General features: G+C 31.6%; 1 protein-coding gene across 1 annotated transcript; it reads right to left on the reverse strand.

Annotated features, from left to right (window-relative positions):
• Positions 1-2,812: 2,812 nt before the first annotated feature.
• On the reverse strand, positions 2,813-46,726 carry LOC143073203 (uncharacterized). The gene is made up of 5 exons (XM_076248567.1): positions 45,469-46,726; positions 14,812-14,970; positions 14,253-14,404; positions 13,055-13,168; positions 2,813-4,643 (listed from the first exon to the last, which is right to left on the reverse strand). Exons 1-5 carry the CDS (start codon positions 46,376-46,378, stop codon positions 4,449-4,451), a joined length of 1,530 nt encoding a protein of 509 aa, XP_076104682.1. The 5' UTR covers positions 46,379-46,726; the 3' UTR covers positions 2,813-4,448.
• Positions 46,727-53,503: the final 6,777 nt, after the last annotated feature.

Raw genomic sequence — 53,503 nt, forward strand, 5'->3', positions numbered from 1 at the left:
CAAGTTCTTGGTACCTTCCGATGAACTTTTTCAGAAAAAGGACGAGACCTTCTTTGACATACCCCTGGCTCATCAACTTTCTGCTCAGACACTGGTGACGTTTTACAAAGTCTGAGTAGGAGCTGCAAGCTCTTGAATACCGAATAAGTTGGGAAATGTATATTCTATATGCAGGTGAAGTTGGTATATTGCTACTAAGATGTTAAACCCCGCCACATTCTGTATGTATGTGCCTGTCCCAAGTCTGGAGCCTGTAATTCAGTGGTTGACGTTTGTTGATGTGTAACATATTTGTTTTTCGTACATTTTTTGTACATAAATAAGGCCGTTGTGTTTCCCTTTTGAATTATTTTACATTTGTCATTTGGGGGCCTATTATAGCTAACTATATGGAATGGGCTTGGCTCATTGTTGAATCCGTACGGTTTCTACGAGATTTCTCAGATTTTAATTTCAAAGTGTATTTTTGTTGTGGTTATGTATAAGTATGAATAAGTATGCTGTCTTTGTTTTTGTAAGATGTATTTAACTTGGTATCGATATGATGAGCAAAGTCCTTCCCAACAGATTTTTTCCCAGGTTAGGGGAGGACTTGCGCGCTTCAAACTAGATTAACCTCGCCTCATTGAGAATTGATGCTGTTTAGTTGCTTTTAAAACTGTTGCTAGCTAAGAAAGACACGATATTGAACCTAAAAAAAAAAGTTTTTGTTGCACTTTAGTGTTTCTGTTGTGTCGTTGTTTTCCTCTTATAGTTGATGTGTTTCCCTCTGATTTATTGTATAACCCGGATTTGTTTTCTCTCAGGTAATCGACTTATGACTTTTGAACAGCGGTATAGTACTATTGTTGTCTTTATCTTGTTCTAGACCAACATGCTGAATCCGATTTTGAACGTGCTAGATCACAAGGTAACAGTTCACAGACAGATATGCCACCTTTAGCAGATACATAATTCTGAATCCGGGTCGACCAAGTTTTTGCCCTTGTCCATTAGAGACGCGCGCTTAGAGAAGAAACAGCTAATGCAAACTTTCAAGTCTTTGTAAGACCTTCCTGAGATCGAAGCAACGACCTTCCATATTTGGGGGGGGGGGGGGGGGGGGGCATGAGACCACCGAAGTGGTGACCGTTGTTGAAGACCGTTCTTTGAAATACTAAATTGCATATATTTATTTTCGGTCATTTGTTTTTTGATTGGCTTCATACAATTACTGCAACTAATCAATTTTATAAATAAGAAGTTTGTGAAGAGACCAACGGGAATTTTGGATCAATTAGGTACACAAATTTTTATTATGTAAACTAGATCACATGTCTGCTATTGAATGGATAGTCTGTGTTTCTTCACAACTTACGTAATGACAAATGAAGAAAAACCATGCACTGTAATTTGTCAGATGGCTGGTAATTGACGTTTGATTATCTTTATTTTAAAGTGTTTATTACTGCTTTGATGATAGCCTAATTGGATGTCTTTTATTCAAATGTAGGTAAAATTTTGATATATACATTTAGAATTAATGTTTAGAGAAAAATGTAGTGTCTGTCTACAACTTTGCACAATGTGTTCATCAGTGCACAAGGGTAGCATCAAACAATCTGGTAACATTTTTAAACTCAAATATCATTGGTCCTTGTATGTAAAAATTTTCAACCAATGATGACGAGGCAGTTATTCACTAAAACCAATCAAACATACGTAATGTTAAACAAGGAATTGATGCTTGCATCTTTCTCTTCAGCATAAGAAATAAGCAAAATGGAACGGTGTTTGATTGAAACGAATACTGTAGATTTACATGCATCTGTCTGAATATATCAGATGTTTTATTATTTATTCATTTCATTCTTTATTTTCCTTGATTTTTTACCATTTATCAAACTGATCAAGTGATGCACAGCGGAGATTAAGGTTTTCTATTCTAAAAACTCCAGAAAATATAATAACGCCCCAGGTATTGTTTTATGCTGTCTATACATGTGTAGCAGGATCTGCCTACCTTTATGGGGCATTTCACTAGTTTTTGAGTGGATTTGTGTTGCTCAGTCTCTAGTTTTCGATGTGTGTTTTGTCTACTGTTGTTTGTCTTTTCTTCGTTTTTCGTTTATCATGGCATTTTCAGTTTGTTTTCGACGTATGGATTTGAATTTCCCTTTTTGTATCTTTTGTCTCTCTTCTGCACATCATCCGTATTGTAAATGTTAAAACAGAAATACTTGAAAGACCGAGTCACTAGGTAAAGTGAATGTTCAATATTGACAATTATAATTATTAAAAAAAAACAAATACAGTGTAGTAAAGACACAGATCAGCACATAACTGTATATTTTTTAGACACTATCCGTGTATTTTTTACTACACAAGAAGACCTGCAGTCTATAATCAACCTTTTTCAATAAGTGTCAACAGAAGTATACAAGTATTACTGAGTGGTTTCTCAGCCATTATAGGAATCTATGTCTGTTACAAGAACGAAATAAATTCATCGCGTCCCCCCCCCTCAAAATATAATATCGAATCTATAAAGCATATTTACAAATTGATAATTATATATGGTAAGTGTGATAAGACGATTGGGAAGGTCGCATTTTCTTGATATACATTTTGTATATGGATTAATTTGAATTCTAGTAAAACAGTTTTGATGTTAAATCGTAAGTAAATATCCGAACGTTTTACATATGTAATCATCAGTAATGACTGTCTTCTTGACCTGTGGTATGGTTGGTTTTTTCACTTATGAATACAGATAAATTGATATTGATGTTGGCCCTCTAGTTTTTGTGTTGTGAAAAAAGTTTCAAGAACATTTTAGGAAAAATATTGACATTTATTTTGATGGGTCTCAATGCCTAGAAAAAGTACAAAAGTCTAAAATAACAAAATCAATAACACCATAATATAACATTATTTTCCTGCGTATTGTTTATTTGAGGTACAGTAACAATTAGTGGGGACTCTCGTTCAAACTAATGAGATCTGCACGAACTTTATGATAGTCATGAAGAAGACTCTTGAGTGCAAGAATGATCAATCCCTTTCTTTATGGCACACATTTGCTCTTCCGTATAAGTACTTTTTACATGCTTCTAATTGTGATTAAAGCAGGAATTTAGTTAAAATATATGTTAGAATAGTTTTTTGACAGTTTTAGACACAGTAAGTTTAACATGATCTACAATGCATGATAGAAGAAATACATATTTTTTATTTTCCTGTGGTCTTTCAATACAAGTTGCTACATGCTAAATTGTATGTCAATGCACTTTTTATGCCAGACCATTTTTAAAACAATCACTTTAGTAAATTATTAAGTATTATAGGTTATAACTAGTATTACATTTAGGACACATTGAATTACATCTAACATGAAAAAATGTTATCATACATCAAGGAAAATTGTGATGAAATCTAGTCACCTACAAATGACAACACATGTGTATCTGAAAGGAACCACTTGACCGGTATGTTACTTAGAAAGAAAGACAGAGAGGGTGTGTGTGACATTTCACCGGGACATACAGATAAGACATAGGATTTCTTGTAAATATTTACTAATTATTTAGTACAGTTGTATGTAAACCAGGTAGGTATGCAGTCGTGTTTAAGTTTTTGTCAACATTATATTTTTTCATTATAATCTTAAAAAATAAAAACAAAATAACAGATTTACAATAGCAGATAATTTCCCTTGAAACACCATGAGCATTTTCAAACTTTCCTAAAATTTACTGTATTCCATTTTCGTGCTTATGAACATTGAAATACTAAAAATAGTTTTTGGTGTTTCCTAGGTATATGAACAAATGTTGTTTAATATAGCTCAACCTGAAAGTTTTTTGTTCTCTTATTTTGATTATTTTAAGTAAAAAGATACGAGAAGGACATTCTTTATATACAAAAAAAACCAGTTTGAAAACAATCTAAATGTATAAATTTCTATGATGAGTTCTTTTTCTATCAAAAATGTCTATAATAGAAATCACTTTTTGATATGATAACAATATGTAAAATTGTTTAAACAAATATTGGATTTATATCATTAAAATTTTTCAACAACCTTTGACTTTCACCCTTTGAATGAAGCAAATTACATGGCATATTTGTCTGTTAAAACTGATAAGAAGCCATTTGCAATGGAAGATCCAGTTCCTTACTTTTATACTATTACAATCAAGTTTGTGAATATGATTTATCGAAAAAAGCAAGAATAATAACGTAGATGCTATATGTAAGTGACATCACATATTCAAAACAATCATTCGTCTTTATGCACAGCCATAATGTATTCTGTTCCACTTGTCAGACGAACATAGATTTTTCAAAAACAATCTATTGATCAGATCCCACATCTTCATGCTTTGAAGAAACAGTTCAAAAACGCACCGGAAATAATTTTATATGTTTGACACCTGTTAATTTTCCCAGATGCTTCATCCTCAATATTAACCTCTTCGCCTGCTCATTCTGTCTTTGAATTTTTTGTATCGTCTAAGGTTATGGTTGTCAATTGTTAGTGTGCTATTCCTCTCGTATTGCACTTTGATAGCGCCAGCTCCACACTCTCCGTCTTCAACGCTGATGTCATCTATCGATATATCACCTCTATAACCTAGTCGAGTAACTGCCTCAAATTTAACCTGAGTAAATAGACATATTAACAGTAAATAATTTAAATTACAGAAATACACTTTTTTTTATTTTTTGAAAAAGAAAAGGAAATGAAAAATGTCAAAATAGAAAGAAAACATTTGTACTTTTACATGTGGAGCTGGATCTATCTACCCTTCCAGAGCACTTGAGATAACCCGAGTTTTGGTGAGATTGTATCGCTCAATTTTTGATTTTCTATGTTATAGGTCATTTGATTGTTTTTTTGTTTATCTAATGGCATATATCTGTTTTGAAAACACTAGTACGCAATATCCAAAAAATGTGTAAAATGTCATTTAAGGTCACAAATGTATTAAAATTAAAACATATGTATTATGTAATTGTTTCATAACAACTAAAGTTTTAATCAAACAATTGTGTACATTTTATCATTTTATTTTTTTTTGTCAATTTGATTAATAAAAAACTCTACTATTTTGCAATGTCAGGGTCCCGAAAATGGCTCTTATAACACCTCTTTTGTATTCTCAAAAATGGTAGCGTTTTGTTGAATTTGTCAAAACCTCATATGATATTTATATTAGATATAAACTCATCATAGATACCAGGATTGAAACTTTATGTTTACGCCAGACGCGCGTTTCGTCTACAAAAACTCATCAGTGACGCTCGAATCAAAAAAGTTAAAAGGCCAAATTAAGTACGAAGTTGAAGAGCATTAAGAACCAAAAATTCCTAAAACTTTTGCCAAATACAACTAAGGTAATCTATTCCTGAAAAGCCTTAATTTTTTCAAAAATTCTAGATTAGTTAACATTTAATTTATAGTTATGATCATATCAATGATAACTCAAGTCAGCATAATAGTGCTGACTACTGGGCTTGTGATACCCTCGGGGAAATAAATCTCCACCAGCGGTGGCATCGACCCAGTGGTTGTAAATAAACTCATTATAGATACCAGGATTGCAATTTTATATTTACGCCATGATAACAATGCTTTTTACATGAAAACTGTTGTAGAAACTATAAATATAAGAGAAAATAAAAACTCATTATAAGAAAAAATGAGTATCTCATTATCTATGAAGAGTGGTTCAGATTGTATACAACTTTATTGCAGTTTTGGTTTTGGTCTTTCTGTTGTGTTGTTTTGTTTGCCACTAATAAATATTATGTAGACGAAACACGCCACTGACGTAAGTTATATGGTATCACTAACACAAAAGTCCAAAAACTAGTGCAGTTGATTTCTGTAAATTCACTTTTTTTTTTTATCAAATTTACTAATAATACGAAACATCAAGAATTTTCTAACCGAAAGGCATTGTGAGCCGTATGATTTGAGCATTGCTGTTCAGTCTTTGATTCGTTTGATGTGTTTAAGCTTTTGATTTTGCCATTTGATTAGGGACTTTCCGTTTTGAATTTTCTTCGGAGATCAGTATTTTTGTTATTTTAATTTAATTTTTTTTTTTGTAGATAAAAGCATGTCTGGTGTTCTATATCAAAAGACTGTCATACTTGATGGCTTTGTACAAATAATCTCCTACAATTAATTACGATATGTGATTTTGACATGCATGTATGTTAGTCTGTTTAATAATAACATCCATGAAATTTTAATCAAAGAGAAGCTATTTTAAAGAAATCGTCTCTCTGTCACTTTACTAAATTACCAAACTCGATTGGAATGGAAGAACACTTGACTGAACTCCTAAAATAGTCTAGTCAACAACACTTAACGTACCAAACTAAAATAACTTCACTCAAGTGTAATCAGATTTTTCCTGGAATGTATTAAGAAAGAAGATGGCTAAAATATACGTTCAGATTAGCTCAGTAATCAGCACTTCATTATTATTGATGTAGTCATAATTATAACATAGCTTTGATTGTTTTTGTTGGAATATTAGAGAATTTCCACAGCAAGGATCTTTTCTCTAATTCCACTCCTCGGTGCTCTTCAATTTCGCACGTTATTTTTTTAATTCAAGGGCCACTGATTCGTCTTTTGTAGTCCAGTTTTTGTAATGTAATTTTGGTGTGGCTCGGAATAGATTACCTTATCCGTATTTGGCATAATTTGATTGGAATTTTGGATCCTCAATGCTCTTCAACTTTGTACTTGTTTGGCTTTATAACTATTTTGATCTGAGCGTCACTGATGAGTCTTATGTAGACGAAACGCGCGTCTGGCGTATCAAATTATAAGCCTGGTACCTTTGATAACTATTTATACATCCTGCAATATTGTTATTGTGCTATGGGTTTTTTTGTATTCTTTTTTATTTTCATTTTTGCTTTTGAACTTAGTTTCCAAAATGTCTTTATGCCATGTTCTTTCTTTATTTAAATAGTTTTTTTTGTGTGTTTTGAACGCGATTTAGAAGTAAATAGGGATAAGTATCGAACCCCTAGGAAAAGTCAGATTGCAAAATAAAAAGCTGAAACATATCAAAGGAATGGAAAACAACTGGCATCGTCCTGACATGCTATCATTGCAACCGATCAAGAACTGATTTAACTAAGGGGATACGGAACACATTAGAGAGTTGACTCTTTAAAAAAAACCGAACTTTTAACCTCATTCAATTAATGAAGAGAAATCAAGCTGTTCAACGAAATAAACTCATCATAGATACCAGGACTAAATTTAGTATATGCGCCAGACGCGCGTTTCGTCTACAAAAGACTCATCCGTGACGCTCGAATCCCAAAAAGTTAAAAATGCCAAATAAAGTACGAAGTTGGAGAGCATTGAGGACCAAAATTCCTAAAAGTTTTGCCTAGTATTTCAAAAAATTCAAACATTTGCAAACAGTAAATTTATAAATATAACCATATCAATGACAATTCGTGTCAGCAAAAAATGTACTGACTACTGGGCTTGTGATACCCCGGGTGTTTATCACTCTGGTATATATCCAATGAAATTGTTCCGATGAACTGTGTAGTTCAAACTAATTAAATTTCATATATTTGTCAACAGGTTAAAGTTAATACTTTTTCAAAATTTAATGAAAATAAACGAGCTAAATCTAGTTAGTCAAAGTGTTGGTTACCTCTTTAAGTACGTAGTTTAAGCTTGCTTTCAGTAAATACAGTTTACAAACAAGGAGATTTGTTATGATGGCAAACTATTTTTTAAGATGCGTTTGAAATTACAATTGTTCATATGTTTGTATTGTGCCGATGTATGATATCGATGTATAAAGTAAAATCACAAAAATACTGAACTTACAGGAAAATCAATTCGGAAAGTCCATAATAAAGACAACAGTAGTATACCGCTGTTCAAAACTCGTAAATCTATGGACAAAAAAACAAAATCGGGGTAACAAACTAAAACTGAGGGAAACGCATTAAATATAAGAGGAGAACAAGACACAACATTAAAATATAACACACACAGAAACGGACTAAGCATTAGACAAAATCCGATGAGAATAACCAATATAACATCAAAACCAAATACATGAATTTGGGATAGAAAAGTACAGTGACACGTCTTATAGTAATGTGAATTCACACTCAAATATAGGAGATTACAAACGACACAACGGAAACACAACGTAAAAATGTTACACACACAGAAACGAACTATGATCATTTTCCTGACTTGGTACAAGACATTTTTAAAGAAAAAAAATGGTGGGTTGAACCAGGTTTTGTGGCATGCCAAACCTCGCACTTTAATGGCATTGTTAAATATAACATTAAAATGACAACATAATATTACAGGACTACAATACAAATAAATAGGAGAACGTATTAGGTAAAGAAACACATGAATAATAGATAACAAAAGGCATCAGGTTTAAAATTCAATACGTCAAAAACGCGCCTCGTCCACACAAGACTTACCAGTGACGCCCAGATATAAAAGTTCGACAGTCAAAAAAGGGTAGAAAGTTGTACAGCACTGAGGATCAAAAGTTGAAAAAGATTCTGCTTGTGATATTAGAAGTGGGACATTTAAAGACGTATCGTATCCGTATCTGATACGTTGACGTATCTGAACGTATCTTAAATCGGGTTATTACTTAACTGATCATTTACGTGTTTAAATAGTACATGTATATGGGTTGTTTTTCTATGTTAGATATCTTTCGGTCATTAATACACTCTTTTTATGACAAAGAGACAACAACCCGACCAAAGAGCAGATAACAGCCGAAGGCCACCATGGGTCTTCAATGCAGCGGGAAAATCCCACACCCCGAGGCATGCTTCAGCTGGTTCCTAAACAAAAATATGTACTAGTTCAGTGATAATGGACGTCATACTTCAATACAGAAATTGTCGTTATAAAAATATAAACATAAATTACTCACTTGTTTGTGCATGATGTGCTAGCGTTTAATTTTGACAAAAAGTCATAAACAACCTTTACATTCCAAAAATCCTCGTGCTCAGTCACTAAAGTCGAGCGCATAAATTGGTCCATATTTATAATTGTTTTACCAATATCTTTATTGATAAACATTTTTTAAAGAAAATCATTGCTAGCACTACATGTAATAATCCTATATCTAATACGCACCGAGTTATCAAATATTAGAGGACTAGAGGAAAGGCTGTGGATATTAAACAACAAAAGGGTAATCAATCCTTTACTTTTTTTGTTTTATAATTGAACTTCACGCCTGGGTAATTTTAATGATCCAAATATCGATATGTAGTATATAGATTGACACGAAAATCACGTGATTGTTAAATGTGTGTAACATGTGTAAATGTTAGTTTCTGATGTCGTTCATGTAATGTTTTCATAGTTGTACTATAGTTACTGTAAATATATATCGTAGATACATCACTTTAAGGGCAATATATGTGATTAAGTCAGGATTTTGACATATATAGTATGAAATTCAAAACAGTGTAGCTGTGGCCATTGATTGACCCATCAAAATCATCCATTGACTGGGACAATTTACGTGAACGGTTGTCTGTAACAACCACTGTTCATGACGTACCTACGATAGACATTTAAACTGTGGGGTCACCAAAGGTTTCTTAACGCCTTTAATTATAAAATAATTCGAAAAATTAATCAGGAATAACCTTTGTGTTTTGATTTATATAATTGATATAAATCAAAATATCGTGTTATTTCTGATTAATTTTTCGAATTACTTAATTAGGTGTTGAGAACCTTTGGTGACCCCATAGTTTAAGTGTCTTTAAAAGTACATAGTGAGCATTGGTCGTTACATACAAACGTTCACCTAAATTGTCCCAGTCAATGAATGATTTTAATGTGTCAATCAATGGCCACAGCTACACTGTTTTGAATTTCATACTATATACAAGAAGCAAGTAATACATGCAGATACGTCAACGTATCGGATACGGATGCGATACGCCTTTAAATGTCCCACCTCTATTTAGAACAATTTGATAATCATATGGCAAATTCAAATAACAAAACGCATCAAAAACGAATGGACAAGAACTATCATACTCCTGACTTGGTACAGGCATTTTCAAATGTAGAAAATGGTGGATTAAACCTGGTTTTATAGCGCTATCCATCTCACTTTGATGACAGTCTCCTCAAATTCTGTTATATTTACATTGATGCGTTAACTAAATAGACACAATAAATAAAATAGTCAAAACATGGGTACATCAGTCATCATCGTATAACAATTTTAAAAGGAACAATTTAACAGAAAGTAACTAACTGCATTTTCTTTATTGATTTTATTTTGCTGTAAATGGAATTGTGTTATTTTATCCATGAATGATATGAAATAGAAGAGAATTGGTGACTAGTATTCAAAACTTCTTGTGTAAACCTTCTACAAATGAACTTGTATGTGTATGTACAAAAATAACATAAGATACAAGGCTAAAATTTTGAATGTCAGCGGCGCGGCGCATTTGGTTTACAAGACTTATTAAAGTAGCTCTAATCAAATTTAAAACAATCAAAGCCAAATTATCTGAATGTTGAGTTGAAGTGAAAACAATAAAATTCAAAACATTGTGTCTGATCTGGCTGAGGACATAATAGACACTAGTAAGTGTCACTCGAAGCAAAACTGGAATGCCAAATTAAAACAAAAAATTGAAGATTATTGAAAACCCAACTTTAATTCCATAGACTAAGACTGTAGATTTATTTAATCACAAGGTTCCTCCCACTACTGAAAATTGGTGGCAAAATACCCATCAGCAGTGGCAGCAAGAAAGGAATATTGGTAATATTTACTGATTCGTTGGTTTTTTTAAATTTACGTGTCTGTCCTAACAATATGACAGTAATATTTTCCGACATTTGTTTTACTTTTTGTCCGGATTGTTTTACAAGCTCTTTATTTTTGGTCAGCTTTGACTATGAAAATAGTTTGGGCTCGGGCATCGCTGAAAAGATTTATTTACAAATTGCGCATCTGGTGCAGAAAAAATAGAACCATTAATCTCTATTAATAGTTTTTTTAGGGGGAGGGCTTTGACTCAAAACTTATCAAAACTCAAAAAATCGATTTAAGAAAGGTTATTAAGAGTTACCAATAGTAGATCTACATTAAGGTCTTTATATAGTTTATGCTTTTAATACATCTATGTTTTATACCTATGTTTCATAGTGTCTATTGTACAGTGGAATCTTTAGAAACTTTAAATCTCACTACCACCAATCAACTTACCAGAATTCTTTATTAAACGCTGTTTTTATTGTTATATTTGAAATTCACACGAATAATATAATGCAAAAAAATCTGAACAAGTAATCATTGTCTTCTTATGTTTGATAAAAAACGTGCAAAATCTTTTTACATTTGGAGACGGGTCACATGAATATATAGATTGCATCTTTCTTTCTTTTTCACGACACCCATAAACAACTTTTGTAGGTGTTTTTCAATGAATAGGTTTCAAACATCGTTATGTGTTTGTGTATTATAAATCCTTAGGGTATGTATGTATTATAACTTCAAAGTTAGAGGTAAAGTTATATGGTTGAAACTTGACCACACAGAACGTCCATTATCAGATAAAGACCGGTATACCTGTAGATAGTAAAGTATTTTATAGTTATTGAATGCATAAATTGCTTAATTATATGGTTCCTTTATATTTAAGGGAAAGCAAGTGTATGAGACCAAAATACATGACCATGTACTTAAATAAACTATACATGTAGCAATTAATATTAGTATTAAAACTGTATTTATCTTATTTTTGGCTTTGTAGTTTTGGATTATTTTGTGAGAGTGTCGGTAAACATTAATTGCTCGTCCTTAATTGACGCCCTGAATGAAAGAAAATGATGTGCACATAAAATGATTATGAGGGCACGATATGAAACAGACCTAGATATATCATTTGTATAATTTATTTAAGGAGGTAAACGGAATGTATAGAGTTTAACAGGCAATGATCCTTGAATTCTAAGGCATAACCACCTAATCTTATCCATCTACATATGCTTAACTTAAACTTATTGGGTGGCTTACTAGTATTTTTAGTTTCACGCATAGATTGATTGATAATTTTATCACCCACGAAATAGGAAAGTGAAATAGATAACGAATTCGAACATGAAATTCTTAGAATAAAAGCAATGTGCCATGAACACATTATACAATCTTTCTGCATACATAAATTATGTTACATACACCAATCCCAACAACAAAATGAGAGAGAGGCGAAATATACCAGAGAGATATTCAAACTCATAAGTCGAAAATAAAATGACAACGCCATGGCTAAAAGAAAAAAGACAGACAGACGAACACTATTACACAAAACACTACATAGAAAATTAAAGACTGAGCAACATGAACCCCAGGTGCTCTAAAAGGGTAAGCAGATCCTGCTCCACATGTGGCATCCGTTGTGTTGCTGGTATCATTACAAACACGGCAATAAGTCTAATTCGTAAGTCACATTCGGGAAAAGAAACAGGATTGTTGCGACAACATAAAGACCATATCTGCTATTACATGTGAAACGAATATTGCATAACGGTCAACCAACTCGTGATGGCGTCCGTAACACTTACGTAGGAATGATTCAAACTTAACCATTTGGAACCCTTGGTTATAAAGCTTCTTTGTGAGCAGCAATCATCCATCAAGGACATCATGATAGGAAATACAAGCCCTGAATATTGTTTCAACTGGGAGATATATACCCCGTAAGCTGGCGCTACTGGAATTATACTACATAGAAATGGAAGTTAAAATAAATTGTGAAGCTGAAATCATCTCTGTTGTCGTAAAGTTTTGTTTTTAACCGACCGTCATTGTCAATTTCTAGATGTAAATAAACATATGAGACACACTTTTAAAACTGTATATGTTGTATACTTTATCGCAAGTTCGATTAAATAGAATAAAGTTTATAGTAATTTGATCCAAACATACTCATTTCACAAGTTCCAATTTTTCATTTCAATAGAGGTCAAATTGTTAAAATTTCTCACCTGATATCCTGTTCTTGCTAAAGCTTTTGGTATTTCCAATGTAGACTTAATCCAAACGTTTCCTTGGTTGCCATATGCTCGCCACACAGAATTTAATTCAGTCTCGAAGTCAGTCTATAATATGAGGATAAAATAACATTATACGACAATGGGACAAACAGAATAACAAAACAAACATTACTACAGACATCAATAGTCACTAACATCCGACTACTCCGAAAAAAATACTACTACAAATAAAATCATGAACAACACATGGTTCAGATACTAGTATTCAGACAAAATGGTGGGGTTATACTAGTTGGTTCTACTAGTGCCGGAATCCCCCCTCCTTAACCCATATCGTTCATATGTTATAAAATTAAATACAGGATAAACCGTACTTGACAAAGGAAATTGAAAACGGCGCACATTATTTTAATTTGAAAGTCAAGCCTACACAATTCAGTAGACACCTCAGCTGCTCCTTTGTGTCTGTGGTATTACTTTGTGTATACATTACACACATATGTAGCTAATGGCGTTTCTTATTAATATATGTGACAGTTGCCAAAGTGGAGCAAGATTTCTTTAACCTTTCTGAGCACCTGTGATCACTCCAAGTTTTGAGTGAGATTCGTGTTGTTTAGTCTTCCGTTTTCTATTTTGTGTTTTTTGTACTGTTGTTTGTCTGTTTGCCATTTTCTTTTATAGCCCTGATGTTTTCAGCTCATTTTCGACTTTTAAAAGTTCGAAGTTTAAATGTCGCTTTGGTATCTTTCTCCTCTCATTTTCCATACCCTCAATATCACATCGGAGTATGTAATTTTGAAACAGGATTTCAACGAAAGTATTCAGCTATTTTTGTTAGTTAATATAAAATTGAATATGCATATGTAAATGCCTACATCGTATCACGTGATGTTTATATACAGCAATGCATTCTCAAACGTTGCAGTATGCTTTAAGATTTGTTTAGAGATGAAGGAAGAAATTGAAATAACCATTGAATCTTATTTTGTACTTCAAATTTGCTTACAAAATGTGCATATGTCCCACATCTAGCAGGGTAAGTGACAGATAAGGACATATAATACTTACGAGTTGGATATTTAAAATGAAAAACAGAAATACCGTTCGTAAATCACAAATTTTGAGACCATATTTACGTACCGAATAACAAACAACAATCCGGACAAAACATTAAAATTCTACTTACTGTTGTGTAGACATTAAGTGTTCCACAATGTTCCCCATACATGTGATAGTAAAATGATAAACACTGAGACTTAAGGCCTCTATATTTTGGAGATATCAGTATGGCTTTCTTCCCGTTATTTTTACCAGAGGCTTCAACGAACATATAATGACCTGAAAGAAGCAACACATTACAAAATGAACTACTAGTATGTATCATCGCTGCATTTTGAACAACTTTTTATATGATGTTTTATATTGTTATATTTTTCATCAATAAGAAAATTTTAGTTTTTATAAGCTAACCAGATGACCAATAACTAAAGTTGAAACTATCTCCGGAATTGAAAATAAATTAAGCGGTTTGGTTCATCGCATTTGCGGAATTATTTTATCGAAAACACTTTGACCTCTCGAACGTTCTTGGCGAAGTTCATTCCATACACGCATATCATTTAAAATAAATATACTATACCATATTTGTATGATATCTAATGTAATATGTTGATGACAATTTATGCAAACATCATCATTTATTCATATCATCAATATTATATATCAGAACAAAAAATCATTCATACCGCTTTTCTTTTCAGAACATGTATGATCCATTTCAGGTCCTGTACCACTAGATGGCGTCCTTCCAACATTTCTAAGCCAGTCGAAATCATCTTTTTCTTCTTCTTGTGTAAACCCACATACTTTATCGTCTTCAAAACCACAAAAACTCTGTGTTTTAGCTGCAAACGGAAACAGAGAGCTTATGTTATGAAATTGTTTTATGCGTTGATACGGTTATGTTGGATAGATCGAAGGTGAAGACACCAACCGGCTAATAGACATTAAACGTCGAAAAATACCAAACAAAACTATGCATAAAATGAAAGGACACAATGAAAACCCAGGAAACTAATAACAGCAGCCAGAACCTAATCAAGAAACGGTTCCTGCATGATTGATCACTTGTATTACATGGTATATGATATTTATAAAGCAAGATCTTGCTGGTAAATAAAGACAACAGTAGTTTATCGCTTTTCAATAGGCATAAATCGATTGAGCGAAAACAAATCCGGGTTTTTGAAAAACTTAAACCGAGGGAAAAACTATAAGAGAAAAACATAAGAACAACAGAAATGCTAAACTGCAACCAAAACAAACGCCAACATACATAAAAACGAAACTATTATATAACAACTGTCATATTCTGACTTGGTACCAGACATTTTAAGAAAAAAATATAATTTAGTTCAGCATTTCAAGCCTTTTTAATAATCATTATAAGCATATGACTACTTTTGATTGATGATATTGATCGTTATGCCAATGTTTCATTCATAATTGTAATCAGCAAGTTACAAAGTCTATTTGTCCATCTTGATTTTTATATTGAAAGGTCGAATTGATAAGTTTAATCAACGTATTGCTAGGTCTTGATATATTGTATTCAATGTTGTATTCAACATTAAGGCTCTGCATTAGCGGGGTAAACTTCAACGTGAAATCAATGTTGATCAGATACAAGTACCGTGATAAGTATTAGGTTTTTTATTCGTTTTTTATCGCTGAATATTTTTTCAAAATTTTAATTATTCTATAAATATTTGTGAGTAGATCGCCGAGTTTTAACATCAATGAATATGAAAAAGATTAAATACGATTATAAGATTACACATACATCTCGTTGATAATTATATCTTAAGATGATTATGATAACAGTTAAAGTAAAAGAATTCCTAACAAACTGAATGGGATAACTCTCGCTGTTAATGAAAGAAAAGTTCAAAATAGTTGGTCTCCTGAGGAATTGATAAGGCTTGCTTACAATCATGTATGCACTTTTTCAGCGTACAAAATTGTAAATAAGCTACGAGAAGTACGGTTTCAACTGATGTAATGAATATTATTGTTTGGGCAAATCTGATATGTATTATTTATCAATCTGATAAGAAAAAACATAAGTAATATTTCAGTTCGGTGCACAAAAGTCATCACTCGGTTATAGTCATGCAAATGTGACGATGAAAATAACTTAACCATTTGATGGTTTATATAGGCAAAGAGGAGTAGAGGGCGAGGTGCACACGAACAACTAGTTCAATTCCACAAATATGTGCACGTACCAAATCAGGTTAGCTGAACCATGTTTTTTTGTTGTTTTAATACGTCCTTTTTCTCGTAGAAGTCGGATGTAAGTGTCTGGTGTGTTTTTTAACTGTCACATATTGTAAACTCCCGTTATTCCTTTAAAGCATTGTATTAGATGAAATGAAAAGGCAATCATATGCACAGCAGGTAACTAACGACAGCAACAAGAACCTAACCAAAAATGGTTCCTACAAAATTGATAACTTGTCTTATATGGTATGAAATATTCATAGGGCAATATAAAATTGGTGAATAAAGGCAGCAGTAGTATACCGCTGTTAAATATTCATAAATTGGTTACGGGAAATCAAATTCGGGTTCTTGATAAAAACTTAAACCGAGGAAACACGTCAACTATAAGAGGAAAACAACGAAATAACAGAAATACTGAACTGCAACAAAAACAAACGAAAACATATGCAGAAATGAACTATTTGATATCAATTACTGCATTCCTGAATTGTTACCGGAAAGTTTAAGTAAATACAATTTAGATAAGCATTTGACAAGTCTTATGAATAATCTTGATAAGCATATGACAAGATCTGCTTGATGTTATTGATCATAATGACAATGTCTTATTTGGTCTTCAGTTTGTTGCAAAGTATAATTGCCAATCTTGATCTACATATGGTAAGGTCGAATTAATAAATTTGAACAACGTATGGCATGATCTTGAAATGATTTATTCAGTATTTTATTCAACATTACAATACTACATTAGGCCACACCAATTTGATTCCTTGTTCGACGGACCCGCCCGCACCTATTTTTTTCAAAACAGAATTTTTTTATTTTTTTTATATTCCCGCTTCCCGCATCCGGAAATGTAATCATGTCTATTTCCCGCACTGTTTTTTTTTTTGCAAATATTATAAAAAGATATTAACTTTTGTTGTTAGAATAAAGTACAAAGAACTTCTGAAGGATTTGCCTTCAACTGCAATTATAAAACTATCTATAGCCGCTGCATGTTTATGCACCTGTCCTGATTGATTCAGGGGCCTGTCGTTCAGCAGTTATCGTTTGTTGATGTTGTTCATTGGTATTTTCCCGTTTGGATATATAAATTAGATCGTTGGTTTTCCTGTTCGAATTGTGTACGCTTATAATTTTGGGATCCTTTATAGCTTGCTGTTTGGTCTGTATCAAAGCCCTGTGTAAAAGGCCATAATTTGACCTGTGTTTGTTATTGTCAGGTTGAGAACAACCCTCCCTCATACAAGGGGTCATTTTACTGATGTAGAAAAGAAAATAGAAATACCAAGGATTTGTATAGTTCTTCTATACAAAACCTTTGAAGATCTTTGAAAACTTAGAATTTTGTACTCAAAAAGAGGAGAGTTCCATCATATTTTAAACAACTTTTTCTAAAAAAGGGTCTACTTATTTTGAATAATATTAAACTGTTAAAGTAAATGTGTTAATTCAACATGGTTAAAGTCCAGGAATATTACAAAATTCTTGGACTTGTTTTGACCATTTAAAACTAGATAGATATATAGTTCTTTGAGAAAATATGAGCCCTTTTGTACAAACAAATATATTATAACTTATATTGATCCCTCATAAAACATGTAAAAGGGATATTTACAACATTAAGGGGTTGCCCCCAAACTGATTATGACTTGGATGGAGAATTGTCTCATTGTCAGTCACACATACATAGACCAGATTTAATTATTTTTTGGTGAACAGGGAAAAAATACTTCAGAAATTAAAGAAATGTAAAAGTACAAGTTATAAATCAAGTTTTATTATTGTCAAAACCTACTATTTTATGTTTACAAAAAAAAAATATAATCGCTCGCCTTTACTTTTCAAGCTTCGCCTCAAAAATTTGCAAACTAAATATTTTTTTATTAAAATTTTCAAATCGCTCGCTCGCCCCAAATTTTGGAGTCCAAAAATCCGTAGAACATGAAATTAAATTGGTGTGGCCTTAGGTGGGTTTACTCAAATATTGATTCAATATTAAGATACAAGTATCGTGATTAGTAATTGATGTTTTATTCGTTCAATCAATCAATAAATGTTTTTTTTTAGATTTGAATTCTTGGATTGTGAGATTGTGAAAAATATTCATTGATTAAACGAATTATTCCAAAAATATTTGTGGGTAGATATTAAGAGTTTTCTCATCAATAGATATGAAAACGATGTAATCTGATTATTTGATTACACATACATCATAGTTATATCTTAAGATTTCTGATTCAGTATAATATTATGATAAAAGTATAAATAAAAGAATTCCTAACAAACTGAAAGGGAGAACTCTGGCTGTTCATGAAAGAAAAGTTCAAAGTCCTTGGTCACATGGGGAAGTGATAAGGCCTTCTTACAATGATGATTAAAAAAATCAATGTACAAAATTGTACTCTTGGTATCTTAGATGAGTTTTGCAAACTAAAGATTTCCACGCAAATTTATCTTTGACTGGCTCATGTGTAATTATAAAACACATTCGATATCTATGATTTTAACTTATGCAGACACAATTGTACTTGTTTGGCCTAATTTTTAAATTTATTCGTTTATTTTAGATAGATTATTAAGTTTTCATAGTTATCTTTTAAAATTAATATCCCACGGGTGCAAATAAGAAATTTAACAGCTGTCAATCTGCTACGCAAAACATTAAAAAGTAATATTTTAGTTCGGTGCATAAAAGTCATCATTCAGTTTGTGACGATCATATTAACTTTACAATTTTCTGGTTTAAAAATACACAGGAGTAGAGGGCGAGGTGCGCATGTACAATAAGTTTACATTCCACCATTGTTTGTGTCCGTACTCAGTCACGTTATATAGGTGGCATGGTAGTATTTCCTGGCCCATAGGGGATAATGATAGCCTTTTTAGAATTGTCACTACTTTCTTACACTGAAAAAAAATTCTACATTCACAATTAACTGAAGTACTTTCATTTTGCTATTCAGAAATGAATTTGAATGTGTATCATGACCGTTTACCTTTTTGCTATTTTTAAAAACATAAGGCCACTAGTGCTTTTAGGTCTTTTATCATGCAGTGAATACACAATTTTAAAAAAATCTCAAAAAATCACTTTCATCTGTTTGTAAAATTATTTCATATTTTCCTTCACCTGATTCATCCCTCACTTTGGGAAAGTGTGTTCAGTTGATACTGTATTTTTTGTCCAATCACACTGTGCAGATACGTTGACTTAGGTAGGTCACACAAATGAGCAACCTAAATTCCGGAATGCAAATAATACCGTGCCACCTATAAAGGTAAAGAGGGGGAGTGGGCATGGTGCACATGTACAACTAGTTTAGATTCCACCATAGTGTGTGTCCGTACGAAGTAAGGTTATGTAAAGGTAAAGAGGAGGAGTGGGCGTAGTGCGCATGTACTACAATTGTTTTCCACTATAGGTTGTGCCCGTACCTACCAAGTCAGGTTATAGAAAGATAAAGAGGAGGAGTGGTCAAGGTCCGCATGTACAACAGTTCAATTCTAATATCGCTTTTGCACGTTTAGGTCAGGTTATAAAAAATTATTTTTTTTGTAGTTTTATTAATGAGATATGGAGATGTCGCCAAGACTAAAATGAACACGAAACGAAGCCACATATTATGGACCCTTTGCCAAGTTTATTGTTTACTTAATTTTTTTTATAATTTGGATAAATGTTTTACATGATTAGAAATCAAATATGAGAATTTTAGTCAAATTGGGAATTTGACTTTTTTTTACATATAGATGTAGAAAAAAATCATTTTTTTATTTTTTTTATTACGTCTGTTTATCAATTAAAAAATGAATACAGTATACACCAACTGATTTTATTATTGAGAAGCGTACTGTGCAGTTTATTTATTTATTTTGAGGGCGTAACATTATTATTAACCTTTAATCCTTCCCATATGTAATTGAAAGAAAGCCCTCAATAATGATACTCTCTCTGATGATAATTACAACTTTTGTGTTGATCTATGCCAGTTTTAGTCCTATAATAGTCGGACAAACCTAGATTATTACGTTAATAAAACTGAAAAAAAAACATTTACATAATCTGACCTAAACGGGCAAAACCTATAATAGAATTGAACTGTTGTACATGCGGACCTCGACCACTCCTCCTCTTTACCTTTCTATAACCTAAATTGGTACGGGCACAACCTATGGTGGAAAAAATTGAAGTACATGCGAACTACGCCCACTTTTGACAAAATACCGATAAATTTTCCACGAACAGCTTATTGAATGGAACTGCATAAGAAATAATATTGAGATGCAAGTTTGAACTTTTTTTTCATAAAATAAAGATGCTCACTCTCATTGGCTTTGAAATTCTGCATATAAATGTTTTATTCGCAATTATATTAAAACACCACGACGATATTAACTATGCATACTGTGCTTTATCAGTTAATCACAAAGTATAAGTGGCGAAGTATTCAGATTACTAGACAGATAAAATACATGTTGATATTTGTGCTTGTCAATTTATGATAAAAGTGAAGATAAAATAACACAGACACAATATATGATAAACATGCTGTATTCTTTAAGACATGAATAAATTTGTAAATCAACATGTACTTTAATCTCTGTGAAATATTTAGAATATATTTAGTTTTATAATTTATCATCAAAGTGATTTTCTGGAAAAGCTTTCTATCTAGAAGTGCTTTGTGGTAATTAAAGGAATATCTACTTCAAGTTGACGCATATTCGTACTTTTAAACGACGATCACTGGCATATTTCCTTTGAAGAAACAGCACATGCAGCATAATTCCAAATAAACAATAATATCAGTTGATAATCAAAGTATATGGATACTCTTTAAGTTCCAATCAAAAATTTAAAACTTAAACAATCAAATTGATTATTTTTCAGGATTTAAATCTGTACAATATGGTCTGCTGATGATATCTTTAACCTTCTTTTAACAAAATAAAATAATTAAATGTGTAGTAAGAACTTTAGTTCAAGTTAGGTAGTTTAAGAGTATAAATTCTAAATGACGAACGTCTAAACCGTCTAATAATCTAAATTTCGTCTGGTATGTTTATATAATTTGGTTTCTGTCGCATTATTATCTTATATACACTTATAAAGTGTACCAATAGAGTTGACTTTTCTATCATTTTCAACAAATTTTGGTTAAATGTTGACACACTACCTTCATATGGCTTAACTATAGTGTCCGATTCAGAATGGTAAAACATGGTTATAATACTCAATGAAATATACAAGTGTAACATTTTCCAATGACATATACTGTCTCTTAACGGTAGATATATATTATATGTAAGCCTGAGGTATACGTTTGCATGGTACGTGTAAGTTTTATTGTCCTTTTGGTGTCTTTCACCTTTTTTTTAACATATTAACTAACATACGTTGAATTTCAATCAGTTGTTGTTGATAAGACTGTACACAAAGGTAGATTTATTTTATTTTATTTTATCTGATTGGCTATCCGATGATAAGCATTTAGAAAACAGATTGACATTGTCTCTACGAGCAACTTGTATAATAGTTATCAGAGGTATAAACCAGGCTTATAATTTGATACAACAGAAGACGGGCGTTTTGTCTACATAAGACTCATCAGTGACTCTAAGATCAAAATAGTTAGACAGCCTAAGTATCAAGTTGACTTGAGTAGCATTGAGGAACGAAAATTCGAGAAAAAAGTTGTGCCAAATACGACTAAGGTAATCTATGCCTTAGGGACACAATGCTTCTCTAAGGTTTTTCTTGAACTGATGCCCTTATTTAGCTCATATGTTTTCCAGTGCTCTGGTTTCCAGACATATACATACATTGAAGTAAAGTAAAACATCAAGGTTTTTTTTCTAATAATCCTTCCCGTTTTTCTTATTTTGCCGAATCAGCAATTATTTCAGTTTTTTTTTTTCACCATAATAATATTTTTTTTGTTTACTGTTTTGCCTTTTGAATATGCATTAAAATATTCATCAATGTGACAGCGAAAGTATTTTTCGAGCTTATATTAACTTCCCAAAAGTGCCTTTTCTTAACTGGGTAGCTATTGATTTATTTTTCATGGAGAGGTAAAGTAAATATGCAGTTTCATTGATATCATCTTCCAAATTAATTATGGCCGCTATCACAAATTTTTTAACAATCGTTCAGCAACTCCCACCAAAATGACTTGAAACATAACTATTATGGAGTTTCACTGATTTTTATAGTTCGTTCTTATGTTGTACTGTTATACCACTGTCCCAGGTTAGGGGGAGGGTTGGGATCCCGCTAACATGTTTAACCCCGCCACATTATTTATGTATGTGCCTGTCCCACCTCAAGAGCCTGTACTACAGTGGTTGTCGTTTGTTTATGTGTTACATATTTGTTTTTTGTTCATTTTTTTTATATAAATAAGGCCGTTGGTTTTCTCGTTTGAATTGTTTTACATTGTCTTATCGGGGCCTTTATAGCTGACTATGCGGTATGGGTTTTCCTCATTGTTGAAGGCCGTACGGTGACCTATAGTTGTTAATGTCTGTGTCATTTTGGTCTCTTGTGAACAGTTTTCTCATTGGCAATCATACAACATCTCCTTTTTATATTATTAAGGATACGGTTCGGGTCATTTTAGTTAGTTTTAAATTATTCCAGGCTTTAAATGGTTAAATTGACATTTGAGTTGCAAGTCACGTCTGATTGATGCATTTGTACCATAGGATTTTCATATAAGATTTAAATCACTGCATATTTTACTTTGTGATATTGTCAAAATATCTATAATCGTTATAACCGGATTTCTCTTCAGTGAAATCAGAATTTTATAGCGGATATTATAGATTGCACTGATAATATCTAGCATAAAGGGCGTCAAAATATTTTATAAACTTCACCTTAACATCAAGTAAAATCAAACCTAAATAACTTAATGATATTTCTTCTGTATACATCCTTTTTAAGTCGTTTTCTTCTATATTTCTTTGAATGTCGTCTCAAATATCCTTCGACAGATAAATTACAAGTATTCCATTTAGGTCCTTCTGGTTTGTATGGTTTTTATACATTTTAGTCTGTAGTGTACATGTGTATCATACTTTCATTTCAGATATTGTACTATTAATTTGTACAATTTGGTTTAACAAAGTATCGATATACATGGTAAATATAAAATGTGGTTAGTCTATAAAACCTGACAAAATCAAAAGGTTCGACTATATCAACAAACGGGACGGCAACTGTCATACTCCGGACTTACCATAGTCATTTTATTTTTGTCTTGCAGTATGCGTATTTCAAATAGTTTTTGCATTTAACAGTTTTCAGGAAAACTCTAATAAATCTTTCTTTCAAAGCTTACAATACATCCTTATTTTATAAAAAAAATCGTATTAACATGCGCCTCAATCGCATTTCTATACAGATTTATACAGAAAGTTGTAAGTTCGAAATTAATAAATTGAATATTATATATTCTGATTGTCATTTCGTCGTGTGTCATAATTGCCCTATCTTAACAACTTTTAGTTTTAGTTGGTCAGAACAGGACAATTGACTTCATACACGATTTCAAGTTTCTGTTTGTCATTTCATCTATTTGAATTTCGATCATAGTTTTGCCTCTTTTTTTGACAAACGTTTTTGTTATTCTTATTTTTGTGAGTTTGTCTCCCAGGTCAAACAAAGCTTATTACAATAGTGTGCTAGAGCTAAGACAGTGTCCATGCAATTAGGGTTACATGTCTTCCTGCAGACTTTCAGTTGGGCTTGGTTATAGTGCGGCTTGTTATGTTGGTATTGTACAAGAACAGGTACACATCAATATAACGTTATGTTTCTGACATTCACATAATTATTGTCACATGGCGTTAAACGCCAATACATTATTATCATCATCATCCTGACCAAGGGAGAGGTTATTGTTTCAACATATGCAACTTCTATTATACGTTTTTTGTTATTCTTTTAACGATATTAGTTTATTATTGCAAATCAGTACCTCTTCCATTAACTATAGATTGAACAAGAACTGTTATATGTCATTTCAAGCGATTCTAAGTAGTGAAAACGTGCTGCATTAAAATTTAAAATACAATGTGGTGATATCGTTTATATTTTGTAACGTTTAAATTTCTACAATAGTAAAATGGATGAATTCATCCGAATGAAGATGAGTTAGAGATTGTGTATATTACTTTGCTCACTTTTGTTTTTCAAGATCATCTGGTTTGGTTTTTTTTTTCTAGTCTGATGTATTTTACAGATATCACTTAAACATAAAGAAGTATAAATTATATTTAGCAAACTGCAATGTATCCATACGCTCACAGAGGGCGGGACTATTGTTATTGATTTCAATCATTTCCATATTGTATTAAACGAAAGCACTTAATAATGACTTTCTCTCTCTGATGATAATGACTACATTTATATTACTTTATGCTAGTAGAAATATTGTTGCAATAGACAAAAAAAAACGCAAGATAACTGCGTCGGAAATAGTTTACTATGTAAACACATCAAAAAACACCTTCTTAAACCATTTGCTTCTTACTCAATTCATTTCTCATTAGTTGATCAATATATTAGTTTTCATATACCAAGTTTGAAAATTTAAATGAATAAATTGTCATCAATCACATTGCTTTTCTGTAACAGCAGTTGAGGGGAACAAAAATCAAAAGAATTTGGTAGAAAAAAATAAGGTTCGAAGTATTATATATGTTCATTTAAGTACTATGTTTTGCTCGATTTAAATTGATAGATTTTATTTATTATATAATTAAAATGAATATTAAAAACGAACAAAGTAAACTATGAAGAAAATGTAAACACACTGTGTGATCTAAACTCATAAGAAATATTGTAAAAAAATACTAAAATAGTAATGTAGTTGTACTATTTAGAAAAATGTTCTCGTATATTACATTAATATTAAATAAGATGGTGTTTTATGCTTGCATATAATACAACTATATAATACAAACACAGCCAAAGAACAAGAATTTGAACAGCTATGGGTCATAAAACGGCCTTTAACAATTATCAAAACGTTAACTTATATTGAGCCTAGAACCAACACCAATCACATTCTTGTTTAAACATAAATGAAAATGATCTTGGAATACAGCGACCAACCTAGATTTGAATATTGTTTGGAGCATTCAATAGTACACTCACCTTGAACAGTTATGTAACACCACAAATAATAACATTCAATAGTACACTCACCTTGAACAGTTATGTAACACCACAAAATAATAACAAAATGTAAGAAAACTGCTGTCAATGCAACTGGACATTATTCGAATAAAAAAGTATAGAAAATGTTTTTTTTATAGAAGTTTAAGTCATTCATCTCCTAATATATTGTTAAGACGTTATCAAATACAGGCCACAATGCGAAGTAATTTTTCAAGCAAAACGAGTCTTTTTTAATATTGATACATAAAATGACTTCAAATGATTATGATTGTAGAAATGTTTTAAAACATTTATTTTGATCCCCTTCAAAACAATACATAAAAAGGATAACAGGAATTTTTTTGACAGTACAACACAAACCAACACCATACGATTCTTAGACGAACAAGGAACGACAAAAGAACCTATTCTCGTTATAACCAGATTTGGTACAGGTACTAAATATTGTTTGAACCAGTTTTATGTGCGTATTATCCTGTCCTGTGCTTATAGAGACCAGTGTCGAACAGAACCAGTAAAAATCGTCGTCTCATTTGTATTGATAAAATTGATTGATAACTGTTTATCCACAGAATTGTAACTCATTTATATACTTCTTACCAGATTGAAACGATTCTATATCAAATTTGTACTCACGTCTCGTTTTAGAATAAAATAGAAATAACTTGATAATCCATCTAAAGTGAATGAATGGATTTTAAAAGTATATCTAAAGAGTATAATTCTGTTTGTATATTGGTTCAAACCATACAACTTGTTGTTTAGGTCGCTGTTGTTTTAGATGGACAATTGAAAAATACACTTGCACTAGATTTTAGTGCGCCCCACGGGAACATTCTGATTAGGAGAACTTCATTAAAGATACCAAACTTATAGTTTTGCACTGTAGAAAAACCAATGAAGGTAGACTGATCTTTAATCATTTGATACATGTTTTTTTATGAGAAAAAAAGTAAAACAAAACCATTTGAGCTTGTCTTGCATCTAGGTTACAATCACAACTCCATATTGCTTTGGATTTCAGTCTTGTATTACAACTCCCTTTTTTCTGAATTAAATTTAATTTTGTTTGATTAAAAGTTAAGGCTGAATTGAAACATATATTTAAAAAATCTTGCATCTTTTTGGGGACATCGAACCAGGAAAGTGAAGGGATATCATGTTTATTGAAACTGGTGCGTCCTAGTAAAAACAGCAAACAAATGCAGACAAAATAGTTTTGACTTCTTGGTTACTAAGATCAGCTGTTTGGCATGTAAGCCTATGTAGCAGTCATTACAAGACTGAAACCTTTACCATTTTCAGGTTCTCTCTTCAACAGCACACAAAATAGTTCTAGTAAGTATCGACATTGGACATTTTTTAGAAGAGGGAATGGTCGGAATTATTTCATTATGCTATGTTGATCTAGACGTTTGAAAAGCGCAAATTTAGTTGCAATATGTTAGTGGAACACACTGGATTTGAAACGGATAAATCTCGAATAGTCTTGTTGTAAAAAGTGTTGCCATTCTTATTCTACGCATCAGTTAGCTTAACTGGGACATTATCTGTTTTCCTTGATCGTTGAAAGAAATGTTTGATAAAGAATTCCTTATTTTCAAGAAAACTAGTTGTATGGGTTGATTGTTTTGTAGATAACACACAGTAAGTCGTCCAGATTATCTAAAACATCATTTTATCAATATTTACTTTTAAAATTGCTGATTTGACCAAAATGTGTGAAAGTTGCAGAAACATGCACAGATGCATTATTTCTTGATAGACTGTATTATCAAGATAGAGTAAATAATGTTTTAATGTATTGAAATGACAAAACTTATACACTTCATAGGTGTTGGTTAGTTCAAATACATTATTTTTATTTCACTGCATATTTCTCGTTTTAGATATTGCACAGATACGTTACTATATCAAGTAAACGTCAGGTAATTTACATTTAAATTAGACTTTTACTATTATAGCTTAATACAATTCAATCATTTTGAACAAGGTTTTATCAAGTTTATCAAACCGTATCAGTCCCAGATCAAAGAACCAAGCCACCTATTTTAATAAGGAAACAAGTAAATATGTTTGACATTGCACATACGAGATAATTGTGCAGACATACAAACAAGAAGTACAAAACAAACAAACCATAGAGATTAACTTTGCTTACACTCTAAATAGTAATATCACTTTTTTCTATTCTTACAGAAGACACAAAAGTTCAAGCCGAAGGTTATTCGTTTGTGTATTGCAAACCCGTATTACATTAATTTCATTACTTTAGTAAAATTATAAATATGAACTACTATTGACATAATATTTTACGATTTTCAACAACTTGCAGGTTCTGGTAAATAACCTTAACTGCGGCTCTTTTCACAAAAAATCTTAAGATCAAAAATGCTCATAAACATTTCAGTATAACTAACGGTCAATTTAACTCGTAATAATTTTTGCGAAGAGAGTGGCTGATATACCAAATGCATGTAAGTACATTACTACATGCGATTTTTTTTTCAAGGAATCTAAATTCGTTTACGACATTCATACGTACATTTTTTTTCTTTTATTGATTGACAGTCCACTAGGTATTTTATCTATAATATGTGAATAATCATTAATATGATCATTAAAGTCACACCTTGCTAGCTTGAACACTGACATCTAAAACTTAAAGCACTGCGTGCAGTCTCATTTTTCGCCAAATTTAACACTTAATTGGGTGTATCTAGGCTTTGATGTTAGAAGACCTACTTTCTTGACACAATTACAACAGCTGACAGACCAGCAACGGAGGTCATCACTCGATTTTTATCAGATTTTTTGGTTTTCTATGTTGTGCTATAGTAAACTTTTGTCAGTCTTTTTGTCATGGTGCAATGTTATTCGAATTGTTGTGCTGTAACTGCATAATTTAGAAGCTCTTGCCTCATATCAAAATCACTGATTGCAAATTGTTATCAAAATTGTGTTAGTTATAATGCTAGGTCCAAATTAAATGGCAAAATCAAAATTTCAAACACATCAAATAAATGGATTACAACTGTCATAATCCTGACAGGCATACATTCTGTTATTATTCAGAACTATCAGCTACTGACTACGTATCAATAATCATCGTATTTATGATTATAACCACACAATTTATTTTTAGCGATACTAATAGTTTAGAATGAACATAACACAGATTGTAAGACAGCCATGTAGCTTTGCAAAGAAATCAAAACAGTATTTGATACGAGCTGCACGAACAGTAAAATGCTGTTTGCTGGTATAAAAAAATGACTGCACGTGTTCTTATTTCTAAAAAAAGTTTTTTTTAAGTTAGATAGAAATTATAATATGTGAAAGATGAGTTTTAATCAAAATAAGGTTTTAACTTAAAGAAACCATGAGACTTTGGAGAATTTTCAAAGAGGGACGAAAGATACCAGAGGGACAGTCAAACTCATAAATCGAAAATAAACTGACAACGCCATGGCTAAAAATGAAAAAGGAAAAACAGACAAACAATAATACACATGACATAACATAGAAAACTAAAGAATAAACAACACGAACCCCACCACAAACTAGGGGTGATCTCAGGTGCTCCGGAAGGGTAACTGTTGTACTATACTTCTTACAGTGAATTCTAATATCATGCGGTTTCTTTTTGCTCACAAATAAACTTCTATGAAATTTAGCAAGAAACATTCAGTTTGTATGCACTTCCAATGTAATTCCATAAGGTAGTCATGGTAATTTGATTTATAATTGAAAGCGATAGTGTTGGAACAAAAACAACCCATATGTTGTAAAATATATAACAAACATTTGTAACCTACGGTTTACAAAATATTCTGGAAAAATCTGTGTTAGTTGAACTTTAAAGGACACAAAGTCTGAATAGAATTAACGATTTAACAAAAGTAATCCAATATGAAAGGTGATACAATTGACTATTAATGACAAATGACATATGTTTTTATACGTTTAGTATCGTAATGACATATATAGGGGTGCCTTTTAGACTATTTAATATGATACATCACTGGCTTCATTTTCCCTTATTAATACACTACGTTCACCGATCCGATTTTATATGTTGATGATACAAATAGCAAAAACTAGTCTCCAAATAACACGATAAAAAAACCTATGACCATCCAAAGTTAAATAAACAGTCGTCAGCAATTGGATCAAACAAATTGTATTTGCGTAGACCAGGTTATTGGTGTTATCTTTTGGATTATTTCCCATGTTGTCAAGCATTTTATAGCTAATCATACATAACTGGTTTTGCAATTTTGTATGGGCATACGGTGCATGTCGATGTCAATGTTTTGCAATAACTTTTTTGTTTGTTCGTTGAATGTTTCCCACTGAAATAAAGTACATGAATTAGTTGTTTCATTCCACGGTATAAGTTTTATCTAACGTAAGGTCTTTGAGTGTGCGCTGAGTATGTCATGTTAAGGTTTCTGTCTTTTGATACATTATGTTAATCATGCCATTATAAGTTATTTATTTTCTTAGGTATTCTATGCAGTTGCATAGGCATATCAAAAAATCTTATCAGATTACTCATTTTACAGATTAATCAATATGTAAGCTACAGTTATATGCAGAATCTGTCATCAAATATATCACCCTTAATTATCCCGTCATCATCTCGCATTAAAAAAAATGAAAGTAAGTCGTTTTCTTCACCAGACCACACATTATATTGCAAAAAAAAAGTGTAAATGGAATCTATCCCATGCAATGAATGTCAAATCTTAATCTGTTTCGTTGTTTGGCGAATGAATTAGGCATTAATGGCACATCTTTTGCTGTTTCTGTTAAATCTATTCTCATCTTTTATAGTCTGTGACGATTCATAGTTCTACCTACTATGTGGACACTTCTTTCTTGTTTAGGAATAATGTTTCTCTGTATGTGTTATGGGGTTATTTTTAAAGTTGGGTTAAGTTCTCATTTACATGTATCCCATTTCTTCTTTTGTTCATATCGATATAAAATACATAAAAGTTCAGATCCTGCGAATATTCTTGTCAAGTTAACCATGTATCACTTCAAGCGGATCATCATTATTTATTTGATCAGATAGAACTTTCTTATTATTTGCCAAAATGGATATTATGCAATGCTTTAAAAAAAAAGTAATCAAAAGTAAGGGTCGTTTGGCTATTTTTTATGCCACCAATCGTCCAGAATTTCCCATTTTGGAAAGATAACTCATAAAAAAAATACTTTTTTGTAAATGAAAAGAAATCTATGGGATAGAATTTTGAAATAGATTAGGGTTTGTTATATGCTTTAAGAAAATGAAAAGAAATAAATGATACTGTTTTCTTGCAACAAGTTAGAAATGAAAATTCCAGCTTAAAATGTTTGCTAAACGAGCTTATAAAGCTACGTTGAGAAATTAAAAAAAAAGAAAATCATTTTGTATTTGTTAAAACCGTCAAATATAACGCAATTAATTACTTATTTTGTTCTTTATTTAAACGAACAGTTTTACGCATTAATTACCAATCAGTCTAAATATTTAACAGTAAAGCAAAGATCTAGACCAAATGTGTAATGCTATTTTACAATTTCAGATGGCGGTATAAAGTTATTTAAAGAGGAATATCAGACTGATGTATACATGTTAATAATTTTATCCATTTATTCTTTGTCAAATGCAACAAAGAACTGCACATTACTTCAAACAGGAAAATTTGGGAGATAAAGCAAGCATCTTCTTGTATCTATCTATCATCGTTGGTCTCTAATTATCCCAATGCTATAATTGTTTTCTATTAACATTTACTGTACCACCAGTTAAACATCTCAGTATTTCTTTACTTGTCTGAAGTTATACTCCTAATATTTTACAGAAACACACCCCTTGTTGTCATCGACTTTAGCCAACAACAAAACTACCCCAAAATTATGCTATATTTTAATATGACGTGCTTCTTTCACTTTGTGAATAAACCCATGCTCTAAATCCAATAAAATATGTTTGCACATGCGTATATTGACTACTGCAGAATAATGAATTTTATCAAATTAGTATGCATTTAATATACTTCTTTAACTTAAAATACTTCCAAACTCTTAATTGTTACTAATTCATTTATTATGACTGTAATGTGTTGCAGTTTGAATTAAATAAAAACAAAATATTTAGGAAATAATTGATGCAAGCTATGCTTTATTTTAGTTTTAACGTGGTAAGTCATTACATTCGTGTTATTTTAGACCTCACTATCGCTTCGGCAAAAATTATCACGAATATAGTGCCTACCTATGTTAAAACTACAATAAAGTATAGCTTGCATCAATTATTTCCTAAATATTTTGTTTTTATTTAATTCTAATTTTATTATTCTAAAAATCGTTTCATTCATTAAGATTTGAATTTTTTTTTTTTTTTTTTTTTGGAGATGAAACGTTGTTTCTAAATATAAAATGCATCAATGAATAGAATTAATGTTTCTACACTAAAATGAAAAGGTGGCTGATATAAAAAGTCTTTAAGTCTTTGAATTTATTTTTTAATAACAAATTAAGTAATGCAACTGTTCAGACCCCAAATTTCAATTGAGTCAGTTGTGACGTTTACAGTTATTTAATACTAAATATAAGCCTCAATGTAAAAGTTCTTGATTGATGATTGCACTTTATGAATTTAATCCTCTTCTTCAGCCAAACTCATCAACTGTTGAATCTGTTTGATGGGTAAATATTACTCCGCTTGACTGATTGTTGTATGTTTAAGTAAAGATATATTTTCATTTGGGTATTCGAGTTGCAAAGAAGAATAACAGGATAATAAATCATTTTACATATTTTAAACTGAATTTAAAACTTTTATGTTTTGTGTGGATAAGGCAAATCAAAACTTGATACTGCTTAAGTATGCCGTCCGTATCGCTAAGCAAATATTTCTCATTTCAGCAGCCACATTCAATTTGAAGAGGGGCTTTAAATCAGCCATCTTTCTGTGCGAAAATGAACCTATACACAATTTCTCTTCAGGGTTCGTCGTAAGTTCAGATATATGTCACGCTCTCAACATACCCATTATTTAATAGGACAGTATGTTTTCGCTCTTAACTCCGGTCGCCAAACCTTGCAGAAGCTTCTTTTATTCGCAATCGAAATATGTATTAACTGTACATAAAATAAGCAACAACCATTTAACTGTTAATGTCTTCATTTGTATACCTTGGGAATAATTTCATAAAGTAAAGAAATCATCAGAAGTCTAAATGTAGAAAACAACCTGGAATAATTTGCCAACTCATCAATCATCGGAAAGCAAGGTCATTGTTGTCCAATATTACGGCTCATAAATGGGATACATCGAAACCTGTAATTTTCTTAACATCTTGACGATACATCAATAAACTTGTTAGAACGACCTTTAAGTCACTGAACTTTCAGGTTTTTCTTAATTTTCTAACAACGAAAAGAAAATGGTTTAAAATTACTCTACAACGTGTATTAACAAACTTTAAGTGTTCATGTCTGATACTTAATATCAAGTAACAATTTAAAAAATAAAAAGATAATTATAAATTTATGATTTTATCGGTATTCATTCTTAAAAAAGGAGTATTAGTTTGAGAGCAAGAAAAACAGTAATTTTTGTGTATTAATTTATATAATAAATTCTCAATAAAACTTGACATGTTCATTCACATAAAACATTGCCTTTATTTCGAAGGTTTCTGAAACCATATTATCTAACTGTGATCAACCTCCATGTTTCTTTATCAGCAATCATGTGATTTGAGTATGATTAGGACTACACACCCATGTACCCAACAGAAAATGAACAAAACATACAAAATAAAATAAATTTAGTGTTGCCAAGCGCATTTTGAATCGGGATGCTTAAATCTGACTATTAAAGTTATATGACGACTAAAATTACATAAAAAGACTAATGCATCTGTTGCAAATAAATAAACTCATCATAGATACCGGGATTGAAATTTTGAATTTGCGCCAGACGCACAGTTCGTCTTCAAAAGACTTATCAGTGCCACTCGAATAATTAAAAAGATTAAAAGGGCAAATAAAATACGAAGTTAAAGAGCATTGAGGACCTAAAATTCCTACAAGCTTTGCTTGATTCAGCTTTTACAAATTATAACTGAGGTATATGAAATATTAGTTTGTATATCATTTCTTAGTTTATCAACGGGGAATTTTAGACAAGTTTGTTATAGATATGTCGGTACCGAAGCAGTATCTAAGAAAACCCTCGAGAACCTACAGTCCGCCAGTAATGGTATCGAGCAAGTGTCAATGCATGAAAACAAACACTAGATATATTTCGTTCGTCAGAAGAACACATAGTACGTTGTGTACGATGAGAGCAATAACAAGGTCAACAATAGAATAGATTAATAATACAGAGTGTTGATAGTATATAAAAACACGTTATTCCATTGACTTTGGTCTTTTTGAATTTCAAAAGATTATAACAAAATATTGCACATACAAAAACCTGAAATCATAAAAACTGACAAAATCAAGCGTTATCAATCAACAGAAAAAGTGAATAAGAACTGCTATAGTTTGGACTAGATAATGCATTTACCAAAGAAAATGGTGGATGAAAGCTAGTTTTAAAGCTAGCTTACCTTCCCACTTGTATGATGGTTGCTCGTAGTGCTGTTATGTTGCATTCTTATTCAAAATATTATTCAATCATTCTAACGTAAGTCTGACCAACAGCAACATTCGATTCTACCAAGTATTTTAAAATGACCGATAATTACACTGTCCATGATTTGCCTCGTGAACAGTCTTTCTCTATTCGATGTTTTGTGAGTTTGCACAACTTACTTCACAACACCTGACTTCCGAATACACTTTAATTTTTGTTTAGATATGTGACATAAATAAACTCATCATAGACATAAAACCACCGACGAACAATCGGAAGCGAAACATCTCATGATCATCCTAAATGATCATTGATAATGGTAACTAAACAATCAAGTGTAAGAACACTGGGTTCTTTGTTCGTACTCCCATCTGAAACAGTTGATTTTCCACATGATACTATTGATAATAAAACACAGGTGCAGTCCAATTTGCACTGACATGGCTGATACCATTCACGAGTTACGCTAGTTACGCTCATTGAAGATGGAGGGAAAACAAACTTTAATGATCTCTAGATTATTACATCTTTTACTTTGGGAATGCTTAATATACAAGCTTACATACCTACCTATCAATTATAATGTAACAATTATCAGGTCTAGTTGGAGTTATCGTAATTTTACTGTTCATTGTATCTGTCCTTTGAAATATTGAAAATGGTGATTTTGACAACATAGATTATTTTCGTGGTATTTTGATTTAATTTATTTTTAAAAGTGTATTTTTGAATGAAAAACTTTTGTTACACTTCTTATTAAGGAAGGAATAAAATCGCTTAAATTGGTCATTTCGAAAGAGAGTGAAGATACATCATTGGGTACTTAAAATCTAAAACTTGAGGGTAAACAGACAAATAAAAGTATGTTACATATTTGTTTTTTTATAGTGACTACAACAACAAATAAATATAATTAAACTAAACTAACACTATCACACTATGTTGACGGCCCTATTTTTGACATTGTTTTTTAATATTAAGATTGTTTGTTTTGTTCACACATCGTTGTCTATTTTATGGAATTGTATGCGAATGTCATACAAGTGATAGTTTTAGCTGGCTATTAAAGAAAATGTCTGTACCTATTTTTGTGATTTTACGTTTTAACAATGTCGCATTTATTCTTTACTCGCATTAAAAAAATATATATTATACGTTCATGGTATCTTTTTATCATGCTGTCCTAATGTTCTTTCATTTAAATATAAAATTTAATCGTTTTTAAGTTTTCGATTAGCTTAGTTATATAACATACCTCCAAGTATAACTCAGTATGCTTTCAGAAGTGGTATCAATTTAATTAAAGTTAATATTTTGATAAATTTTAAGTGAAAATAATCATAAGTGCACATACATTAGATAGGTAATTAACCTGGTTGTAGCACAGATCATTAGGTACACTTTCATTATTAAACAAGTTAGTTTTAAATCAAAACTATTTGCAATTGTGTTCGACATTCAATGAAATGTGAACCAGAAACGTACGAAGGACTGTGAACCTTTTTTAGCCTATAAAATTTTTATCAGTTTCATTCTTTTTGAGTCTTCCCAACGTATTGCTATAACTTTTGAAATCCGATGTGTTATAAAACACCGTTAAAGATTAAGACGGTTTTACCTGAAGTCAACATCAAGGTTAACAGTATAATCACTGTAAAGTTAAAAAAAAAAAACTATAATACCGACCTTCAAGGATTTGATGATTTGTGTCGCTGTTTTTTAAACCGTATAAAAATATCTTTACATTCGTATTAAATTATTTCTCAAAGTAAAACTGAACAATATAATTCAGGTAATTTTGAGGTTTACGTCAACTAATATCCGACAGCTATGAAAACATCAAATATGTCCGCTCTGTCGGTTTGAAAAAACATCTCTGCTGACATTTCCTTCAAGTTATGGAAAAAACAAAAAAGGTACTGATGCAAGGGAAAGGGTAAACGCCTTTTTAATTAGAATATCAATTTTCAAGGAAATAGCAAAATGTCAAACCATAACTGCAAATATCTTTACTATAAAACGATGTTGTAAATTCAGAACATTTGTAAGACTGCTCATCATAGTAGGGCGTAGAAAGTCTGTATTTCTTCATATAGCATCTATGCATAACATTATCACGAACAAACTCAGAAACAGTTATTACTCGTCACAGCTACGCGTCGCTCACCGGATGCTAAGCGCCGGGGTGTCCCCGCATTTTCGGATTTATATAGCATTGACAACCGTAATCATACTATTGATAAAGAACAAAAAAAGTTATGATTGGCGATAAGGTACCACTTATTGTAACATATCTCATTATAACTACAAGCATAACTATTTAACTTGGTGCCCAAACCTAATTGCGTGACCAATGTGTCAAAACAGTAAGTTGATCATGAAAATGGGTAGACATGACAGTTACAAACAACACAAACCAGAAAAAGTAAATTGTAATAAAAGTAACTTTGAAAACTTAAGAAAAAAGCATGCATGAATAATTCGACCACGTGAAATATGGGTATACATTATTAAAAATAAGTATTCTAATTCATGCTATTATATATATAAGATGTAGTATCACTTTGAACTTTTTCTTCCAAAACACACATTGTATGCCCACAAGATAGAAAAGTTGTGTTAAATTTCATCCCTACTGTTGATCATCTAAATTTGTCAAGTCTACCTGATACTTTTGTGAGCTGTGTGTTAATGTATATCATATATGACAATGAAATATGGGATGTACGTAAAATACCTATAATGATATAATGTATTTGAGCTTATTTGCAAATATATTGATGTGAAAAAATATGTTAAAAGTCATTGGTATGAATAAGTATGCACTAGTCTACTTTCTTGAATATTGTATACAGATGGAGTACAGATGATTTCTCGCGTCTTGTATACACTTTTACGAAATTCAAATATTTTGGTCAATCTTGAAAAATTGTTAAATAATGATACTTTCTCACGACGCCCTCGATATAAAAACACTTCTCATGACAAATAAAGCAGCATGCAAGCTTGCATATAAACATAAATTTCCTTCAACAAAATGAAAATTGTTATATTCGGGCACCTGTATAGGACAGTGCATGTCAACGATGGCCTTGATCTATTAATATATTTCTGGTCAAGGCTTGCATTTCCTATGATTCACTTCTTTAATAAGTTTTCTACTCACAAAGACGCTTTTAGATTGCGGGTGACATATTGAAGTCGAAAGAATTAAGGACACCACCATGATTTGATAGACCTAATGTGATATCTGTGTGACTCCACGTATATGTTCCAATAGGAATAATCACAATCACAAAAACAATTTTTCAAAGATGGTTTGATGTACTCGAGGTCTGTACTTTTTGCAAGAAATCTTTTTTCTTATATATCTGACTTACAAGTATAAAAACATTTAGAAAATATATTTTCCTTCAAACATGCATGGGAGATCCAAGTTGAAGGAATCTTGTACCTGGAAGGTTAAATATTACTATTATCAGCATTATTATCGCTTCACACGTAACTCGTAAACATTCTTTTGATATCGGTTGTGACATGTATGTACATTGTAATAAGATATGGCATACACCCCTCACCGTTTAGTATGCTAATGAAGTGTATGTCTTATGAATTAATATAAAATGATGTTACTAATAATATATAACAATTACATGTCCTTCTACAATTACATTTTGTGCTCGAACAATATATATGTTGTGTTACGCTGTCAATGAATAATGAAAATGTTAATTTGTTGCTTTAAAAATATGTAAACATTTTGAAATGGAACACATATCTCGTGTTACTTTTATACTAGGTCATAATTTCATGACAATTAAAAACTCTTTCGGAAATTATTTTGGAGATGTTAAAACGAAAGAGGATGATCGATGTACATTTCAACTATTTTTGTCAAATGCATTTCATCTAAAAACAAGCTATGCATATCTAAAAAAAACAGTTGTTTTGTATTTATATATTTGAATTACAGCTTATTATGACCGCGCCTATATTCAATTTGCATCTTAATGTTACTGATAAATAAAGGCAACAGTAGTATACCGCTGTTCGCAATTCATAAATCGATAGAGAAAAAAACAAATCCGGGTAACAAACTAAAGCTGAGGGAAACGCATCAAGTATAAGAGAACTACTATACAACAGAAACACAACCTTAAAACGTAACACACACAGAAACGAACTATAATATAACAATGGCCATTTTCCTGACTGAAAAATGTAAAGAATTATAGTGACCCTTGTTAGAGCCAACCACTTAAAATGCCTTTCCTCTTACGATATTATAGTCTCTAGGCCACCTTAATTAAAGCCAACAATACACAGGTCTCTTCCCTTTCAATATAAGAGCTTCTACGCGAACCTGGTTAGAGCAAACCAGATAAAATGACTCTCCCTTTGCTACATCCAAGTTTATATGCCACTCTGGTAATAATAGCCTAACATATAAATGAATCTCCTTTTGCTACATCCGAGTTTACACGCCACTCTGGTAATAAGAGCCAAACATATAAAAGAGTCTCCTTTTGCCACATCCGAGTGTATATGGCACTCTGGTAATAATAGCCAAACATATAAAAGAGTCTCCTTTTGCTACATCCAAGTTTATATGCCACTCTGGTAATAAGAGCCTAACATAGAAATGACTCTCCTTTTGCTACATCCGAGTTTACATGCCACTCTGGTAATAAGAGCCAAACATATAAAAGAGTCTCTTTTTGCTACATCCGAGTGTATATGCCACTCTGGTAATAAGAGATTAACACATAAAAGAGTCTTCTTTTGCTACAGCCGAGTGTATATGCCACTCTGGTAATAAGAGCCAAACATATAAAAGAGTCTCCTTTTGCCTTATCGCAGTTCAAGGTAAAGGCCACACAGATATATGGAAAGAAGCAGTTCTTTGCCACCAAGGTAAAGGTCACACAGATAAATGGAAAGAAACAGTTCTTTGCCACCAAAGTAAAGGTCACACAGATAAATGGAAAGAAGCAGTTCTTTGCCACCATGGTAAAGGTCACAAAGAAAATGAAAAGGAGACATCATCCAACATAGAAAAAAATATAATATAAATCACAAGCAATAACGGAAGACATGGGTGAATGCTAAATTTTAAGAAATTAATATATAAATAGTTTAATGCAATAGTGCTACAAAAAAAATCTTCCTCTGAAAATTGAATCGTCGTTCCCTTTAACGAAGATGTCGGGTTTTTTTCAATTGATTCTGTTAAAATATATGAATTATTCATGCTTTAAATCATAAAAATGTGTGATCCATTTATTTTTTAAAGGGGTCAAATAATATATTTCAATAACAGAATTTCAAAGTGGGTTTATTAGAGGAAAACTTTTTTTAATCTGTCTTAAATTTACACAAGAGCTGCACGTATAACAAACAAAATGATTAAGATACTCAATTAATGTACAATATTTAATTTAGATAATCAAAAAAAACTTTGAAGAAGTATGGTAAATAGTTTACCGAAAATTCCCAACATCAGATAAACAAACCGCAATACATAAATATCTTTTCTATCGATATGCTTGTTAACACTTACCGCAAACATGCAAAAATCATTAAATATCGCTTACCAGAATAAAAGCGATCTCAAAGAACATTTTTTTTTTTATTTGCGTCAAAATAAATCTTGGCTTAACTACCAACTGTGAGGTTAAAGAGTATTTTTTTCACAAATATTACACATAAATCAAACTCAATTTACCGTTGAACCGTGCAAATACACATTATAAAGAGTGGATGAAAATTCATATCTTGTTAAATCATTTTCTTTTTGATATTTAAACCTACGTTGATATTCAACAATCGTCTTCTTGATTTATAATTACTAATGTTTGTGAATCAAAACATACCTACATATGTACTCGATACTAGTGCTCGGAAGACCAAAAATGTAATGTTGGAGTGCATAAACATAGTAGTGCCTACGCAGTTCTGAGTTCAATTCTGTACGAGGAAGTTCTATCATATATTTAAATTTAAGGCAGGGGCGGATGCAGGAATTTTCGAAAGGGGGGTGCTAACCCAGGGCAAAGGGGGGGGGGTGCAGGGGGTGCAAAACATATGTCCCGATACAAATGCATTGATCGGCAAAAATAAAGGGGGGTGCGCACCCCCGGAACCCCCCCCCCCCCCCTGGATCCGCCACTGTAAGGGCATCAATTATGAAAATGTCAACGTCACAGTAATTTGGGTTTTTTTTTTTAAAATCCGTATGACAACTTCCCATTTAGCCCTGGCATAATATTCAAATCGTCAACCAAAGATTGGAAGAAAAAAAATATTATTACTGTAAGCTATGTTGTGTCTTCTGTACTATTATTTGTCTGTTTGCCTTTTAATTTTTAGACATCGCGTTGTCAGTTTATTTTTAATCTATGAGTTTGATTGTCCCGCTGGTATCTTTCGTCCCTATTGTTTTAATTCGAAATATGAAAATAGATGACACACATATGCATATCTTCACTATTGTTCTTTCTTAATTTGGTTATTCTAGGCGTGAAAAAAGTCTTTTATTAGTAGAAAATTAAAAGTCGGTTGTTAACAATTTCATAACTATTTTTGCAAAATGTTTTTAAATCATTCCCTTTTTTTTTTTGGAATAGTTGAATATGATGTGTAAATAATTTAAAAAAATAATTACCGAACTTCAAGATAAATTCAAAACTGAAAATTCCTCATTAAATGGCAAAATCAAAAGCTCAGATACATCTAACGCATGACCTACAGTCAAATATTCTTTGAATACTGATGAACAAGGCCCGTAGTCATCGCCCTTTTGTTAAGGATAATTAGTACACAAATCCCTATCTCATCTATTTTTCTTTATTGTACGTGCAAGGATAAACCTCTTTATAATTATATTAATGAATTATACCACAAGACTCAATGTAATACTTTATTATCTTATATTTTGTAATTGTTAATGATATATTTTTACTAGTGAATGTGACATTGGGTCATTTTGTAAAAATCATCCAAAAACAAATCAGGTCATTTGGCCTATAGTCATCGCCCTTTTGTCAAGGATAATTAGTACACAAATCCCTATCTCATCTATTTTTCTCTATTATACGTGCAAGGATAAACCTCTTTATAATTATATTAATGAATTATACCACAAGACTCAATTTCATACTTTATTATCTTATATTTTGTAATTGTTAATTATATATTTTTACTAGTGAATGTGACATTGGGTCATTTTGTAAAAATCATCCAAACAAAAATCAGGTCATTTGGCCCGTAGTCATCGCCCTTTTGTCAAGGATAATTAGTACACAAATCCCTATCTCATCTATTTTTCTCTATTGTACGTGCAAGGATAAACCTCTTTATAATTATATTAATGAATTATACCACAAGACTCAATGTCATACTGTATTGTCTTATATTTTGTAATTGTTAATGATATATTTTTACTAGTGGATGTGACATTGGGTCATTTTGTAAAACCCATCCAAAAAAAAATCAGGTCATTTGGTTTTGAACGTATCTAGAACAAATTGGTGACCTCAGTTAATTGTCTTCTACATTAAATGTATAGAGAGTGTGATAAGGGTTGGAGTGTTCAACACTATCAAACTAAAGAGGATGTCCTTGGTTTTCTTGTTTTATATATACGAAACATAATAGGAATTTTTATTCTTTATGAGAGAAGCAGTTATTCATCCAACATTTTGTCAACCGATTCATGGCTTTCTAAGCCCAACAATATCGTGAATAGTTGGCGGTTATAAAATGGAGGTAAATTTACAAATGGTATTTATTCTGAAGAACATATATACATTTTAAGGTGATAAAGCACTGGGGTCATGGATTACCTACCGGACGTTATGAGAATGTGCAATTAACAACGCACAGATAGGATGCAAACTGTAATATTCTATAATATATCGAAAGGATGATGATTTGATTTTTAAAGAATATAGCCCCAAAAAAACGGAATACTCAGAAAAATTATCAGTACAAACCAAGACAAAAATCAACGAACATCTTAAAATGGGACATTCACATAATGAGACGGGTTTTTTTAATTATCATTCAGTAACTGTCTCTGATAGAATGTGATTTTGTCGGTTTTTATGGACTGCATGTTTTTGAATTTTGCTTTTAAAGAGGTAGACCTAGGTTAAGGGAAATAACTCTTAAAATCATCAGTACGTTTGTGTCAACCATTTTCAAAAATATATTCTAAGCTTCTAGGTTTTATAGATTATTTTCAATCTGTTTCAGGTAAATACTTAAAATACATTGATGAACTTGACTTTTACAAACGCTTAACTGATTTAAAGAGATATCTCCCTGAACCAAGGTCTACCCCCTTAAGTTCAAATTGCAATGTTGACATTTATTGGAATTTTTCATGTATCGACATTTGCATGTGGTTTTAAAAGTACAAAACTTGGAAACACCAGTTGATAACTCTGACATATAAAATAATATACTGTGTGTCGTTGATTATTAAAAAACAAGTCTGCATGCGTCATTACGGATTGTATAATTATCAAAATGTTAAATAAATTTGCAACAAATACCTAATTATAAGTGGAAATTGTCAGTCTGCACTTAATATTGTCAGTATTTCTATTAAACCTGCATTTGAGTAAATCAGAGAAGTCGAGTATATATATAATACTTATGTTGGTTAATAAACTATGTACATTATTCAAGCTTTGAATTTGCATTGCTATATTGTATCGGTATTTTGTAAATCTAACTTCATGTGTTATTTTTGCTGTTTCTGTTATGGTTTCGGTTGGATAATGTGTTGATGTCTGTTGTGTTTAGTTAAGGAAAATATATGATAGCCTTTCCTGTTAGGGGACGGTTCATATATACTAGTCTAAATTGGAAACTACGTTCAAACCTATGATTGCGTTGGATAAAAACCGCAATTTTTATACGTGTGCATGTAAAACAAATTTCGTTGTAGAAGGGTCTAAAAACAGCACAAACAACAATTTCCAAAAGACCAAAAATGTGAAAAAAAGTATATTTAAACAAAACGCATTTGACTAACAGGTCGAACAACTGATGTTCTTTAACCCTGCTGACTGCCATTGGCGATTGTCAAATAAAATTGATCACAAGATGTAACAAATGGATCTTAATATAAATTTACTACTAAACAGAAAAAAATTAACTTGTGGCCACGATGTTATGCCACAAACATACGGTGTCAATATTTTTTTAGTACACCAGATCTGGATTTCGACAATAAATGTCTCTTCAGTGATGTAAGGGATCGAAACGGTATTTGGAAGGCCATATAAAAAGTACCCTCATTTTTAGAAAAAGTACCCTCATTTTTAGATAGACACTTGAATTTTAAGAGTCAATATAGGATGAACGGATCATATAAACCGGAGGGAAAATATGATACAAGCCCAAACGAAAAAATATAAACGAGTCTAAATTGAAAACTACGTTTAAACCTATGATTGCGTTTGATAAAAACCGCAATTTTTATACGTGTGCATGTAAAACAAATTTCGTTGTAGAAGGGTCTAAAAACAGCACAAACAACATTTTCCAAAAGACCAAAAATGTGAAAAAGTATATTTAAACAAAACGCATATATATATATCCCGCTAACATGTATGTGTCTGTTCCAAGTCAGGTGTATGCAATTTAGTGGTTTTCGTTTGCTGTTGTGTTGCTTGTGCATGTCTAGTCTGTGCTTTTTACTTACTTTTTGAAATGCATTCTTAATATTTATACGTCATATTTCGTAAGTGAACTTACAACACCTTCACTATCTTATCCTACTTAATTCACTTCGAATTTTCGTCAGTGTTTCCCTTAAAAAAAATTTGGGGGTGGGGTGGGGGTGGATTTGTTATTGCTTTGTTTTCTGCTACTTCTTTATACTCTGAAATTTTAACCCTTCACGGAAAAAAATGTGTATTTCATTATATCACTGTTACAAAATTTGATTGCAAGGTCTTCAATAGTTTCCATTCAGAGCAACTTTGAAGACAGATAGAATTACCATTCACAAACTTTTCAATTTAAAATTAAACACCAAACAAAAACGAAATAAAATAAACCGGAGCTCACTCGATATCATGATAATAATTCATTGTTAATCGAATTATTTTATTTTTTTTCCAGTTTTATTTTAGTGTTGGTTGATTTATCAAGTTTTTATCACAGTTAATAACATATCTTGTAATTAAACTGACATGACTTATGTAGACTATTTCCAGTTTTCTCACTTACCTTGCGGTTACACCTGGAAATTAAGTTACAAGGACAAATGCTTATTTATTTATTCATTAATAAAAGTATGTTTAATCCACCACATGGTACATGAGGAAATGCCTGTAACAGCAAGTCATGACTATGACAGTTGTTTTCCATTCGTTTGATGCATTTGAGCTTTCCGTTTTGGATTTTCCTTGAAGTTCGGTATTGTTGCTATTTTAACTTTTAGTTAACTTTTAGTTAAAAAGGAAAAGATAAAGAAGGTTTCAGCTATCAAGTTTTTATCTGAGTGTGGGGTCTATAGGTAGGAAGATGAAACGTTTTTGATTCTGAACAACTTTAAAAAATGTCAAAGGCACACTGGATTAACCTTTATTCTTTGTGAAACATAACTGATTTTTTTTTATAAAACACTCATCCTCAAGACATGAGATTTTCATCGCTATTGAATCATTTGGTTTTTTATTTCAGGAAATGCATATGTTTATACATATTTGTTTAAACTAATCATAGCATCTGTTAAGTAGGTTTACATGCAACTTTGACACAAAGAAGAAACCTATAAAAGGGTCAACCATCATACATTCAGATGGTAAAACAACTGCTTTAGGCGTTCGTCAAAAGATTAATAATTGGCCTTATGGGTACGTGTTTTATGTGTTATCATCTTGACTTTAATTCAACTAGAAAAAAAGTGAAAGTTTGATTCAAATATACAGTATAATTGCATTGAATTATATTTTAGAGTTAGTTTTCTTCCATTACAGATAACAACAAGAATGTGTACCTAGTACACGGATGTCCGCACTATCAATCCGTGAAATGGGATAAAAACTCAATTTGGCATTAAAATTAGAAAGATCATATCAAAGGGAACATGTGTACTAAGTTTCAAGTTGATTGGACTTTTAACTTCATCAAAAACTAACTTGACCAAAAATTTAACCTGAAGCGGGACAGACGGACGAACGAACGGACGGACGAACTAACGGACCAGAAAACACAATGGCCATAAATGGGGCATAAAAAGAAGTAACTACTTACCTGTGAAACATTCCATTAGATCAAATTCAGCTTTTTGCAGTGTTTGTTCTGTCTTGTTTAACTTCTGTTGTAATCCGGAATAATTTCCTTGCAGTATTCCATATGCTTTTTCCACCTGCGACAATTTCCATTTATAAGTTCCAATTTCTTCTTTCAAATTTGATTCCGATCTGACCAATGTGTATAGTTGGTTTTCCAGATCGAATACCTTAGCATCAGTCACATTAAATCTAATCTGTAATTCTTTAAATTGTTCAGTTGTGTGCTTTACTTTATTTTTCAATATATACCTTTCTTGTTCAAGAGTTGCTACTTTGTGTTCTGAAATCATCAGCTTGTCCCCCTGATCGAAAAGTTCGTCTTGGGTTTTAGTAAATAAATGTGTGGTTTCATTCAACTTTGCTTCTGTATCTAAAAGCTGGGTTGTTCTTTTATGTAAACGAGTCCGTAAAATTGAAAATTCATCGTACAGTTTTTTAAGTAATCCACTTTCAGAATGATTAATAGTGCCTTGAGGGAGAGTTCCAATAATGACCTGGTCATCTTCCAAACGTCTTGTTTTAACTTGTTGACTAACAGGTCCAGCCACGGCAGATCTTAAAAGTTTTTGAACGGAAGCTTCCAACTCCTCGATTCTGTTTTTATGTTGTTCTGTTACGGTATGAAAATCGTGCTGCATTCGAGACATTTTTTCATCATTTTGTCCATATATATCGTTTTCGTTCGCCATTGGAATCTTCGTTCTCTTAGATTCGCACTCAGTATTTGAATTTGACAGGTTAATTTCATAAGTACATTTGCCATTTTGAAATGAACACTGGTTTCCGTAACTCACACAAAAGTTGTCCGAAACAATCATTAATATAACTAAATATTTTTCAAGATGACTAAATAAAACACGGATCTCCATTTCTTATCGAACTAACACGAAAAGAAATATTTACCTACAAATGTAACTTCTGAACAGATGGTTTGGCAAAATAATCAAAAGAGTAGCTAGCATATTGCATGCTGAATCCACTTCCAAAATAAGTTGACATGGCGTTACATAATCCTAAATTAGCATAGAAAAAATTTATATAAGAAGTCATTGACAAATAAACACACCAGGATAAATGAAAATAAATAGATATACGCCTCAATGAATTGCCACAAATCTTCACATTTAACTGGCTAATGTATATGGATCTTTTTAAATAAAGTCAACTTTCTGTTCAAATGATCTATGGCAATTTGATAATAATAAAACAACACACGTCAACGCGGAATTTATTTACTCTCGGCAACGGTATGTCATCCTTTAGGTGTATTACTTTTTATAATCTTTTAATTCACTAACCGTGTAATATGAAATTATAGGTTAGACTTAATTAAAGTATATATTACAGCGCATCACCATGCGTACATCGTTATACAAAAAAAGAGGTCGTTTCACCGACTTGATTATAAAAACATATCTATCAGCATTTTTCTGAAGCCATGGTTTTGAATGTGAATTAAATAGTGCAACACCTGTTTCAAAGAACAGTGGATGTACAGACATTTGACATTGATAATTATCTTAAACAGATTTTTTAATTGGAGCTGAAATTATCAACTGTTACGGCTCGCTGTTGAAAACAGAATTGCGTATCAATTGGATACACCAACTGCTTGTTCTTATGATACACAGATAACTTTTTTTTATATTTTGAAACGGCTTTTCTTCTTTAGTATTGGTCAAGACTTTTAATTATATCTGTGTAAACTTTATTGATTAAACTGCGTCTTATGTTCAATGAATATATCAAACTTGTCCATTGGATCACAATACTAAGCTCATGTTCAATGAATATATCAAACTTGTCCATTGGATCACAATACTAAGCTCATGTTCAATGATTGAATATATCAAACTTGTCCATTAGATCACAATACTAAGCTTGTTGAATACTGACCTCATCGACCTCATCGACAAAACATCGTCGTAATCAAAGCTTTGAGATCTTTTTATTATGTTCTATTGTGGAAAGATTTATTTCGTCGCAATTACATTGATCACTGTTAAATGTTTTTTTTTCCGTTTTATAGAAGAATTCCTATAATTTAAAATTTTAACTAACTTTTTCCCTCGATTTTTTTTTTTTATTAAGAAACGTTTACAAATGAGCAACTATCCCACTGCAGTCCATTTGAAAGACTGACAACTATTTATTATAAAAAAAAATGTTGTCATGAATCAAGGAGATATTATAATTTCACAAAAGAATTTAATTTTCGCCATCGAAATCATTTCTGAAATCAATCTTTATACCAATGTCGAAAACAAAGATATAATTTGCTGATTGTCCATTTTGAAATAATATGTAGTGTAGTAAACTTAAAAGACAAGTGAAATCAATGAAATTTCAACACCCATTTTTAATATTTGTGCAATATGTTTCTAATTTATATCTATTTCTAGTAAGTAGGGTACATGGTTATCACCAAAGTGGATACTTTAAAACATGTTTTATTGTTTCTACTATGCTAACTTTTACTTGACATTTAGAATTGTATCGTGACTGTAAGAGTTTTAATTGTACCTTGAATTTTCAAAGCATGAACATTCAACTGTGTTTTATTAGGATTTTTCCACACAATCACATGCATTGAATCAGATACCACGACTTTTTATGATCAAAGGTTTATTTGATATTTTTCTTTTTGAAATGTTCAAATACATGTATAACATTTGAAAGTGACACGTAGATATTTAAAGGGTATTTATAAAAATTGCAAAAATAACATTTGTTACATATGTATATAGTTAATAAAAATATAAGTCTATATGATGTGACAGAATATCAAGATTATTAAGAAAATTAAGAAACACTCGTTTCTGATGCTTTCTTGACGCAGGTAACACATTACTATGGTGAATTTGTATCTTTTCCCACCTGTTTTATTCTAATAGATTTCAGTCTTCATTAAGTGATAACAAATATTCTGTCTGCATATGCATGTACTTTGCTTTGACATTGACATTGTTCAAATATTTTTATATTGATATACATTCCAGTAGTTTTACCACTCTTTATTATTCTAAAATAGGGTGTCAAAATTACCACTTCATTTATTTTAGATTTTAACTATTTTGATCCTTCTTGGATAAGGTTAATCTGACAAGACCGGCTGCAATACTTCAATACGCTTTAATGTCAGAGATTTTTTAACGTGACATTGTAACAGAATGAATGTCTGAACAGCAAAAAGGTCACATTGTTGGGGTTTTGGTAAGTGTGTGTCACTTATATACGTCCTTTTGAAAGGTGATCAGTAAAAAATATAAGAGAACAGACAAATATTTTTTTAGAAAAATAGATAAAATATCAGAATTCTTAAAATGCTTGACAAGACAAAAAATGACAATTCCTCAAGGACGTAGTGATATCCCAACGAAACTCGCTTTAGTGCATAAAAGTGTAATTTTAATAATGCGTTAAATAAGGTAGCACTCCTTAGGTGAGTAGTTTCGCATTTTGGCCCCTGGGGATTTTTCAAATATAAGAGCTAGTGTGCAATAGAATTCATTTTTGGATAGTTGAGTATTAAAATAGCCTTCGTATTGAGTTAAGGTGAACATCAAGATCATATAAAGTATGTTATATAGACTGTTTTCTGTATGACAGTCCGTACTTGTATGTTCATACCATACATTGGTCCGGCAAATATTGTAATGTTTTTTCCAACTTTTTATCACACGAACTTTGTGATTAGATTTTACGAAAAAATGAGGCGAACGACACTCATTTTTTATTTCATCATTAGGAAGATTTATGAAAACAGTTTCTAAAAAGGTATCACTCAAAGGCATTGAAATTCTAGTTTGATCCAAATTTTGGGGGAATATGTGACATGTTTACCCCCCTTTTTACAATATTTCATGGTAAATAAATGCAGAATGTTGCCATGAATACACAGAAAAGGAATTGTTTTTCACCCTTTTAACTTTTGAAAATCAAATCTATGGAAGATACTGATTACATACATATGCACATGTACGACACAAACAGTTAGGTTAATGTATTAGAAATCCAGGAATAGGAGATGATAAAACATTTTGTGGCTCATTTTTAATTTTATTTTCCAACTGTGGAGTGCTACCTAAAGCTTCATTCCGCAATGTATTCTTACAGAAACTGTAGAATCAGTAGATGGGGTAGTGATTGCAGACATCCCATCTATGCAGCATCTATAATAGATACTATTAAGCTATCAAAATTAGATTTAATATTTGTATTATGGACCATATACCTGACATTATGTTTAATTTCCAAACGGCTATGTCCAGTGGAACATTAATTCTCATTTGGAAACGAACACGAAAAAAAACTCTCGTCAGTGTCAATCGAAGATACCAAAGATCATTTGACTGACGGCTGCCATCTGTAGTGCCGGATTTTAAAGAATTGTCTATAAAGTACATAGTCGGTGTTCATGACCCAACTTCCTCTGCGTCTCTTATGATGGGGCAGGATCCCAGGCTTTATATATCTAATATAATTGGACATCATGATAGTAGATTTTGCAATTTTGCAGGGTTTTTTGGCATCAGATGAGAAGGCTATACCTGATATGAGTAATTTTGATTATACATTTGAGGTAGAATGTCAGGGGTCCAAATTAAGTTAGATTACAATTAGTTCCAAATGATTGGTCTCGGGTTTTTTTTATAACATAAGCTATAGATGAAAAAATGTAATTCATTTAAATGAAAAACGAAACACAGAAAACAGAAAATTATTTTATCGATTCAAAATTTTTAAACTGTGCTTTATCAATTAGTTTTGTATTTTTTTTAACTACGATAAATGTACATATTTTGTCATATTGAAAAAGAAAACGAGTATACGGTAATCCAAATCATTCTTGTTATTTGCTGAATACACACCATACGAGTTATCTTTTCAAATTAAAAATGTTATATAGTCTAGTTTTCTCCATATTTACAAAAAAAAAGAGCTTCTACCATGTTTAATCCTTACAAAATCTGACAACTTTTTCACAATCTGTACCTTAAAGAAAGATCCGTGATCCATTTTGATCCATTTTTATTCATTTTTTTAGAATAACATGATATAAACTATATACTTTATTGGCAAAGTATTAAAAAAGTCCTGTCGTTTTAAATTAAGACTCTACGTCTACTTTCAATATGTGTATCCGTTTATATATGATTTATATATTTTAATTAAAATTATTTTTTGTTAAGCAACATTAATTGAATTTTGAAAAAGAAACGTCAGGGGATATTTAAGGGGATAACATAATTTCCCAATTCATAAATTGTCGAAATGGTTGATAACTTTCATTACAATTTATGATTTTTCAGAATAATGAATATATTTTAGACCTAGTTAAAATGTAGAGCTGCGTGTACAGCCAGGACCAAATATGACATGGCAATCGAGTGACGATCATACCTCGTTTCCTTATTTTTATATGCATACACACACAAAGGTACTGGAAACTTTTGCCTGTTGGACTAATAAATGTGTTTGACGGTGAACATGAGTGTTCTTGGCGTGTAAATCTAGTAAAAGTGTGTCATGTTGACGTTAGAGCTTTTATATTATGTTTTTGGATCATTTGACATATGGTTGTTCGAATTTTTTGATACTCTATGAAATCTAAGCGTACGTGAAACCAATTTGTTTTCGTGATTCCATACCGGTATATATGTTAGTTGCACATATCAAAAAGAGGCGAAAGATACCAGAAGGACATTCAAACTAAGTAAAATAACAACTTGACAAGCTATTTTCAAATCTGATTCTCTATTTATAATTCTCAATTATAAGGTCTTTTTTATAAATTTACTATTAAAAAATTTTGAATTGTTCGAAAAAAAAAAACTAAGGATTTTCTTATCCCATGAATAGATAACTACAGCCATATTTGGCACAACTTTTTGGAATTTTGGGTCCTCAATGCTCTTCGACTTGTACTTGTTTTGCTTTATAACTATTTTGATCTGAGCGTCATTGGTGAGTCTTATGTAGACGGAAGGCGCGTTTGGCGTATTAAATTATAATCCTGGTACCTTTGATAACTGTTTACACCACTGGGTCGATGCCACTTGTTGGTGGAAGTTTCGTCCCCAAAGGTATTACCAGCCCTGTAGTCAGCACTTCTGTGTTGACATGAATGTCAATTATATGGTCTTTTTATAAATTTTCTAATCCTGGTACTTTTGATAACTGTCTCTTATCTTTCATTCAGCAGTCGTTTATATATGGTTCAAACATCCATCAAATATGGAACATATGCAATAATAACCGTAGATAAAGATTGAATGCATTTACTACACATTTGTACAAGGACTACAAGATATCGTGTTAATATGAATGGCAGTCAAACCCTGCAATTCCCAGAGGATTCAATTTCAATGAAATAATTCCTATCAGCGCTTTTCGTGAGACGTAGTTAATTTAAACTTTTTTACGACAGATTCAAACCCATGCATTCCATTAACACCTATTTAATATACCAAAGATATATCTTCGCGTATTCGTTTCAAAATGTGAATGTTTTTTATTACTAACTTAGTAACCACCTGTATGGTGAAGAAATGCAAATAAATAAAAACTACTACTATGATTTCTTGAATTAATTTTCGATAAGGTCATAGTTAATAAGAGCAAATGTTACCCCCTCCTTCCCCAACCTTTTATATCATAAGAGCAACTACTATAGCCACCCTTAATCAAAAGAGCAAATACTAACCACATTTTGTAAGGTAGGTTAACTATATGAGTTTTAAGTAAGTAACTTTAGCCTGTCTTAAACATGTGTTAATTTATTCGTTGTGATTGTTTGTAAATATAACGGAATTTGATGAGACTGTCATCGAAGTGAGAGGTTTAGCGCTTTAAAACCAGGTTTAATCCACCATTTTCTACATTTGAAAATGCCTGTACCAAGTCAAGAATATGACAGTTCTTGTCCATTTGTTTTTTGATGTGTTTTGTCATTTGATTTTGCCATGTGATTATGGACTTTCCGACTGGATTCTCCTCTGAGTTCAGTATTTTTGTGATTTTACTTTTTGCATAAGGCGAATACAATATTGAATTGAATTGTATCTAAGTCTCGAAGACGTAGCTTTCTGTAGATGTAAGTAGAATCGGAGAAATTATTGGCACGTTACTAACTATGAGGTGTTTGATGTGACTAAACCGACATTTTATTATACAATTAAGCGCAACATTACCTTATAATTACAGGAGTCACCGAGCAATTAACACTTGTGTTATTTAGTATATATAAATCAAGACAATAAATTCTTGTCTGCAGGTACTAATAACCGTTATTTATTGGCCGCATATTATTGAAATTTGCTGAGGTATATATCAAAGGTTTAATGTTTTTGAAGTACTGAAGAAAGGCATTCATCTTTGTCCATGGTATCTCCGTTATTGTCAGTCATCACGCAAACATGTTTGGCTTACAGAAAATTGGTTTTCCATAAAAATGCTTTAAACTCCTCTTTGTCAGACACGTGTTGTTGACTCTTTTACATTTTTCGCTGACCTGTACAAACGGACTTGTTCTTAAATGTGAATACCAACAATAACTACATACTTTTATATATGTAAAGTGCATTTATAATGTAATTTGCCTTTATTTATAACGATTGGAATATGATTTGATCTAAACAAATATTGAAAACGAATTTCCACACGCCCGTTGTCCGTTGTGAAGGTTTTGTGTTAAATTTTCGATTTATCTTTGACTTAAGGTTTTAAAGTCAATGGTTAATACAGAAATAATTGACGATAATTGCTACCAGTGTGTTCTTGTTTCTATTTTTGCTATCATTTTAAAATTCAATTATTACGTATGACAGTACTACGTGTTGTCTTGCATTCTCACACTCATAATGCAAAGTAATACAGAAAGTAAATGATATCAACATATCCCAAAGGCGCACATACGTTGTGCGTAGTCATATTGTATATGCTTCTGGTCGTATTCAAAATTATTCTATTCAGTATAGTACCTTAACAATATG

This window comes from Mytilus galloprovincialis, chromosome 4 (genome assembly GCF_965363235.1).
Source record: "Mytilus galloprovincialis chromosome 4, xbMytGall1.hap1.1, whole genome shotgun sequence".
In the NCBI taxonomy this organism is placed as follows: Eukaryota; Metazoa; Mollusca; class Bivalvia; order Mytilida; family Mytilidae; genus Mytilus; species Mytilus galloprovincialis.

Bases quoted from the DNA above. Each gene is read 5' to 3' on its own strand.
- LOC143073203 (XM_076248567.1), bottom strand. From the start codon at position 46,378: ATGGAGATCCGTGTTTTATTTAGTCATCTTGAAAAATATTTAGTTATA. The intron at 13,169-14,252 runs GTAAGTAGAATT...CTCATATTATAG, and splicing joins CACTTAATGTCTACACAACA to ACTGACTTCGAGACTGAATT. The intron at 4,644-13,054 runs GTGAGAAATTTT...CTATTTACTCAG, and splicing joins TAGCAAGAACAGGATATCAG to GTTAAATTTGAGGCAGTTAC.